Source organism: Drosophila subpulchrella, unplaced genomic scaffold, assembly GCF_014743375.2.
Source record: "Drosophila subpulchrella strain 33 F10 #4 breed RU33 unplaced genomic scaffold, RU_Dsub_v1.1 Primary Assembly Seq38, whole genome shotgun sequence".
NCBI classification, from domain to species: Eukaryota; Metazoa; Arthropoda; class Insecta; order Diptera; family Drosophilidae; genus Drosophila; species Drosophila subpulchrella.
Genome location: NW_023665601.1, coordinates 723,145 through 795,233, shown reverse-complemented (window position 1 = coordinate 795,233; position 72,089 = coordinate 723,145).

The following is a 72,089-nucleotide window of genomic DNA, read 5'->3' as shown; positions in this document are numbered from 1 at the left end:
CGTATTGCGCGGCCCGCGACGATCCATTGGCACACGAATGTGTGAAGGGGAGGGAATATGGCCAAAACACAGCCCGATCGTAATGCGATCAAGCGACAGCTAAGCTTGTGGGGCAGTGTGGACTGACGACCGACGAACTTTATGAAGTAATATTATTTTCCAGGCACTTTTAATATTTATTCTCGTTATGTTGGAGAGGAGAGAGGCTTACCAAGATCCCACGACCCGAATACGACGTAGCTTATGCCGGCAAATGGTGCCAGAATATCGGACGCCTCTCCCTCGGCCCAAGTCCTTGTCAGGACTCGGGCACTAATATGCCCACGTAACAGAATTGGCGCCCAACGTGGGGCTTTTCATATTCCTTAAGGAATATTATTAGGGTCAACCATCTCGATGCCTGCGGTATCGGAGTGGATGCACCTAAGTATGGCAAAGCTTTCATCTTCATTTGCCATGAGTAATTTAACTATTTTATAGAGCAGGGAACTTAAATAATTTTAAATATGCACCTACTTATTTGTTTTTGTCTTTAAATTAATAACTGTAAAGTCCCCAACTTCTGTGACTGTCAGTGTTGAGTGGCCACTCAATCAGAACTTTGTCGCAGAATAGAGGCCTGACTTTGAAATGTTTTTAACCTTAGAAATTCTCTGTTTTGTTCATGGACAAATTTACCAGAACTTCCTTAAATCAAGAACTATGAGTTATCCTTTTTTATAATACTATACCTATAACTAAGTGTCGACGACTACTTGTTAAAATTAACGTAAATACAATTTATAGGTGCTTTCTGGCCGACGCCACACGACGTACTACGCATTTGCCCGGTCGTTTGAATTGGTTCGAGTCCAGAAAGAACAGGAGCGCAAGCATTACGGTAACGCATTTAGCAGTTGCGGTGCGGGTCTACTGTTCGTTTGTCGATCCAGGACAGAATGGGGGTGGGGGAACTGACAGGAAACGCAAAGCCGACGCCCCACAACGTACTGGGCATTTGTCCGGTCGTTTGCTTGGTTCGAGTCTTTGCTGTTTCCCTTGACATATTTGGGGGGTGGACGATTTTTAGTTTCTCTGGCCGACGCCCCACAACGTATTAGGCTAGTTGGTCAGGTCGTTTGCTTGGTTCGAGTCCAGAGAAATAGGAGACGGTTGTGGAGCCCGAGAATGATCGGTCAAACAACTTGTTTTCCGACGACTGGCGGGAGGGGGTTTTTGGACAGATTCCTTATCTAGACACAGCCATTCCGTTTGGAACATTTGGGATGTCTAGAAAAAGGGAAAGTAAGGGCATGTTAGCTTAGCGGAACCGCGTTGTGTAGAAGCGGCTAACACCCCTAGTTAGGGAAATTTATTTTGTTTTTTTTTGGGGCTTAAATATCGGACGGTTCTTGACCGAAGAGAAACTTGAGAAGCAGAGAGAAGCACCCCCAGTTTATAAACATTTTTATTGTCGACTTATTCAGCGTATACATCGCTGACCGGGTGTTTTGAAAAGAATCACGTGAACTTTTTATACCAAAACGCAAAAAAAAAAGTGAAGACAAATTTTAGTGCGTGTATTAATCCGCACAAAGTGACAATTTATAAAAGAAAGCGGAGGCCTTTGAAGAAGGTCCAATCACATAAATGAAGGGGGCCAAGAAGAAGGTCTTATTCCAACCCAGCACCGGAAGAGTGACCCGAGCAACAACGCGCGGAGACAATCACCAACCCCGGAGTGCGAGCGCGCCAAGGCTAGGAGACTCATCTGAAAGAGAGCCGTGGGAGCTCGCACAGAATCAGCCAGGACAGGTAGATACCCTGTCCGAAGAAAACAATTTGGACCAATATACTGAAATGGAAGGAGCCGCCGGTGGGGAGAATCTACCTCTAGGACCGCCGAAAGGAAGGTCCATTTCGTGGCTGCACCTGCCAACAGATAACAGAATTGCAGTCTCCGACATCCAGGAAACCCGAACAGAAGGGACTGCCTTCGCCGCCCCGAACTGTTCCGAATCCAACGGACAGCTTCTTGATATACCAAGAGACCCCGCCTCTGGAACCAGTAACGCAGGACATGCTTAGTAGCCAGATGCACCGGTTAAGAACACCCAGGCGGGTGAACACCCCGTCACACAGGCAATCCAGAACAAATGAAAGGGAGACGAGTCACCAACTGCACCCAGAGATCGATCGGAACTCATCGTTTCAGGGACCAAGACCAAAAGACGTCAGATTGGACAGATGGAACCTAAAGTTCGATGGAAGCGGTCGCGGCATGACAGTTGAAAGTTTCCTGTTCCGCGTAGACCGATTGCAAGAATTGTACGACCTCAGTCGCCAACAAGTCTTTCGTGAATTCCATCTTCTGTTGGCAGGTGCAGCCACGAAATGGTATTGGCAGTTGATGGAGGACAAGGCAGAAGATTACGATTTTGACTACTACTCATTGACCCAAGAAATGAAACGAGCATTTTCCACTACCGGATGTGACCTTATGAAAGTCAAGGAATTAATGGAACGCAAGCAAGGGCCACACGAAACCTTTAGCGATTATGTCTCGGATATGCATAACTTGCATTTCAAGCTCAAGCACAAAATCGCTGAAGATGAATTCGTTGAGCTCTTAAAGGACAACATGAACTCCCAGATGGGGGGATTGCTGCTAACATCCCCAATAACCTCATTAGCGGAGCTCAAACGAGAGGGTCTTAGAGTTGATCGCTGGCTGAGAAGTACTGGAAGAAACCTGCGCAGCCGAGCTGCAGTCAACGAAATAGAGGAATTCCAGACACTGGAGGACTTGCCGGACGCGGTCACGGTGGAGGAATTCAACCGGCAGCGGAAAGATACGCGAGGGCGTTACGAGGATGGACAAGGATGCCGAGGCCCATTACACGCGCTGGTGTGTTATAAGTGTGGCAAAGGAGCAGACTTCTACAGGAAGCAGCCTTCGAAGGAAGAATCCTGCCCGATCAAATTCCACGATGCCACTTGCAGGTTCTGCGAGAAAGTCGGGACGGATGCAGATGCTAACCAAGCGGCTTTTGCGCGGAGTCCGTCAGGCAAGACCGGGATAGCCGGGCGGACCAGGACCAACCCTTTCCGGTAAGAACACCGAAGCCCAACCAAATCTCCCCCCATAAGAGCCTAGAACAACGAGAGAGGGAGTACGAACTTGCTCGTGAACGTATCTTCACTGGCTCGGAAGATGCAGACAACGAGACACGAACAACACGGAAAATACTTAAATTATATGATGCCCGAGCAGACTATCGCCGGCTCAAGCAAAAAGTGGTGGACACGGTTGTGAGCGTGCAAAATGACAACCGTTTCTTTGCTAAAACGAAGGTCGACGGAGAAGAGATACTCGCATTACTGGACACAGGCGCCAGTGCGAACTGTATTGGCAGAGGAGCACACGCTTTCTTGGAAAACCGGACGCGGCCGATAAGGAAGCTAAGCGAAGAATGCGTACGCACAGCAAGCGGTGGCGAGACCCAAGTAACCGGAGCCATAACGTTACCGGTGGAATGGGAAGGAGAAACCAAGGACCTAGAGTTTTTGATAGTGCCAGGTCTGACACAGCGATTTTATTTCGGAATTAATTTCTGGGATACGTTCGGCCTCACCTTCCTCGGTAAGGGTAGACGCGAGGTTGCCGCCGTTGAAACAACTCCGGATTTCGACCTTATGACCGGCGACCTAGACATGAACAATACGCTCAAGCCCGAGACCGCCTATACCCCACATCAGCTTACCCCAGAACAACATTGTAAGCTGCAGCAAGTGATAGACACATATCCCTCTTGTCTAGAAAAAGGACTAGGAAAGACGAGCTTAGAGCAACATGTAATTGAAGTGACCAACGAGGACCTACCAATCAAGCAGCGACATTACCCGATATCCCCAGCTAAACAGAAGCTGGTGTACGCCGAACTAGATCGCATGTTAGGTCTAGGCGTGATCGAGGAGAGCAATAGCAGCTGGAGTTCACCAGTAACACTGGTGCAAAAAGGGCCGAAAAATCGCCTATGCCTCGATGCGCGTAAAGTAAATTCCCGGACAATCAAAGATGCGTATCCACTACCACATATTGAGGGTCTGTTGAGCCGACTACAGGAAACGTATTACATTTCCGCAATTGACTTAAAAGACGCCTTTTGGCAAATACCTCTCGAAACCAAAAGTAGAGAGAAAACCGCGTTTACAGTGCCCGGCAGGCCACTGTATCAGTTTACAGTCATGCCGTTCGGCTTGTGCAATGCCGCGCAGCGAATGTGCCGACTAATGGATAAAGTTATACCAGCGGCGCTACGCGAGAATGTATTTGTGTATCTGGATGACTTACTGGTCTGTTCACCTACATTTGAAGCCCACATGGATATGTTGAGCCAGGTCAGTGCCTGCTTACAGCGGGCAGAGCTAACGATAAATGTAGACAAGAGCAAGTTTTGCTACAGCCAGGCAAGATATTTAGGATATGTAGTTGGGGGAGGATGTATCCGAACGGATGACACGAAAATACAATCGATACAGGAATTTCCCCAGCCTAGCTCCGCCAAACAGATGCGGAGGTTCCTGGGAATGACAGGCTGGTACAGGAGGTTCATCCAAAACTACGCCCAGACAGCGGCACCGCTTCACGACTGTTTGAAGAAAGACCGCATAAAGAAATTTGAGTTGTCAGAAGAGGCAATCAAGGCGTTTGAACTTTTAAAAACCAGCATGGCAACAGCACCTGTACTCGTCACCCCGGATTTTAAGAAACCATTTACCATCCAATGTGATGCCTCGACCACTGGAGTGGGGGGAGTTTTGTTCCAAACAGATGACGAGGGCGGAGAACATCCAATCGCCTATATGTCAGCCAAATTGAACAAAGCACAGCGGAATTACAGCATAACCGAGTTGGAGTGCTATGCCGCTATCCTCAGCATTACCAAATTCCGTGCCTACGTAGATGGGATGCCCTTCAAAGTGATCACTGACCACGCTAGTCTAAAATGGCTGATGAGTCAGAAAGACTTATCAGGCAGGCTTGCGCGATGGAGTTTGAAGCTACAAGCATTTGACTTCACCATAGAACACAGAAAAGGGTCACTAAATGTAGTCCCAGATGCGCTCTCACGAGTTCATATGGACGAGCTACGGAAGGCTGGGGCGGAAGAACTGGACATACACATCAACCTCGATTCGACAGCGTTCCAGTCATCGGATTATGTCAACCTAGTGCAGGCGGTGGACGAAAATTTAGGTAAAAGTCCAGACCTTCAAACATCAGAAGGCTATGTATATAAACGGATGGGATTCTGCCTAAATGACGCTGTGGATGAAGCCCGAGCATGGAAGCTCTGGGATCCCGCCGAGCTGCGTCCTGATTTAGTCTGGAGAGCACATCATGCCATAACCGCAGGGCATGGGGGGTTGCACAAATCGCTAGCCAAATTGAGACAGTTTTACTATTGGCCAGGCATGGCTGTAGATGTCCAAAAGGTAGTGAAGGAATGCGAGGTCTGTAAGATCACCAAGACCGCCAACAAAAATGACCGACCACCCATGGGAGAACAGCGAGTTACTGAGCGGGCTGGCCAAAGGTTGTTCATCGACTTTATGGGACCATACCCGAGGACCAAAGCTGGGAACTCGGTGATTTTTGTATGCCTAGACCATTTCTCCAAATTTGTCTGGCTGCAGCCGATGAGACATGCAGTAGCTGCAGAAGTCATCAAATTCCTTGAGACAAAGATTTTCCATCAATTTGGAGTCCCCGAGTTTGTACACTCAGACAACGGCAAACAGTTTGTGTCTCAAATTTTTGGCGAGCTAATGACCCGCTACGGTATTCGACACGTAAAGACTGGACTTTACTCCCCGCAAGCGAACGCGGCTGAGAGGGTAAACCGATCTGTACTCCAAATTTTGCGAGCGACAATTGCCACCGATCAGCGAAATTGGGATACCCAACTAAGTCGAATAGAGTGTGCCCTTAGGAATGGCCTACACGAATCAATAGGCATGGAACCATATTACGCAATGTTCGGCACGCGGATGGTTACCCATGGAACAGCTTACCCGATCCTACGGAAACTAGGGGGAATACAGGCAGGAGATCCACAGATAAGTCTCCCAGACAAAATGGAACTTATCCGACAAAAAGTGACCCAAGGATTAAACCGAACTCATGAACGCGCAGAAAAGGCATATAACACCCGTAGCAAGCTCGTAGAGTTTTCCGTAGGACAAGTTGTCTATAGGAAAAACTACAAGCAGAGTAACAAAGCTGACGGATATAATGCCAAACTTGGCCCGAATCGAATTCGCTGTGTGGTACTCCAGCGTAAGGGCAAAGCGCTATATGAGCTGGGCAATGCAGTAGGGAAAAGTGTCGGGGTATTCCATGCTAAAGACCTGTATGTCGCCTAAACCTCTGAACGTAATCCGACGACTCCAAAAGGCGACGAACTCAGAACTGCGGGATTGCACTACTTGATAGAAGCTCCCGATCACATGATGAGTAGAACAGTCATCAGAACTGCCCCGGTTCTGCTATAAAAGCCACAACCAGGGACCGACCAGTCACCAGACATGATGCAGTCCTCCAACACTTATAACCAAGCCATCCGAGCTGCCCGCCGGCTTCGTCGGCTACAGGTTAGGTACGGGGACCAGGCATCATATCTGGCGCTCCTCGTCGAGTGGATGAACGGGCTTTGCCATACCATCCGCTTGAACGAGGACCATATCCAGCAATGCTGGATACACCGATACCAGTCGGAAGATGAAGAACTGGCATGTGAACTAGAGCAAGAGATCCGGCACCGGAGCCGAGATCAAGAGGAGGACCAACACCAGTTGCTCCGAGTCCAGGAGCAACTAACAAGGAGCCAAGCACACGTCGCCCGGATACAACGGGAAACATGGAAAATGAGCCGGCGGATGAACCGCGCGGTCAGAAGACTTTACATTCGAAGCCCTCCACTTGGTATCCAGGCGAGGCGAGAAGTAGCAGCCATTATGAAAGAGCCGCTAAACTTAGATTAAAACATTGTAATCAATATAATATGTTAAACATATAAAAAAAAAAATAAAAAAAAAATAAAAAAAAAAAAAAACAATTCTCATACTTTTTAATATATTTTTCTTCGGGAAATGGGAAAACTTTTCACTTTTCAGCTGAGTAGCCCCCGGTCAAAAACCGTGGTTACGGCACACTCAGCAATTTTATTCTCAACTTTGTAGCTTTTACTCATTTCTGATTTTTATATATATTTATATATTATTATTTTTTTTTCATTAAAACTATATTATATATTTTATTGTGAGCCATATTTTTATTTACAGGTATAAATATGTATGTATGTATGTTTCCGTGCGAGGCCGGAAAGCTTTTCTTTTTCAGCATATATAATAAGAAAATAAACAAATACAATATTAAAACAGTAAAGTAATAAGCCCGACTAGCTCATCTGAGACTGGGTTGAGGTAGTGGGTCGAAGCCACACGTGAATGGGCGCTTAAGAAGAGAATAAAGGAGAAGAAGGAGATCTAAAGAGATGGCCGTACGAAGATTTCTTTTGCGAAGTCATTCCATGCGAAGCCGCATCGATCACTTCGAGCCTGTTACGTACGCCCTCCCCCATACCAAGATTAACCCCGGCAAAACAACTGCCATTAGTTGAGGGTAGAGGCCGTAATGACTAACCACACTGCGATTGACAAAAAGCAAAAACAGCAATTACCATTCGACAACTCATGGGTGTCGCGTGGCCAGAACAACGACCACGATCGACCTACTCGTAACCATATTCCAGTAAGGTGGCAAAGTGCACCAGCCGGCCATTGACTCCTAAAATAGGGGAAATGGAGAAACAGTACCCCTAGGTGGGAACACCTAGTTAATTCATCCAATATGGGGGGCTAGCGAAAGCTCTAGTCCGGTATAAAAGACCCCAGCCAAATGGAGAAGAGACAGAAATTGTTTTGATCTCTCCCTGACGGTGGTCTAGAAGTACAACTCCCATCGACACAGACCACGACTGGAAGAAAGCTGGTGTCCAGAAGGATGTCTTGACGTTTCCCTAGGATCTACTTCACCCAGGAGAAAGTCCCGATAACCGGTCCTGCGATCGACCACAATCTGGAGGAAGTCAACCAGCAAAATTCCGAAGGACGAAAATAACCAGTAAAACAAGTGAATGGCCTAAAGACCCCAAGATGGGTAGCAAAACGTCCAAGGTGACTGGCAGCACCGCCAATGTGATTAACACCGTAGAGATCGTTGACCACCAAGATGATATTCAAGATGTCAACAAAACCATGAAGCTCATCGTTGGACTACTATTGGTTATAGTGATCCTTAAAGTGGTCAAGATGTACAAGCGCTCTGTTCAGAGACGCCGCGACCAACATCATGCCCTGGAGAAAGTGGTGACCCACATTGGAGCATAAGCCGAGCCGATACCGTGAAGTGAAACCCCAAAAAGACAATAAAAACAATACAAATAATAATAAATAAATTGCACTCCAATCTTATAAACAAAAAAGTGAATCGCCAAAACAATCAAAAACAATTTGCGAGTACATGCATTTCTGAATGCAAGTGTAAACAGAATCCCCAATTACATACGCTGAACAAGAAATTGGAGCTGCACCGACCAGCCAGCCCGAGCATTGGAACCGACGTGTGCCTCAGTGGAACTCTCATACAATGCATACATACATACATATCTATACAGCGATAGTGTTATTTTTTTTGTTTAACGTAATTTTTGTGTTTTGTTTTTGTAAGCCACCATCAAGTCTTGCACGTATATATATGTATAAACCAATTCTAAAATCTCCCAAAGCCCAGGATCCGGAGCGTCGAGATCTCATCGCCCAGGATTAAAAAGAGGGTAAGTTTGTCGGAACACGGTTCCTTTTTTCTTATACATACATATATATATCCGTGCGCCATGATTACATCAGAAGCTTTAGCAAAAACAATAGACTCCGATCCACAATTTAACGTAAGAATTTTATACTTGTTATCCAAAGCCAAACTGCCAATAACAGTGAGTGAATTAGAGTACTTATATATTGAGACCTTCCGTCTAGATTTTTCACCACTTGTCCACTGTAATAAGACACAAAAGGCTATCATTATCTCAACCGTTCCAACGGTCATTGTTCTCTCCCGTCTGGATAAGAATTTGTTTTTGGGCAATATTAATACTTTCCTAGTTAAGACAAAGAATTAATCTGTTAGGAATACATGTAATAATATATAATATCCACATATAATAATTATTTCATATATATAATCATTTAGATATACTTTTCTTTTTATACCTTTTTTATACATAATAATTAAATGTTAATTTTTCAGCGGCGAGTATCAGCCTTGTAATTGTATGACAATTGCAAGAGCCCTCTGAGCGACGTTTGTAGTCGTGAATAGTCAGCATTTTTGCTGATGTGTGCACCTTCACAGGTGGTCAAATCGATACTCTCCGCTAAAACAAATATTGTCAATTAATTTAATTTCCATATGATTTAGCCAACATTATGTTATTCATTCACGGCACTCGCCGATATAAATATTATCCAATAAATTTGTAATGTAAAAGAATATCAAAACATGAAGTGCTAGAGCTTTATTAAGGGGGTGTGCTGACGCGAGAAGTGGAGTAGGTCAAGAACAATGACATAACTTTTGACGGACAACCTTGACAATAGGGGATCGTATTGCGCGGCCCGCGACGATCCATTGGCACACGAATGTGTGAAGGGGAGGGAATATGGCCAAAACACAGCCCGATCGTAATGCGATCAAGGGACAGCTAAGCTTGTGGGGCAGTGTGGACTGACGACCGACGAACTTTATGAAGTAATATTATTTTCCAGGCACTTTTAATATTTATTCTCGTTATGTTGGAGAGGAGAGAGGCTTACCAAGATCCCACGACCCGAATACGACGTAGCTTATGCCGGCAAATGGTGCCAGAATATCGGACGCCTCTCCCTCGGCCCAAGTCCTTGTCAGGACTCGGGCACTAATATGCCCACGTAACAAAATTTAAAAAAAAAAAGATTAAAAAAAAAAAAAAATAAATATTCCTTTAAGTAAAATATATTAACAAAATAACTTCATAATATTGCGTTATTTTTCAAAAGGAGGGAGATGTAGTATGCACTTATATCGAATATCTACTGTACCAAGAGTACTTGAAACAAACACACTGTACCACTTTGTTGCATTGTTTTTATAAACAAAAGGCTCGGTCAAAAACCCTAAGTGGCCGAAACATGAGTCGATCGGCGCGCTCAAAGAAAGTGCAAGTGTCAGCATTCTGTTGCACACGCCGGCCGCTCAGCCAAACTCAAGTACATACACATGCCCTCGCGCTCCAGCCAAAGAGAGCATAATTAAATACACTTTATATACATAAGATATACATAGCCATCTCTCTGCCGCCCAACTGTAAGCAGCGCAGCTACGAGAATTAGGCTTACTTAGATCCTAAGGCAAATTGTAAAATCAGAAACAATTTGACGTTGGAAGCGGCATTAACTCTGCTCCAATCATGCAAACCAAATAAATAAAGAATATAATAAAACTACTCAAAAGGATGTGTTTTTAATAAATGGATAAAGATTATTAACGTTTCCAACACAAGGAGTTTCACACAACAATAGAATCTACTGCGGAGGCATCCAGACTCAGAAGAATTTTAGCAAAATTTTCAGTAACCATTGGCTACCTAAAAACCAAATCTGACAGCTGGACGGAAGACAGTCAGGAAACCCTTGAACTACTGTTAGACACCCACTTCGTTAAAAACACCCAAAAGTGGAGGACCTCTACATAGAGGAGAACCTTGACGACCAGAGCATAGACAACATCTCGAACCCTGACCGCATTAAGTTGGCTATTAACTCCTTTAAGCCCTTCAAATCCCGGACCAGCTACAACGGACACTAGATATATCCCTACCCTGGCTGGCAGCCATATTTCATGGCTGCCTTGCTATAAACCACATTCCAACAAGGTGGCTGGACTTTAAAGTAATTTTTATACCGAAAGCCAGCAAACCCTCCCACACCAACCCAAATGACTTCCGCCCGATAAGTCTCTCTTCTTTCTTGTTGAAGACCCTAGAAAGGCTAATTGACATCCATAACAGGCTAACAATCAACCCAAGCTTACTCTCCGACGCACAGCACGCGTACCGTAAACGCAGATCAACAGATACCGCCCTCCACTCCCTAGTATTTAGTATAGAGAGAGGTTTCCGCAATAAGGAATACTCTTTGGCAGCGTTTCAAGACATAGAAGGTGCCTTCAACAAAGTCACCCGCTCTGGCGCTCTGACTGAACTGGGTATTGGGCGGCCCATAGTGGGACTCGTACACACCATGCTTACCAGCAGAGTAGTGTACTCCACTATGGGATCAGCCCACTCGACCAGGAATGTCAGCAGAGGAACCCCACAAGGGGGTGCACTCTCACCTCTTCTGTGGGTTATAGTGGTCAACAAACTACTATCACTTCTAGAAGAGTACTAAAGTGCTCGCCTACGCGGAGGACGTGGTTATCCTACTGCAGGGTAAATTCCCGCAAACTCTCTGCAATATAATGGAGACAGCCGTATCCACCCTCTCAAGGTGGACGGCTGACAGTGGACTGGGAGTCAACCCAGAAGAAGACCGAACTAGTTATTTTTACAAGGAAGTATAAGATACCAAATTTAATTCTCCCAAAACTACACCAAACGCGCCTAACCCTTAGCAATCAAGCAAAGTACTAAGGTGTCATCCTTGACAAAAAGCTCCACTGGACAGAAAAAATTCCTAGATCGCTCACGCAAAGCGGCCATAGCTCTCTTTGCTTGTAAAAAAGCCATAGGGAGAAAGTGGGGTTTCTCCCCCAAGATAGTTGACTGGCTATACACTGCAATAGTCAGGCCCATTCTCCTCTACGGAAACATCGTATGGTAACCTTCACTAGATAACTAGATAACAATATCCAAAGAAGCGCAGAACTCTGCATCAGTAGGGCGCTCCGCGCCACTGCCACTGAAGCTCTAAACACAATTCTCGACCTCCAACCCCTGGACCTACTGGCAAAATGCTGGGCATCTGCAACAGCGCTGAGGCTCCGCAAAGCAGCGGCATGGACAACAGGCTCTACGTCTCACTCCAGACTACAATCCACCCATAGTCAACTTCGAAAGAATTTACAAGATCTTCATACCCACCCGTACTGATTGGGACAACCTCCCACACCAATTCGAAAACGCCGTCAACATATACACAGACGGCTCCAAGCTTAACACCCAAGCAGGTGGGGGAGTCTTCTCTCCCGAACTAGACATAAAAGTCTCATTCCGCCTACCATGGCAATTCAGGAGGCTATGGCCCACCTGGACACATCAAAACATCACGACATAGACATTTTCATCTTTTCGGATAGTCAAGCAGCCCTCAGGGCCATCGACTCCTGCACAACAAACTCAAAAACAAGATGGCCACTCATCTGAGAATCAACCTCATCTGGGTGCCTGGACACCGTAATATCGAGGGCAACTGCATAGCAGACGAGCTAGCAAGACAAGGGACAAAAGTACTTAAAGCAAACACACTGCAATACTTTGTTGAAGTGTTTACATAAACAAAGCCCCGGTCAAAAACCTAAGTGGCCGAAACATGAGTCGATCGGTGCGCTCACAGAAAGTGCAAGTGTCAGTATTCTGTTGCACACGCAGACCGCTTAACCGAACTCAAGTACATGCATATACCCTCGGGCTCCAGCTTAAGAGAGCATAATTAAATACACTTTATATACATAAGATATACATAGCCATCTCTCTGCCGCCCAACTGTAAGCAGCGCAGCTACAAGAATTAGGCTTACTTAGATCCTAAGGCAAATTGTAAAATCAGAAACAATTTGACGTTGGAAGCGGCATTAACTCTGCTCCAATCATGCAAACCAAATAAATAAAGAATATAATAAAACTACTCAAAAGGATGTGTTTTTAATAAATGGATAAAGATTATTAACGTTTCCAACACAAGGAGTTTCACACAACAATAGAATCTACTGCGGAGGCATCCAGACTCAGAAGAATTTTAGCAAAATTTTCAACAACCATTGGCTACCTAAAAACCAAATCTGACAGCTGGACGGAAGACAGTCAGGAAACCCTTGAACTACTGTTAGACACCAACTTCGTTAAAAACACCCAAAAGTGGAGGACCTCTACATAGAGGAGAACCTTGACGACCAGAGCATAGACAACATCTCGAACCCTGACCGCATTAAGTTGGCTATTAACTCCTTTAAGCCCTTCAAATCCCGGCCCAGCTACAACGGACACTAGATATATCCCTACCCTGGCTGGCAGCCATATTTCATGGCTGCCTTGCTATAAACCACATTCCAACAAGGTGGCTGGACTTTAAAGTAATTTTTATACCGAAAGCCAGCAAACCCTCCCACACCAACCCAAATGACTTCCGCCCGATAAGTCTGTCTTCTTTCTTGTTGAAGACCCTAGAAAGGCTAATTGACATCCATATCAGGCTAACAATCAACCCAAGCTTACTCTCCGACGCACAGCACGCGTACCGTAAACGCAGATCAACAGATACCGCCCTCCACTCCCTAGTATTTAGTATAGAGAGAGGTTTCCGCAATAAGGAATACTCTTTGGCAGCGTTTCAAGACATAGAAGGTGCCTTCAACAAAGTCACCCGCTCTGGCGCTCTGACTGAACTGGGTATTGGGCGGCCCATAGTGGGACTCGTACACACCATGCTTACCAGCAGAGTAGTGTACTCCACTATGGGATCAGCCCACTCGACCAGGAATGTCAGCAGAGGAACCCCACAAGGGGGTGCACTCTCACCTCTTCTGTGGGTTATAGTGGTCAACAAACTACTATCACTTCTAGAAGAGTACTAAAGTGCTCGCCTACGCGGAGGACGTGGTTATCCTACTGCAGGGTAAATTCCCGCAAACTCTCTGCAATATAATGGAGACAGCCGTATCCACCCTCTCAAGGTGGACGGCTGACTGTGGACTGGGAGTCAACCCAGAAGAAGACCGAACTAGTTATTTTTACAAGGAAGTATAAGATACCAAATTTAATTCTCCCAAAACTACACCAAACGCGCCTAACCCTTAGCAATCAAGCAAAGTACTTAGGTGTCATCCTTGACAAAAAGCTCCACTGGACAGAAAAAATTCCTAGATCGCTCACGCAAAGCGGCCATAGCTCTCTTTGCTTGTAAAAAAGCCATAGGGAGAAAGTGGGGTTTCTCCCCCAAGATAGTTGACTGGCTATACACTGCAATAGTCAGGCCCATTCTCCTCTACGGAAACATCGTATGGTGACCTTCACTAGATAACTAGATAACAATATCCAAAGAAGCGCAGAACTCTGCATCAGTAGGGCGCTCCGCGCCACTGCCACTGAAGCTCTAAACACAATTCTCGACCTCCAACCCCTGGACCTACTGGCAAAATGCTGGGCATCTGCAACAGCGCTGAGGCTCCGCAAAGCAGCGGCATGGACAACAGGCTCTACGTTTCACTCCAGACTACAATCCACCCATAGTCAACTTCGAAAGAATTTACAAGATCTTCATACCCACCCGTACTGATTGGGACAACCTCCCACACCAATTCGAAAACGCCGTCAACATATACACAGACGGCTCCAAGCTTAACACCCAAGCAGGTGGGGGAGTCTTCTCTCCCGAACTAGACATAAAAGTCTCATTCCGCCTACCATGGCAATTCAGGAGGCTATGGCCCACCTGGACACATCAAAACATCACGACATAGACATTTTCATCTTTTCGGATAGTCAAGCAGCCCTCAGGGCCATCGACTCCTGCACAACAAACTCAAAAACAAGATGGCCACTCATCTGAGAATCAACCTCATCTGGGTGCCTGGACACCGTAATATCGAGGGCAACTGCATAGCAGACGAGCTAGCAAGACAAGGGACAAAAGTACTTAAAGCAAACACACTGTAATACTTTGTTGAAGTGTTTACATAAACAAAGCCCCGGTCAAAAACCTAAGTGGCCGAAACATGAGTCGATCGGTGCGCTCACAGAAAGTGCAAGTGTCAGTATTCTGTTGCACACGCAGACCGCTTAACCGAACTCAAGTACATGCATATACCCTCGGGCTCCAGCTTAAGAGAGCATAATTAAATACATATAATATATAAGATATACATAGCCGTCTCTCTGCTGTCCAACTGTGGGCAGCGCAGCTACGAGACTTAGGCTTACTTAGAACCTAAAGAAAAATGTATGTTCAGAAACAACTGAACGTTGATTACGGTACCTTTGCTGCTCCGAACTTAAATAAAAGATTATTCAAACAAATCTAAGAGGTTTTGTCTACATGGCGACCGTGACAAGTGTTCACATTTAAACAAAAACAACAACAAAACATCAATTCGAGGACTATAAACTACAACAACCAAAAACAAGGAAGAACGCTATAGTCGAGTACCTCGACTATCAGATACCCGTTACTCAGCTAAAGGGACCAAAGGAAAATGGAGATATGCAAGCAGCAAAGCGAGATTGAAATGCGCCACCTACCGGCGGTAGACAGATTTAAGCGTTATGGGCGTAAGAGTGGGCGTGGCAAATTTTTTTTTGATCTATCAATAGGTACCAATACATTTCAAATTTTTTATCTAGCATGAAAATTGTGGGCGCCACAGGCTTATTCGCGTAACAAACTTGCGCTGCGTACAAGGCTACGGAATCTAAATCTGAGAATTAAATTCTCTATCTTTCATAGTTTCCGAGATATCCACGTTCATACTTACGATTTTTTGAAGTTTGTGGGCTTTTTTGGGTCAATTGATAGGTATTGACGAGATCAATACATTTCAGTTAATATTTTTATTCTAGCATCAAAACTGTAGGAGCCACAGTTTTGGGCGGTTTGCGGGCGTTAGAGTGGGCGTGGCACTCTGCTGAAACAAACTTGCGCTGCGTAAGGAGCTCAGGAATCTGCACACCAAATCTCAATAGCCTAGCTCTCGTAGTTTCCGAGATCTTAGCGTTTATCCGGACAGACGGACAGACGGACATGGCTAGATCGACTCGGCTAGTGATTCAGATCAAGAATATATATACTTTATGGGGTCGGAAACGCTTCCTTCTGCCTGTTACATACTTTCCGACGAATCTAGTATACCCTTTTACTCTACGAGTAACCGGTATAATGAGGAAAAATATTGTAGGACCTCAGGAGATTGCAGGACGAATGACAACCCAGTAAATTGAAGAAAAGTCTGATGACGTGGCGGAAATCGGGCTGGAGGAACGAAAATAAAATCTGGAGGCCAATGAAACAGAAATGAAGGAGTAGAGATGGCTAAACGCGGGGTCGTAAAGAATAAAATAAATAAAAGAATAGCGCACGTAAAGTGGATATTGTTTAAGAAAAAACCACCCCCCCCCCCCCCCCCCCCCCCCCCCCCTGGGCAAGTGCCCAAGAACTACAGGATGAACTTGATTTTTTAAATTCAAGTCTCGAGCAAAAAAGGCCACTAACTCTAACTCACTTAGTCATAAAAATACAAAAATAACACCTCCCCTTCCGAAGCCTCTCCCCAAAAGAGAGAAAGCGTGTCCGAAGGACTGCCCTGGACCGCTGGAAAGCCGCTTCTGCCAAATGACCTGCGGAGAAAAACCAAAAGAGAAATCATGTGCAAACCCCGGCAACGCCCAGCTGATGCAATAGAGGGTCTAAAAAAAAGCGGACTTAAAAAAAAATGATCAAAAAAAATTTAAATTAATCTATGTTATTATAATTCAAATTGTAAAATTGAGCGGAACCCTTTCTGCCCAATAGCAGTATAGCCCGTAAAGCTATACAAGACAATAGGTAGAAAACCTGTAAAAGTGAATGCAAAGTAATGCAATAAGTAAATTTTCTGAAGAAACAGATAGTTATAATTATAATTTAAATACATATAAGCCAAAAATGGCAATAGTAGACGTTAAGTCAGTGGACTCCACTGCTAATGTTATTAATAAAGTAGAGTCAAATAATAATGACTTAGAATTAATACACACACTATTGATAATAATTGTTGTTATAATGTGCGCAAATTTGTATTGATGGACGTTGATGCACTACGAGCAGTACAAACAAGTGGCCCAACGACACCAAGCACGTGCTTGTTACGCGCGGGGCCCTTTTATCAATTTGGGCAAAAAATACGAGTTCGCGAGGAAGATACAAAAAACAAATAGAGACGGGACACAAATGAAAATAAAAGAAGAATCTAAGAAAGAAGCAAATGAGTTAAAATATTAGTTTTTAATACCGGGATAGAAGTTGAAGTGCAAAGTAAATGATAAAGGTTATTATAATTATTACATAGAACGCGAAAGGGCTCGTGCAGACAAAAATTAGATGTACATCGTGGCAAATTTAGGGGATAATAATTTCGTGTAAGTCTAACAGGAACATTGAAAGTTAGGCGGTTTACAAGTTCTACAGAATCAATATCACCTCTTATAAGATTTTGCATAAAAATAGTACCAAGCATTGTTCTACGATTTGCAAGGGTAGGTAAATTAAGCAATAGTAATCTACTCTGATAGGAAGGTAGCCTTATGTTTTGATCCCAGTTCAAACTACGAAGGGCAAAAAGAAGAAATTTTTTTTGTACCGACTCAATACGGTCAATATGCACTTGATATTGTGGACTCCAAACCGAAGAACAATATTCCAAAATAGGACGGACAAGGGAGGTAAATAATAATTTGGTTGTATAAGGGTCATCAAATTCTTTTGACCAACGCTTTATAAACCCAAGAACACTCATGGCCTTGCTGACAGTGGACATTATGTGGCAGTCAAATTTAAGTTTTGGGTCCAGAAGAACGCCTAAGTCATTAACTGAATATATACGGTCGAGTGGCGTATTTTGAAGAGAGTAACTAACAAAAGTAGGAGTACCCCTATGAAAAGTCATAACGTTGCATTAAGGCAGTTCAAATTTAAAAGGTTATACTCACACCATCCCTGAAAACAATCAATATCGGACTGTAAGTTGAAACCCGACGCTTTATCATTATGTGATAAATAAAGCTTAACATCATCAGCATACATTTGTACACGAGAGTGTGTTATGATAGAGGGAAGATCGTTAATAAACAAAGTAAACAGCAAAGGGCCCAAATGACTACCCTGAGGCACTCCAGATGTCACATAGATCAGTTTTGAGGCAGAGTTCTTGAATATAACCCTCTGAGTCCTACCTACCAAATGGTTTCAATAACCTGTATAAGTTACATAACAAATGTCTAAAAAATAAATATATGAGCCAGGGAAATGATCTGGACAAAATTTAATAAAAAAAATAGAGCACAAGCAACATTAATTAAAAAAATAATTCTGTAATCAACTTTTAAACTTTAAGAAAACGGAATATAATAAATACAAATACAAAAATAAATTAACTAAAATATGGCTACCCTAAAGGCAATTAGAGAAACATATGATAGGGACCCTTACTTTAAAGAAAGAGTTCAGCAATTAGTCTCAGCGATTTGTGTAAGCATATATGACTTACAAAATGATGTACTGAAACCTTTAGTTTAGATGCTTCCTTATTAATACATTGCACAAGCACCCAAAAGGGAATTGTATTATCCACCATTCCAGGTGTGCAATTTAGATCAGTAATAGACTATCATCCAATACTAGGTAGAACAATGGTCTTTAAGAAATAATTCATATCTATAATATAATGGAATGGAATGAATTATGTCACTGTGGACGGCAGTACACGTAGTGGCGAAGCGCGCAGGAGAGCGTGCGAAGACAACTACTATATATAGCCGCAGAATTGAAAATCTGCCATTATAGTCCGATCGTAACGAGTGATATCGATCGAAAGGTATCGAGAAAACCAAGAAGATTGCATACCAAGACTTTCGAAATATAGATTTGTTTAAGAGAAAAAGCGGTGAAAGTGTAAAAGTAAAAATTTAGAAAATTGAAGTTGGTGGATTCGGTGGGGATAAAAGCCCCCGGCCGTTTAGCTAGTTTTATTCTTACTTAGGATACGCGCCGAATGAAAAAAGTAATTCAAAAAACAAGATTTTCTTCATCTTTCCAAAATGAAAATGTTTGGCCCTTTGTTTGTGTTTTAGTTTTACGGTTTTGGAAACCCTATGGGTGTATAAAGTAGCTTGAAATAGAAAACGTTTGTTCTACGACTTTTGGAAAAACCCGCTAGTTTAGCGGAAAATAAAAAACAAAGCCAGATTTAAATTGCTTATAGTATCTTAACAACTAATGCTACAAAAACGTTCTATATATCTCTGAAAAGATAATTTAATTTGCTAAATACTTTTTATATAGTAAAACTGTCTGAATATAATAGATTTAGAGTTATGACAAAAAGTTATTTTTTAAAACCACTTTTTGACTATTATCTCAAAATTGAGTCGAACGATTTCTTTTTAAATTTTAAATCATAGAGCCCTTGAGATTCCTCAACTTTTTATATATAACACTTTTTGCCCTAAAAATTACCGTTTGGAAGATATTAAGCGATAAAAAGTGCAACTCGTTTCAGCTCCGTACACGAAATATTTCTTACTTATTGGAATAAACAAGAAAAAAACCAATTTGATGAAAAATATTCTTATTAGATTTTTTCAAACGGAAAATCTGTTATGGTTTTAGGGTCCTTTACTTGCATGAAGCTAATCGAAATAGGAAACGACCCTCTAGTTCGGCGGGAAATGTAAGAAGCGACATAATTCTCTTGGCATCTGAAACTATACAGCCCTAAAATAGGTATTAAAATAGGTAATTGAAGCGATAAAACTTGTTATTAAAATCAAATATATTCATATTAGAAGTTTCATTCTTATTAGAATGTGATTGTAAACAACCCATACCTTATTAGAATAAAGTTTAGTCGAAGTGGAACGTGAAAGTTTATTATAGTCTATACATTTTTTAGCATTATATATTTATTTACTTAAAACTAATGAAAGAATCTGTTTGTTTTGTTTTTCAATAGCCAAGCCATATGGGGACGACTCCTAGTCATGGTATTGGGGTACTTAAACTCTTGTGCAAAAATAAACTTCTGATATCAAACAAAAACATCTCTTAACGAGGTAAAAAGTAGTGGCGAACGCGGCACGCAACAACAGAAAAATTACGTGTAGGTAAATAAATATTTACTGTTGCGGGCCGAAATCATAAATTTAATATACTTGTAGTTCATTTATTTTATCGAATGTAATATAATTTTTTGTCACAATTGTTGATATCAGAAATTTTTGTTAAAGGCACGTTCGCCACTACTTTTTACCTCGATAAGAGGTGTTTTTGTTTGATAATATTATATATATAATATTATAAAAATTAACTTTGATAAATCATATAAGTCACTTACTCAAAACAGGCCAATTCAAAAGAAATACTATTAAAAAACTTGTAGAAATACTAGTAAAATGCTTTAATGGAGAACGAATACTAGTACATGGCCAGAGGAAAAAATGAAATCAAGATTATTTCCCAAGTATCAACATTTTTGATCAGACTACGATCTAATTTAATATCAATTAAACAAAATTTCAATTTAGATATATCAGTACCGACCATACTTAACACTTCTCTAACAGTTGAAACTGGTGATGAACCGGAATCAACAGAACAAACTGACATTGACCAAATAGAATCAGAAGAGCTTGCAGAGAAACACCCTAAAATAGAAGTGCAAGATTTAAATAATCTTACTATTCCAGCTGTTTTAATGTTAGATTTGGATAATTCTACAGATTCTAATGCTAGTTCAAGCATAATAGAGAATAAACTAAGCAACAATATCATAATGGCACATTTTAATATTGATTTTCGATGGTAAAGCTGAAAACTTAAAAAGTTTTATTGATGCATTATAAATAATAGAATCAATAAAAAGCGAGCACGAACAATTAGCAGTTTCCATAATAAAAACAAAGCTAAAAGGTGTGTTACGTACGCCCTCCCCCATACCAAGATTAACCCCGGCAAAACAACTGCCATTAGTTGAGGGTAGGGGCCGTAATGACTAACCACACTCCGATTGATAAAGGCAAAACAGCAAAAACAATTCGACAACTCATGGGTGTCGCGTGGCCAGAACAACGACCACGATCGACCTGCTCGTAACCGTACTCCAGTAAGGTGGCGAAGTGCACCAGCCGGCCATTGACTCCTAAAATAGGGGAAATGGAGAAACAGTACCCCTAGGTGGGAACACCTAGTTAATTCATCCAATATGGGGGGCTAGCGAAAGCTCTAGTCCGGTATAAAAGACCCCAGCCAAATAAAGAAGTCGGACAGAAATTGTTCTGATCTCTCCCTGACGGTGGTCTAGAAGTACAACTCCCATCGACACCGACCACGACTGGAAGAAAGCTAGTGTCCAGAAGGATGTCTTTACGTTTCCCTAGGATCAACCTCACCCAGGAGAAAGTCCCGATAACCGGTCGTACGATCGACCACAATCTGGAGGAAGTCAACAAGCAAAATCCCGAAGGACGAAACGAACTAGTGAACCAAGTGAATGGCCTAAGGACCCCAAGATGGGCGGCGAAACTTCCAAAGTGGCCGACAGCACCGCCAATGTGATTAATCACGTAGAGATCGTTGACCACAGGGATGATATTCAAGATGTCAACAAGACTTTGAAGCTCATAGCTGGACTACTACTGGTTATAGTGATCCTTAAAGTGGTCAAGATGTACAAGCGCTCTGTTCAGAGACGCCGCGACCAACATCACACCCTGGAGAAAGTGGTGACCCACATTGGAGCATAAGCCGAGCAGATACAGTGAAGTGAAACCACAAAAAGACAATAGAAACAATAAAATAATAATAAATAAATTGCACTCCAATATTATAAACAAAAAGTGAATCGCCAAAAACAATCAAAAACAATTTGCGAGTACATGCATTTCTGAATGCAAGTGTAAACAGAATCCACAATTACATACGCTGAACAAGAAATTGGAGCTGCACCGACCAGCCCCAGCCCGAGCATTGGAACTGACGTGTGCCGCAGTGGAACTCTCATACGATGCATACATACATAAATATCTATACAGCGATAGTGTTATTTTTTTTGTGTAACGTAATTTTTGTGTTTTGTTTTTGTAAACCGTCATCAAGTCTTGCACGTATATATATGTATAAACCGATTCTAAAATCTCCCAAAGCCCAGGATCCGGAGCGTCGAGATCTCATCGCCCAGGATTAAAAGGAGGGTAAGTTCGTCGGAACACGGTTCCTTTCTTATAATTAATATATATATATTTCCGTGCGCTATGATTACATCAGAAGCTTTAGCAAAAACAATAGACACCGATCCACAATTTAACGTAAGAATTTTATACTTGTTATCAAAAGCGACCCTACCAATAACAGTGAATGAATTGGAATACTTATATATTGAGACCTTCCGTCTAGATTTTTCACCACTTGTCCACTGCAATAAGACACAAAAAGCTATTATTATCTCTACCGTTCCAACGGTAATTGTTCTCTCCCGTCTGGATAATAATTTGTTTTTGGGCAATGTTAATACTTTCCTAGTTAAGACAAAGAATTGATCTGTTAGGAATACATATAATAATATATAATATCCACATATAATAATTTTTTCATATATATAATCATTTAGATATACTTTTCTTTTTATACCTTTTTTATACATAATAATTAAATGTTAATTTTTCAGCGGCGAGTATCAGCCTTGTAATTGTATGACAATTGCAAGAGCCCTCTGAGCGACGTTAGTAGTCGTGAATAGTCAGCATTTTGCTGATGTGTGCACCTTCACAGGTGGTCAAATCGATACTCTCCGCTAAAACAATAATTGTCAATTAATTTAACCCCCATATGAATTAGCCATTATTATGTCTGTCTGTTTAAATTAGTAACTGTAAAGTCCCCAACTTCTGTGACTGTCAGTGTTGAGTGGCCACTCAATCAGAACTTTGTCGCAGAATAGAGGCCTGACTTTGAAATGATTTTTAACGTGAGAAATTCCCTGTCTTGTTCATGGACCAATTTACCAAAATTTCCTTTATCCAAGAACTATGAGTTATCCTTTTTATAATTCTATACCTATAACTACGTGCTGAACGACTATTTGTTAAAATTAACGTAAATACAATTTATAGGTGCTTTCTGGCCGACGCCACACGACGTACTAGGCATTTGCCCGGTCGTTTGAATTGGTTCGAGTCCAGAAAGAGCAGGAGCGCAAGCATTAGCAGTTGCGGTGCGGGTCTACTGTTCGTTTGTCGATCCAGGACAGAATGGGGGTGGGGGAACTGACAGGAAACGCAAAGCCGACGCCCTACAACGTACTAGGCATTGGTCCGGTCGTTTGCTTGGTTCGAGTCTTTGCTGTTTCCCTTGACATATTTGGGCGGTGGATGATTTTTAGTTTCTCTGGCCGACGCCCCACAACGTATTAGGCTAGTTGGTCAGGTCGTTTGCTTGGTTCGAGTCCAGAGAAATAGGAGACGGTTGTGGAGCCCGAGAATGATCGGTCAAACAACTTGTTTTCCGACGACTGGCGGGAGGGGGTTTTTGGACAGATTCCTTATCTAGACACAGCCATTCCGTTTGGAACATTTGGAATGTCTAGAAAAAGGGAAAGTAAGGGCATGTTAGCTTAGCGGAACCGCGTTGTGTAGAAGCGACTAACACCCCTAGTTAGGGAAATTTATTTTGTTTATTTTTTTGGGGCTTAAATATCGGACGGTTCTTGACCGAAGAGAAACTTGAGAAGCAGAGAGAAGTACCCCCAGTTTGTAAACATTTTTATTGCCGACTTATTCAGCGTATATGTCGCTGACCGGGTGTTTTGAAAATAATCACGTGAACCTTTTATACCAAAACGCAAGAAAGTGAAGGCAAATTTAAGTGCGTGTATTAATCCGCACAAAGTGACAATCTATAAAAGGAAAGCGGAGGCCTTTAAAGAAGGTCCAATCACATAAATGAAGGGGGCCAAGAAGAAGGTCTTATTCCAACCCAGCACCGGAAGAGTGACCCGAGCAACAACGCGCGGAGACAATCACCAACCCCGGAGTGCGAGCGCGCCAAGGCTAGGAGAATCATCTGAAAGAGAGCCGTGGGAGCTCGCACAGAATCAGCCAGGACAGGTAGATACCCTGTCCGAAGAAAACAATTTGGACCAATATACTGAAATGGAAGGAGCCGCCGGAGGGGAGAATCTACCCCTAGGACCGCCGAAAGGAAGATCAAGTATGCTTCCCCAATTTCAGAGGCACGAGGAGGACAACTTAGAGGCTGCCGAGCGACGTGAACAAAGATTGATGGAGCTCTTGAGGCAGAGCAATGAAATGCAGCGTGGAATGAGTGCCCAGATAGAAGCGCTGAAAGCACAGATAACAGAATTGCAGTCTCCGATATCCAGGAGACCCGAACAGAAGGGACTGCTTTCGCCGCCCCGAACTTTTCCGAATCCAACGGACAGCTTCTTGAGATACCAAGAGACTCCGCCTCTGGAACCGGTAACGCAGGACATGCTCAATAGCCAGATGCACCGGTTAAGAACACCCAGGCGGATGGACCCCCGTCCCACAGGCAGTCCAGAACAAACGAGAGGGAGACGAGTCACCAACTGCACCCAGAGTTCGTTCGGAACTCATCGTTTCAGGGACCAAGACCAAAAGACGTCAGATTAGACAGATGGAACCTAAAGTTTGATGGGAGCGGTCGCGGCATGACAGTGGAAAGTTTCCTGCTCCGCGTAGACCGATTGCAAGAATTGTACGACCTCAGTCGCCAACAAGTCTTTCGTGAGTTCCATCTTCTGTTGGCAGGTGCAGCCACGAAATGGTATTGGCAGTTAATGGAGGACAAGGCCGAAGACTACGATTTTGACTACTACTCATTGACCCAAGAAATGAGACGGGCATTTTCCACTACCGGGAGTGACCTTATGAAAGTCAAGGAACTAATGGAAAGGAATCAAGGGCCACACGAAACTTTTAGCGATTATGTCTCGGATATGCATAACTTGCATTTCAAGCTCAAGCACAAAATCGCTGAAGATGAATTCGTTGAGCTCTTAAAGGACAACATGAACTCCCAGATGGGGGGATTGCTGCTAACATCCCCAATAACCTCATTAGAGGAGCTCAAAAGAGAAGGTCTCAGAGTGGATCGCTGGTTGAGAAGTACTGGAAGAAACCTGCGCAGCCGAGCTGCAGTCAACGAAATAGAGGAATTCCAGACACTGGAGGACTTGCCGGACGCGGTCACGGTGGAGCAATTCAACCGGCAGCGGAAAGATACGCGAGGGCGGTACGAGGATGGACACGGATGCCGAGGCCCGGAGTCCGTCAGGCAAGACCGGGATAGCCGGGCGGACCAGGACCAACCCTTTCCGGTAAAAACACCGAAGCCCAACCAAATCTCCGCCCATAAGGGCCTAGAACATCGAGAGAGGGAGTACTAACTTGCTCGTGAACGTATCTTCAATGGCTCGGAAGATGCAGACAGCGAGACAAGAACAACACGGAAAATACTTAAATTATATGATGCCCGAGCAGACTATCGCCGGCTCAAGCAAAAAGTGGTGGACTCGGTGGTGAGCGTGCAAAATGACAACCGTTTCTTTGCCAAAACGAAGGTCGATGGAGAAGAGATACTCGCATTACTGGACACAGGCGCCAGTGCGAACTGTATTGGCAGAGGAGCACACGCTTTCTTGGAAAACCGGACGCGGCCGATAAGAAAGCTAAGCGAAGAATGCGTACGCACAGCAAGCGGTGGCGAGACCCAAGTTACCGGAGCCATAACGTTACCTGTGGAATGGGAAGGAGAAACCAAGGACTTAGAGTTTTTGATAGTGCCAGGTCTGACACAACGATTTTATTTTGGAATTAATTTCTGGGATACATTCGGCCTCACCTTCCTCGGTAAAGGTAGACGCGAGGTTGCCGCCGTTGAAAAAACACCGGATTTCGACCTTATGACCGGCGACCTAGACATGAACAATACGCTCAAGCCCGAGACCGCCTATACTCCACATCAGCTTACCCCAGAACAACATTGTAAGCTGCAGCAAGTGATAGACACATATCCCTCTTGTCTAGAAAAGGGATTAGGAAAGACGAGCTTAGAGCAACATGTAATTGAAGTGACCAACGAGGACCTACCAATCAAGCAGCGACATTACCCGATATCCCCAGCTAAACAGAAGCTGGTGTACGCCGAGCTAGATCGCATGTTAGGTATAGGCGTGATCGAAGAGAGCAATAGTAGCTGGAGTTCACCGGTAACTCTGGTGCAAAAAGGGCCGAAAAATCGCCTATGCCTCGATGCGCGTAAAGTAAATTCCCGGACAATCAAAGATGCGTATCCACTACCACATATTGAGGGTCTGTTGAGCCGACTACAGGAAACGTATTACATTTCCGCAATTGACTTAAAAGACGCCTTTTGGCAAATACCTCTCGAAACCAAAAGTAGAGAGAAAACCGCGTTTACAGTGCCCGGCAGGCCACTGTATCAGTTTACAGTCATGCCGTTCGGCTTGTGCAATGCCGCGCAGCGAATGTGCCGACTAATGGATAAAGTTATACCAGCGGCGCTACGCGAGAATGTATTTGTGTATCTGGATGACTTACTGGTCTGTTCACCTACATTTGAAGCCCACATGGATATGTTGAGCCAGGTCAGTGCCTGCTTACAGCGGGCAGAGCTAACGATAAATGTAGACAAGAGCAAGTTTTACTACAGCCAGGCAAGATATTTAGGATATGTAGTTGGGGGAGGATGCATCCGAACGGATGACGCGAAAATACAATTGATACAGGAATTTCCCCAGCCTAGCTCCGCCAAACAGATGCGGAGGTTCCTGGGAATGACAGGCTGGTACAGGAGGTTCATCCAAAACTACGCCCAGACAGCGGCACCGCTTCACGACTGTTTGAAGAAAGACCGCATAAAGAAATTTGAATTGTCAGAAGAGGCAATCAAGGCGTTTGAACTTTTAAAAAACAGCATGGCAACAGCACCTGTACTCGTCACCCCGGATTTTAAGAAACCATTTACCATCCAATGTGATGCCTCGACCACTGGAGTGGGGGGAGTTTTGTTCCAAACCGATGACGAGGGCGGAGAACATCCAATCGCCTATATGTCAGCCAAATTGAACAAAGCACAGCGGAATTACAGCATAACCGAGTTGGAGTGCTATGCCGCTATCCTCAGCATTACCAAATTCCGTGCCTACGTAGATGGGATGCCCTTCAAAGTGATCACTGACCACGCTAGTCTAAAATGGCTGATGAGTCAGAAAGACTTATCAGGCAGGCTTGCGCGATGGAGTTTGAAGCTACAAGCATTTGACTTCACCATAGAACACAGGAAAGGGTCACTAAATGTAGTCCCAGATGCTCTCTCACGAGTTCATATGGACGAGCTACAGAAGGCTGGGGCGGAAGAACTGGACATACACATCAACCTCGATTCGACAGCGTTCCAGTCATCGGATTATGTCAACTTAGTGCAGGCGGTGGACGAAAATTTAGGTAAAAGCCCAGACCTTCAAAACATCAGAAGGCTATGTATATAAACGGATGGGATTCTGCCTAAACGACGCTGTGGATGAATCCCGAGCATGGAAGCTCTGGGTTCCCGCCGAGCTGCGTCCTGATTTAGTCTGGAGAGCACATCATGCCATAACCGCAGGGCATGGGGGGTTGCACAAATCGCTAGCCAAACTGAGACAGTATTAATATTGGCCAGGCATGGCTGTAGATGTCCAAAAAGTAGTGAAGGAATGCGAGGTCTGTAAGATCACCAAGACCGCCAACAAAAATGACCGACCACCCATGGGAGAACAGCGGGTTACGGAGCGGGCTGGCCAAAGGTTGTTCATCGACTTTATGGGACCATACCCGAGGACCAAAGCTGGGAACTCGGTGATTTTTGTATGCCTAGACCATTTCTCCAAATTTGTCTGGCTACAGCCGATGAGACATGCAGTAGCTGCAGAAGTCATCAAATTCCTTGAGACCAAAATTTTCCATCAATTTGGAGTCCCCGAGTTTGTACACTCAGAATTAAATTCTCTATCTTTCATAGTTTCCGAGATATCCACGTTCAAACTTACGATTTTTTGAAGTTTGTGGGCTTTTTTGGGTCAATTGATAGGTATTGACGAGATCAATACATTTCAGTTAATATTTTTATTCTAGCATCAAAACTGTAGGAGCCACAGTTTTGGGCGGTTTGTGGGCGTTAGAGTGGGCGTGGCACTCTGCTGAAACAAACTTGCGCTGCGTAAGGAGCTCAGGAATCTGCACACCAAATCTCAATAGCCTAGCTCTCGTAGTTTCCGAGATCTCAGCGTTTATCCGGACAGACGGACAGACGGACAGACGGACATGGCTAGATCGACTCGGCTAGTGATTCAGATCAAGAATATATATACTTTATGGGGTCGGAAACGCTTCCTTCTGCCTGTTACATACTTTCCGACGAATCTAGTATACCCTTTTACTCTACGAGTAACCGGTATAATGAGGAAAAATATTGTAGGACCTCAGGAGATTGCAGGACGAATGACAACCCAGTAAATTGAAGAAAAGTCTGATGACGTGGCGGAAATCGGACTGGAGGAACGAAAATAAAATCTGGAGGCCAATGAAACAGAAATGAAGGAGTAGAGATGGAGTTATGGCTAAACGCGGGGTCGTAAAGAATAAAATAAATAAAAGAATAGCGCACGTAAAGTGGATATTGTTTAAGAAAAAACCACCACCCCCCCCTGGGCAAGTGCCCAAGAACAACAGGATGAACTTGATTTTTTAAATTCAAGTCTCGAGCAAAAAAGGCCACTAACTCTAATTCACTTAGTCATAAAAATACGAAAATAACACCTCCCCTTCCGAAGCCTCTCCCCAAAAGAGAGAAAGCGTGTCCGAAGGACTGCCCTGGACCGCTGGAAAGCCGCTTCTGCCAAATGACCTGCGGAGAAAAACCAAAAGAGAAATCATGTGCGAACCCCGGCAACGCCTAGCTGATGCAATAGAGGGTCTAAAAAAAAGCGGACTTAAAAAAAAATGATCAAAAAAAATTTAAATTAATCTATGTTATTATAATTCAAATTGTAAAATTGAGCGGAACCCTTTCTGCCCAATAGCAGTATAGCCCGTAAAGCTATACAAGACAATAGGTAGAAAACCTGTAAAAGTGAATGCAAAGTAATGCAATAAGTAAATTTTCTGAAGAAACAGATAGTTATAATTATAATTTAAATACATATAAGCCAAAAATGGCAATAGTAGACGTTAAGTCAGTGGACTCCACTGCTAATGTTATTAATAAAGTAGAGTCAAATAATAATGACTTAGAATTAATACACACACTATTGATAATAATTGTTGTTATAATGTGCGCAAATTTGTATTGATGGACGTTGATGCACTACGAGCAGTACAAACAAGTGGCCCAACGACACCAAGCACGTGCTTGTTACGCGCGGGGCCCTTTTATCAATTTGGGCAAAAAATACGAGTTCGCGAGGAAGATACAAAAAACAAATAGAGACGGGACACAAATGAAAATAAAAGAAGAATCTAAGAAAGAAGCAAATGAGTTAAAATATTAGTTTTTAATACCGGGATAGAAGTTGAAGTGCAAAGTAAATGATAAAGGTTATTATAATTATTACATAGAACGCGAAAGGGCTCGTGCAGACAAAAATTAGATGTACATCGTGGCAAATTTAGGGGATAATAATTTCGTGTAAGTCTAACAGGAACATTGAAAGTTAGGCGGTTTACAAGTTCTACAGAATCAATATCACCTCTTATAAGATTTTGCATAAAAATAGTACCAAGCATTGTTCTACGATTTGAAAGGGTAGGTAAATTAAGCAATAGTAATCTACTCTGATAGGAAGGTAGCCTTATGTTTTGATCCCAGTTCAAACTACGAAGGGCAAAAAGAAGAAATTTTTTTTGTACCGACTCAATACGGTCAATATGCACTTGATATTGTGGACTCCAAACCGAAGAACAATATTCCAAAATAGGACGGACAAGGGAGGTAAATAATAATTTGGTTGTATAAGGGTCATCAAATTCTTTTGACCAACGCTTTATAAACCCAAGAACACTCATGGCCTTGCTGACAGTGGACATTATGTGGCAGTCAAATTTAAGTTTTGGGTCCAGAAGAACGCCTAAGTCATTAACTGAATATATACGGTCGAGTGGCGTATTTTGAAGAGAGTAACTAACAAAAGTAGGAGTACCCCTATGAAAAGTCATAACGTTGCATTAAGGCAGTTCAAATTTAAAAGGTTATACTCACACCATCCCTGAAAACAATCAATATCGGACTGTAAGTTGAAACCCGACGCTTTATCATTATGTGATAAATAAAGCTTAACATCATCAGCATACATTTGTACACGAGAGTGTGTTATGATAGAGGGAAGATCGTTAATAAACAAAGTAAACAGCAAAGGGCCCAAATGACTACCCTGAGGCACTCCAGATGTCACATAGATCAGTTTTGAGGCAGAGTTCTTGAATATAACCCTCTGAGTCCTACCTACCAAATGGTTTCAATAACCTGTATAAGTTACATAACAAATGTCTAAAAAATAAATATATGAGCCAGGGAAATGATCTGGACAAAATTTAATAAAAAAAATAGAGCACAAGCAACATTAATTAAAAAAATAATTCTGTAATCAACTTTTAAACTTTAAGAAAACGGAATATAATAAATACAAATACAAAAATAAATTAACTAAAATATGGCTACCCTAAAGGCAATTAGAGAAACATATGATAGGGACCCTTACTTTAAAGAAAGAGTTCAGCAATTAGTCTCAGCGATTTGTGTAAGCATATATGACTTACAAAATGATGTACTGAAACCTTTAGTTTAGATGCTTCCTTATTAATACATTGCACAAGCACCCAAAAGGGAATTGTATTATCCACCATTCCAGGTGTGCAATTTAGATCAGTAATAGACTATCATCCAATACTAGGTAGAACAATGGTCTTTAAGAAATAATTCATATCTATAATATAATGGAATGGAATGAATTATGTCACTGTGGACGGCAGTACACGTAGTGGCGAAGCGCGCAGGAGAGCGTGCGAAGACAACTACTATATATAGCCGCAGAATTGAAAATCTGCCATTATAGTCCGATCGTAACGAGTGATATCGATCGAAAGGTATCGAGAAAACCAAGAAGATTGCATACCAAGACTTTCGAAATATAGATTTGTTTAAGAGAAAAAGCGGTGAAAGTGTAAAAGTAAAAATTTAGAAAATTGAAGTTGGTGGATTCGGTGGGGATAAAAGCCCCCGGCCGTTTAGCTAGTTTTATTCTTACTTAGGATACGCGCCGAATGAAAAAAGTAATTCAAAAAACAAGATTTTCTTCATCTTTCCAAAATGAAAATGTTTGGCCCTTTGTTTGTGTTTTAGTTTTACGGTTTTGGAAACCCTATGGGTGTATAAAGTAGCTTGAAATAGAAAACGTTTGTTCTACGACTTTTGGAAAAACCCGCTAGTTTAGCGGAAAATAAAAAACAAAGCCAGATTTAAATTGCTTATAGTATCTTAACAACTAATGCTACAAAAACGTTCTATATATCTCTGAAAAGATAATTTAATTTGCTAAATACTTTTTATATAGTAAAACTGTCTGAATATAATAGATTTAGAGTTATGACAAAAAGTTATTTTTTAAAACCACTTTTTGACTATTATCTCAAAATTGAGTCGAACGATTTCTTTTTAAATTTTAAATCATAGAGCCCTTGAGATTCCTCAACTTTTTATATATAACACTTTTTGCCCTAAAAATTACCGTTTGGAAGATATTAAGCGATAAAAAGTGCAACTCGTTTCAGCTCCGTACACGAAATATTTCTTACTTATTGGAATAAACAAGAAAAAAACCAATTTGATGAAAAATATTCTTATTAGATTTTTTCAAACGGAAAATCTGTTATGGTTTTAGGGTCCTTTACTTGCATGAAGCTAATCGAAATAGGAAACGACCCTCTAGTTCGGCGGGAAATGTAAGAAGCGACATAATTCTCTTGGCATCTGAAACTATACAGCCCTAAAATAGGTATTAAAATAGGTAATTGAAGCGATAAAACTTGTTATTAAAATCAAATATATTCATATTAGAAGTTTCATTCTTATTAGAATGTGATTGTAAACAACCCATACCTTATTAGAATAAAGTTTAGCCGAAGTGGAACGTGAAAGTTTATTATAGTCTATACATTTTTTAGCATTATATATTTATTTACTTAAAACTAATGAAAGAATCTGTTTGTTTTGTTTTTCAATAGCCAAGCCATATGGGGACGACTCCTAGTCATGGTATTGGGGTACTTAAACTCTTGTGCAAAAATAAACTTCTGATATCAAACAAAAACATCTCTTAACGAGGTAAAAAGTAGTGGCGAACGCGGCACGCAACAACAGAAAAATTACGTGTAGGTAAATAAATATTTACTGTTGCGGGCCGAAGTCATAAATTTAATATACTTGTAGTTCATTTATTTTATCGAATGTAATATAATTTTTTGTCACAATTGTTGATATCAGAAATTTTTGTTAAAGGCACGTTCGCCACTACTTTTTACCTCGATAAGAGGTGTTTTTGTTTGATAATATTATATATATAATATTATAAAAATTAACTTTGATAAATCATATAAGTCACTTACTCAAAACAGGCCAATTCAAAAGAAATACTATTAAAAAACATGTAGAAATACTAGTAAAATGCTTTAATGAAGAACGAATACTAGTACATGGCCAGAGGAAAAAATGAAATCAAGATTATTTCCCAAGTATCAACATTTTTGATCAGACTACGATCTAATTTAATATCAATTAAACAAAATTTCAATTTAGATATATCAGTACCGACCATACTTAACACTTCTCTAACAGTTGAAACTGGTGATGAACCGGAATCAACAGAACAAACTGACATTGACCAAATAGAATCAGAAGAGCTTGCAGAGAAACACCCTAAAATAGAAGTGCAAGATTTAAATAATCTTACAATTCCAGCTGTTTTAATGTTAGACTTGGATAATTCTACAGATTCTAATGCTAGTTCAAGCATAATAGAGAATAAACTAAGCAACAATATCATAATGGCACAATTTAATATTGATTTTCGATGGTAAAGCTGAAAACTTAAAAAGTTTTATTGATGCATTATAAATAATAGAATCAATAAAAAGCGAGCACGAACAATTAGCAGTTTCCATAATAAAAACAAAGCTAAAAGGTGTGTTACGTACGCCCTCTTCCATACCAAGATTAACCCCGGCAAAACAACTGCCATTAGTTGAGGGTAGGGGCCGTAATGACTAACCACACTCCGATTGATAAAGGCAAAACAGCAAAAACAATTCGACAACTCATGGGTGTCGCGTGGCCAGAACAACGACCACGATCGACCTGCTCGTAACCGTACTCCAGTAAGGTGGCGAAGTGCACCAGCCGGCCAATGACTCCTAAAATAGGGGAAATGGAGAAACAGTACCCCTAGGTGGGAACACCTAGTTAATTCATCCAATATGGGGGGCTAGCGAAAGCTCTAGTCCGGTATAAAAGACCCCAGCCAAATAAAGAAGTCGGACAGAAATTGTTCTGATCTCTCCCTGACGGTGGTCTAGAAGTACAACTCCCATCGACACCGACCACGACTGGAAGAAAGCTAGTGTCCAGAAGGATGTCTTTACGTTTCCCTAGGATCAACCTCACCCAGGAGAAAGTCCCGATAACCGGTCGTACGATCGACCACAATCTGGAGGAAGTCAACAAGCAAAATCCCGAAGGACGAAACGAACTAGTGAACCAAGCGAATGGCCTAAGGACCCCAAGATGGGCGGCGAAACTTCCAAAGTGGCCGACAGCACCGCCAATGTGATTAATCACGTAGAGATCGTTGACCACAGGGATGATATTCAAGATGTCAACAAGACTTTGAAGCTCATAGCTGGACTACTACTGGTTATAGTGATCCTTAAAGTGGTCAAGATGTACAAGCGCTCTGTTCAGAGACGCCGCGACCAACATCACACCCTGGAGAAAGTGGTGACCCACATTGGAGCATAAGCCGAGCAGATACAGTGAAGTGAAACCACAAAAAGACAATAGAAACAATAAAATAATAATAAATAAATTGCACTCCAATATTATAAACAAAAAGTGAATCGCCAAAAACAATCAAAAACAATTTGCGAGTACATGCATTTCTGAATGCAAGTGTAAACAGAATCCACAATTACATACGCTGAACAAGAAATTGGAGCTGCACCGACCAGCCCCAGCCCGAGCATTGGAACTGACGTGTGCCGCAGTGGAACTCTCATACGATGCATACATACATACATATCTATACAGCGATAGTGTTATTTTTTTTGTGTAACGTAATTTTTGTTTTTTGTTTTTGTAAACCGTCATCAAGTCTTGCACGTATATATATGTATAAACCGATTCTAAAATCTCCCAAAGCCCATGATCCGGAGCGTCGAGATCTCATCGCCCAGGATTAAAAGGAGGGTAAGTTCGTCGGAACACGGTTCCTTTCTTATAATTAATATATATATATATCCGCGCGCCATGATTACATCAGAAGCTTTAGCAAAAACAATAGACACCGATCCACAATTTAACGTAAGAATTTTATACTTGTTATCAAAAGCGACCCTACCAATAACAGTGAATGAATTGGAATACTTATATATTGAGACCTTCCGTCTAGATTTTTCACCACTTGTCCACTGCAATAAGACACAAAAAGCTATTATTATCTCTACCGTTCCAACGGTAATTGTTCTCTCCCGTCTGGATAATAATTTGTTTTTGGGCAATGTTAATACTTTCCTAGTTAAGACAAAGAATTGATCTGTTAGGAATACATATAATAATATATAATATCCACATATAATAATTTTTTCATATATATAATCATTTAGATATACTTTTCTTTTTATACCTTTTTTATACATAATAATTAAATGTTAATTTTTCAGCGGCGAGTATCAGCCTTGTAATTGTATGACAATTGCAAGAGCCCTCTGAGCGACGTTAGTAGTCGTGAATAGTCAGCATTTTGCTGATGTGTGCACCTTCACAGGTGGTCAAATCGATACTCTCCGCTAAAACAATAATTGTCAATTAATTTAACCCCCATATGAATTAGCCATTATTATGTCTGTCTGTTTAAATTAGTAACTGTAAAGTCCCCAACTTCTGTGACTGTCAGTGTTGAGTGGCCACTCAATCAGAACTTTGTCGCAGAATAGAGGCCTGACTTTGAAATGATTTTTAACGTGAGAAACTCCCTGTCTTGTTCATGGACCAATTTACCAAAATTTCCTTTATCCAAGAACTATGAGTTATCCTTTTTATAATTCTATACCTATAACTACGTGCTGAACGACTATTTGTTAAAATTAACGTAAATACAATTTATAGGTGCTTTCTGGCCGACGCCACACGACGTACTAGGCATTTGCCCGGTCGTTTGAATTGGTTCGAGTCCAGAAAGAGCAGGAGCGCAAGCATTAGCAGTTGCGGTGCGGGTCTACTGTTCGTTTGTCGATCCAGGACAGAATGGGGGTGGGGGAACTGACAGGAAACGCAAAGCCGACGCCCTACAACGTACTAGGCATTGGTCCGGTCGTTTGCTTGGTTCGAGTCTTTGCTGTTTCCCTTGACATATTTGGGCGGTGGATGATTTTTAGTTTCTCTGGCCGACGCCCCACAACGTATTAGGCTAGTTGGTCAGGTCGTTTGCTTGGTTCGAGTCCAGAGAAATAGGAGACGGTTGTGGAGCCCGAGAATGATCGGTCAAACAACTTGTTTTCCGACGACTGGCGGGAGGGGGTTTTTGGACAGATTCCTTATCTAGACACAGCCATTCCGTTTGGAACATTTGGGTTGTCTAGAATAAGGGAAAGTAAGGGCATGTTAGCTTAGCGGAACCGCGTTGTGTAGAAGCGACTAACACCCCTAGTTAGGGAAATTTATTTTGTTTATTTTTTTGGGGCTTAAATATCGGACGGTTCTTGACCGATGAGAAACTTGAGAAGCAGAGAGAAGTACCCCCAGTTTGTAAACATTTTTATTGCCGACTTATTCAGCGTATATGTCGCTGACCGGGTGTTTTGAAAATAATCACGTGAACCTTTTATACCAAAACGCAAAAAAGTGAAGGCAAATTTAAGTGCGTGTATTAATCCGCACAAAGTGACAATCTATAAAAGGAAAGCGGAGGCCTTTAAAGAAGGTCCAATCACATAAATGAAGGGGGCCAAGAAGAAGGTCTTATTCCAACCCACCGGAAAAGTGACCCGAGCAACAACGCGCGGAGACAATCACCAACTCCGGAGTGCGAGCGCGCCAAGGCTAGGAGAATCATCTGAAAGAGAGCCGTGGGAGCTCGCACAGAATCAGCCAGGACAGGTAGATACCCTGTCCGAAGAAAACAATTTGGACCAATATACTGAAATGGAAGGAGCCGCCGGAGGGGAGAATCTACCCCTAGGACCGCCGAAAGGAAGATCAAGTATGCTTCCCCAATTTCAGAGGCACGAGGAGGACAACTTAGAGGCTGCCGAGCGACGTGAACAAAGATTGATGGAGCTCTTGAGGCAGAGCAACGAAATGCAGCGTGGAATGAGTGCCCAGATAGAAGCGCTGAAAGCACAGATAACAGAATTGCAGTCTCCGATATCCAGGAGACCCGAACAGAAGGGAATGCTTTCGCCGCCCCGAACTTTTCCGAATCCAACGGACAGCTTCTTGAGATACCAAGAGACTCCGCCTCTGGAACCGGTAACGCAGGACATGCTCAATAGCCAGATGCACCGGTTAAGAACACCCAGGCGGATGGACCCCCGTCCCACAGGCAGTCCAGAACAAACGAGAGGGAGACGAGTCACCAACTGCACCCAGAGTTCGTTCGGAACTCATCGTTTCAGGGACCAAGACCAAAAGACGTCAGATTAGACAGATGGAACCTAAAGTTTGATGGGAGCGGTCGCGGCATGACAGTGGAAAGTTTCCTGCTCCGCGTAGACCGATTGCAAGAATTGTACGACCTCAGTCGCCAACAAGTCTTTCGTGAGTTCCATCTTCTGTTGGCAGGTGCAGCCACGAAATGGTATTGGCAGTTAATGGAGGACAAGGCCGAAGACTACGATTTTGACTACTACTCATTGACCCAAGAAATGAGACGGGCATTTTCCACTACCGGGAGTGACCTTATGAAAGTCAAGGAACTAATGGAAAGGAATCAAGGGCCACACGAAACCTTTAGCGATTATGTCTCGGATATGCATAACTTGCATTTCAAGCTCAAGCACAAAATCGCTGAAGATGAATTCGTTGAGCTCTTAAAGGACAACATGAACTCCCAGATGGGGGGATTGCTGCTAACATCCCCAATAACCTCATTAGAGGAGCTCAAAAGAGAAGGTCTCAGAGTGGATCGCTGGTTGAGAAGTACTGGAAGAAACCTGCGCAGCCGAGCTGCAGTCAACGAAATAGAGGAATTCCAGACACTGGAGGACTTGCCGGACGCGGTCACGGTGGAGCAATTCAACCGGCAGCGGAAAGATACGCGAGGGCGGTACGAGGATGGACACGGATGCCGAGGCCCGGAGTCCGTCAGGCAAGACCGGGATAGCCGGGCGGACCAGGACCAACCCTTTCCGGTAAAAACACCGAAGCCCAACCAAATCTCCGCCCATAAGGGCCTAGAACATCGAGAGAGGGAGTACTAACTTGCTCGTGAACGTATCTTCAATGGCTCGGAAGATGCAGACAGCGAGACACGAACAACACGGAAAATACTTAAATTATATGATGCCAGAGCAGACTATCGCCGGCTCAAGCAAAAAGTGGTGGACTCGGTGGTGAGCGTGCAAAATGACAACCGTTTCTTTGCCAAAACGAAGGTCGATGGAGAAGAGATACTCGCATTACTGGACACAGGTGCCAGTGCGAACTGTATTGGCAGAGGAGCACACGCTTTCTTGGAAAACCGGACGCGGCCGATAAGAAAGCTAAGCGAAGAATGCGTACGCACAGCAAGCGGTGGCGAGACCCAAGTAACCGGAGCCATAACGTTACCTGTGGAATGGGAAGGAGAAACCAAGGACCTAGAGTTTTTGATAGTGCCAGGTCTGACACAACGATTTTATTTTGGAATTAATTTCTGGGATACATTCGGCCTCACCTTCCTCGGTAAAGGTAGACGCGAGGTTGCCGCCGTTGAAAAAACACCGGATTTCGACCTTATGACCGGCGACCTAGACATGAACAATACGCTCAAGCCCGAGACCGGCTATACTCCACATCAGCTTACCCCAGAACAACATTGTAAGCTGCAGCAAGTGATAGACACATATCCCTCTTGTCTAGAAAAGGGATTAGGAAAGACGAGCTTAGAGCAATATGTAATTAAAGTGACCAACGAGGACCTACCAATCAAGCAGCGACATTACCCGATATCCCCAGCTAAACAGAAGCTGGTGTACGCCGAGCTAGATCGCATGTTAGGTATAGGCGTGATCGAAGAGAGCAATAGTAGCTGGAGTTCACCGGTAACTCTGGTGCAAAAAGGGCCGAAAAATCGCCTATGCCTCGATGCGCGTAAAGTAAATTCCCGGACAATCAAAGATGCGTATCCACTACCACATATTGAGGGTCTGTTGAGCCGACTACAGGAAACGTATTACATTTCCGCAATTGACTTAAAAGACGCCTTTTGGCAAATACCTCTCGAAACCAAAAGTAGAGAGAAAACCGCGTTTACAGTGCCCGGCAGGCCACTGTATCAGTTTACAGTCATGCCGTTCGGCTTGTGCAATGCCGCGCAGCGAATGTGCCGACTAATGGATAAAGTTATACCAGCGGCGCTACGCGAGAATGTATTTGTGTATCTGGATGACTTACTGGTCTGTTCACCTACATTTGAAGCCCACATGGATATGTTGAGCCAGGTCAGTGCCTGCTTACAGCGGGCAGAGCTAACGATAAATGTAGACAAGAGCAAGTTTTACTACAGCCAGGCAAGATATTTAGGATATGTAGTTGGGGGAGGATGCATCCGAACGGATGACGCGAAAATACAATTGATACAGGAATTTCCCCAGCCTAGCTCCGCCAAACAGATGCGGAGGTTCCTGGGAATGACAGGCTGGTACAGGAGGTTCATCCAAAACTACGCCCAGACAGCGGCACCGCTTCACGACTGTTTGAAGAAAGACCGCATAAAGAAATTTGAATTGTCAGAAGAGGCAATCAAGGCGTTTGAACTTTTAAAAAACAGCATGGCAACAGCACCTGTACTCGTCACCCCGGATTTTAAGAAACCATTTACCATCCAATGTGATGCCTCGACCACTGGAGTGGGGGGAGTTTTGTTCCAAACCGATGACGAGGGCGGAGAACATCCAATCGCCTATATGTCAGCCAAATTGAACAAAGCACAGCGGAATTACAGCATAACCGAGTTGGAGTGCTATGCCGCTATCCTCAGCATTACCAAATTCCGTGCCTACGTAGATGGGATGCCCTTCAAAGTGATCACTGACCACGCTAGTCTAAAATGGCTGATGAGTCAGAAAGACTTATCAGGCAGGCTTGCGCGATGGAGTTTGAAGCTACAAGCATTTGACTTCACCATAGAACACAGGAAAGGGTCACTAAATGTAGTCCCAGATGCTCTCTCACGAGTTCATATGGACGAGCTAAAGAAGGCTGGGGCGGAAGAACTGGACATACACATCAACCTCGATTCGACAGCGTTCCAGTCATCGGATTATGTCAACTTAGTGCAGGCGGTGGACGAAAATTTAGGTAAAAGCCCAGACCTTCAAAACATCAGAAGGCTATGTATATAAACGGATGGGATTCTGCCTAAACGACGCTGTGGATGAATCCCGAGCATGGAAGCTCTGGGTTCCCGCCGAGCTGCGTCCTGATTTAGTCTGGAGAGCACATCATGCCATAACCGCAGGGCATGGGGGGTTGCACAAATCGCTAGCCAAACTGAGACAGTATTAATATTGGCCAGGCATGGCTGTAGATGTCCAAAAAGTAGTGAAGGAATGCGAGGTCTGTAAGATCACCAAGACCGCCAACAAAAATGACCGACCACCCATGGGAGAACAGCGGGTTACGGAGCGGGCTGGCCAAAGGTTGTTCATCGACTTTATGGGACCATACCCGAGGACCAAAGCTGGGAACTCGGTGATTTTTGTATGCCTAGACCATTTCTCCAAATTTGTCTGGCTACAGCCGATGAGACATGCAGTAGCTGCAGAAGTCATCAAATTCCTTGAGACCAAGATTTTCCATCAATTTGGAGTCCCCGAGTTTGTACACTCAGACAACGGCAAACAGTTTGTGTCTCAAATTTTTGGCGAGCTAATGACCCGCTACGGTATTCGACACGTAAAGACTGGACTTTACTCCCCGCAAGCGAACGCGGCTGAGAGGGTAAACCGATCTGTACTCCAAATTTTGCGAGCGACAATTGCCACCGATCAGCGAAATTGGGATACCCAACTAAGTCGAATAGAGTGTGCCCTTAGGAATGGCCTACACGAGTCAATAGGCATGGAACCATATTACGCCATGTTCGGAACGCGGATGGTTACCCATGGAACAGCTTATCCGATTCTACGGAAACTGGGGGGAATACAGGCAGGAGATCCACAGATAAGTCTCCCAGACAAGATGGAACTTATCCGACAAAAAGTGACCCAAGGATTAAACCGAACTCATGAACGCGCGGAAAAGGCATATAACACCCGTAGCAAGCTCGTAGAGTTTTCAGTAGGACAAGTCGTCTATAGGAAAAACTACAAGCAGAGTAACAAAGCTGACGGATATAATGCCAAGCTTGGCCCGAATCGAATTCGCTGTGTTGTACTCCAGCGTAAGGGCAAAGCGCTATATGAGCTGGGCAATGCAGTAGGGAAAAGTGTCGGGGTATTCCATGCTAAAGACCTGTATGTCGCCTGAACCTCTGAACGTAATCCGACGACTCCAGAAGGCGACAAACTTAGAACTGTGGGATAGCACGAGTTGATAGAAGGTCCCGATCACCTGATGAGGTGAACACGTAATCAGAACTACCCTGATTCCGCTATAAAAGCCACAGCCGGGGACAGAAAATTATCCAGACATTATGAACACGTTCAGCACCTATGAACACGCTATCTAAGCTGCTCACCAGCTTAGGAGGCTTAAGAAGGAATACGAGAGCAGGGCCTCCTATCTGACGGTCCTGACGGAGTGGATGAGTGGGCAGCAGCGCTGGATACGACTCCTTTCGGCGCCTCAAGAACGAGAGACGATAGAGCAGGAGATCGGGCAAAGGACCCGAAACCAGGAAAATGACCGTAGTCAGTGGCTCCAAGTACAGAAGCAACTTGTACGGACTCAAAGACAGATAGTCAGGATTCAGGAGAGTCAACAGAGGGTGGGGCGGCGCATGAACCGCCTCGCCAGAAAATTGGCAAGAAGAAGCCCGCGCTTAGGAATACTGGTGCGGGAAGACATTGTACTTATTTTAAGAAAACCTTAAGTTAAGATTGCAACTAATACGTAAATAAATATATAATAAATAAATATAATAAGAAATATTGTTCGTAACCACGCTTACTCGGATCGATCAAACCAATGTTCGTAACCAAAGGTACTCGGTTCGATCTAGCCAAGTTGCGTTGCAGGGGTCAACAACACACCAGCGAACAAGAACACACGATCAACGCAACTTATACGGAGCAGCAACCAGGCGTACAGTAGCAGCACAATATTGTGACGACGCCACAGGTATGACACAATCGACCAAGACTCAGCAGAACAACCCAACAAGTAGCGTTGCTGCTGACACTGCAGCCTAGATGACCAACCCACAGAACCAATACCAAACTAGGTCAACGCAAGCACCAACGCTGATGTCGTACGGAGCAGAGAATTTAGACACCCGTTTCCGGGTTAGAATAGTATTTAAGCCCTTATCTACAACCCAATAAAGTCAGTTACAAATCTAAGCACTCACAAGTCTTATTACTTCTCTCACGTAAAGACTCTTGTCAACTCACCCTAACACAGCTCATCGATCGCCTGTGGTCCGGCACCATACTACTCTAGCTATCTGTGTCGCGACGCGAATCGTCCTGTGTGCTCTCTAGTGTCCCCGTGCTAGCGACAGGTGTGTCAGTATCCTCCTTGTCCCGCGGCGTGACCTCAACACACTGTTGAACCCCGGTTACACGAGTATCCGGTACCCTTCCTCACACAGTCCATATCGCCCGTGGTCCGGCACCGTGATACCCACAATCACCCGTGTCGCGACGCGATCCGACTGCAATAAAACAGCGTCCCCGTGCCAGCGACGAGCGTCTATACCCCTTCTCGTCCCGCGGAGTGACCCGACCTTGCCCATCGACCTTAGGCAAGAACAAATATACTTATTCTTCTTTGGGAAATGGGAAACCTTTTTGTTCCACTTTTCACTTTTCAGCTGAGTAGCCCCTGGTCAAAAACCATGGTTATGGCACACTCAGCAATTTTATTCTCAACTTTTTAGCTTTTACTCACTTCTGATTTTTATATATATGTCGGAGATGTATAAGAAGAAAGAAAATGTAAAGGAAACTGTAAAGCATTAAGAAAGAGAAAGAATAAAGAATAAAATAAACTAGTCATTAGGTTATTTGTGGTTCCTTTTAATTGCACAATTGCTGAGAGCGTGGACTGAGAACGAGAGAGAGTGGCGTCTCAGCCGAGTGTGGCGCGGTCATGGTCTAGGTCAAGGACTCTGAGAGAGAGAGAGAAGAACCAAAAAGGAATTGCATATGAGAGAGAAAAGAAAGGAATTTGCAATTGGATGAGGCAATACCTTTTGACGTGTGTCAGAAGAAGCCGGCAGAAGGAAGCCGACTTTCACTTTGCTTTTGATATCTAAACGGAGAAGACGTTGACCGCGACTCACTACGCAACTGCAGCAAAAATGCAAGAAGGAGACCAGCAAATGTCTCAGCCCCTGACATCAGAAGTGGGATCGGCTCAGGCCCAGCGTGATAGTGAATGGCGATCTCTGTTGGAAGCACAAAATCTACGATTCATCGAAATATTAAAAACAATGCAGCAGCCTGCTTCAACAACAACAAGTGAAAAATCATTGAGACTACTAAAGTTTAATCCAGACGCGGCTGAAGCTGACGCCAGCGCGTGGCGCAAAACAGCCGACATGATTCTCACGGAGCATCCTCTGGAGGGCAGTGCGCTGGTTATGTCGCTGAGTGGAGCACTAGAAGGGAGCGCTTCCCAATGGCTTGCACAGATCAGCTATGCTGGTATTACCTGGCCACAATTCCAAGAGTTGTTTGTTCAGCGCTACGACGATTCTGAGACGCCGGCCGCCACCTTGTTGAACATTCTCAACGGACGGCCGAAAACGGGCGAGTGTTTGTCAGCGTACGGTAGCCGATTAGTGACGTCACTTTTGACAAAATGGAAGTCGATGGACATCGAAGAAATAGCTGTTTCTTTCGTGCTGGCACACACGTCACAAATCGACACTAGACTGCAGCGTCTACTGTTCACCACCAATATAACGAACAGAAATGAACTACAGCAGCAGTTGAAGGCGTACGCATACAGCAAGCGAAGTGAGCATTTGGCTTCAGATCTTTCGATAGGCCCCGACAGGAAGAGATTCAAGGCACACACACCAATGAAGTGCCATTACTGTGGAATTTCTGGACACAAAATGCTGGAATGCCGTAAAAGGAAGGCAGAACAATCAAAACCAAATCAATCGTTTGGAAGACCACTGGCGGGACGAGACAGGACTGGCGTGACTTGCTTTAAATGTGGAATCGTCGGTCATATTGCATCGGCATGTATGAAGGGAACAGCAGCATCGAGTAGCAGTATGAACGAGAAGCGAGTAGATGTCTGTGCAGTGTTGGAGCCGAAAGGAATTTTATATCAATTTGGTGAGGCCTTTCCATTCTTTTTCGACTCGGGTGCCGAGTGCTCCTTAATAAAGGAAAAGTTAGCAGTCAAACTGACCGGAAAAAGATTTAATAATTTAGTCATTCTAAAAGGAATTGGAACAAATGTTGTACACTGTAATTTACAAATACTGTCCACCATACAAATTTGTAAATTTAATTTGGAAATCATGTTTAATGTAGTTATGGACGAGCATTTGAAACATGACATAATGATTGGTCGTGAAATCTTGGCACTTGGCTTTGGCATAACGATGGATGCTGATAAATTTAATATTTTTAAAAGTAAACAAATTAATTCAATATCCGAAGAAACTATTACAAATTATGATAAGCTATTTGATGAAAATTATGATTTAAGTGATAATGATAAGTCTAAATTGAAGAACATTTTTGACCAATACACTGAGCATTTTATTATTGGAATACCGAGCCGACGTGTCACGACTGGAGAATTAGAAATTCGTTTATTAGATGCCAACAAGACTGTGCAGAGACGTCCATATCGACTTGGCGTAGATGAAAAGGAATTAGTTAGAGATAAAATCAAAGAAATGTTGGCGGCAAATGTAATACGTCCAAGTAATTCTCCATTCGCGAGTCCAATCTTGTTAGTTAAGAAGAAAGATGGCAGTGATCGTTTGTGCATAGATTATAGAGAGCTAAACGCAAATACAGTGGCTGACAAATATCCTTTGCCTCTAATATCAGATCAAGTAAACAGACTGCGTGGGGGTAAATACTTCTCTTGTTTAGATATGGCTAGTGGGTTTTATCAGATTCCAATAGATGTAGGATCTATAGAGCGAACTGCTTTTGTAACCCCTGAGGGCCAGTACGAGTTTCTATCTATGCCATTTGGGCTGAAGAATGCCTCTTCGATTTTTCAGCGAGCTATAGCGCGAGCACTGGGTGACCTGGCGTACTCCTATGCAATTGTTTACATTGATGATGTTGTGATAGTAGCAAGGTCAAAAGAGGAAGCATTTGAAAGATTGACAGTTGTGCTAAAGGCTCTATCGGAAGCAGGATTTTCATTTAATATAAAAAAATGCTCTTTTCTGAAAACTGAAATAGAATATCCTGGCTACTTGGTCAAGGATGGTAGTATTGAACCAAATCCGCGAAAAATACAAGCTCTGGCTGGACTATCTTAACCAAAGAATGTTTCACAATTACGACAATTTATAGGATTAGCGTCGTACTTCCGTAAATTTGTCCAACAGTTCTCTGAACAGATGAAACCGTTATATCAGTTGACTTCCAAAATTAGTAGTTTCGTTTGGAAAGCTGAGCATGAAGAAATACGGCAGAAGATCATCTCAGTACTAACACATGATCCGGTTTTAATTATTTTTGATCCACAATATCCCATAGAGCTGCATACAGATGCAACTGCAAGTGGCTATGGTGCCATTCTCATGCACAAAATAGACGGTAAGCCTAGAGTGGTCGAATACTTTAGCAAGTGTACATCGCCCCCAGAATCGAGGTATCATTCATACGAATTAGAAACTCTGGCAGTATACAACGCTGTAAAAAGTTTCCGACATTACCTTCACGGTTGAAAGTTTGTAATATTCACAGATTGTAATTCATTGAAAGCAAGTCGTGCTAAAATAGAACTAACGCCGAGAGTTCACCGTTGGTGGGCATATTTGCAATCATTTGATTTCACTGTAGAGTACCGCGAGGGAAATCGCATGGCGCACGTGGACTTTTTATCCAGAAATCCGATTGTCATTGAATGTGAGACAACCAATAGAGTACCCGAAGTCCGCATCGACCTGACAGAGGTGACAGACAACTGGCTTGTAGCTGAGCAGCAGCGTGATTCGTGTGTAAGGGAAATTATAGTCCAGTTGAATGATGGAGAGTTGTTGGAGAGTTTAGCAAAGACGTATGAGCTAAGAGCAGGAATTCTGTATCGGAAAATTCAGAGAAATGGAAAAACACGCTGTCTACCTGTAATCCCAAGAGCCTTTAGGTGGTCTGTAGTAAATCCCGTCCATGAAGCAATCATGCATTTGGGGTGGCAGAAAACGTTAGACAAGGTTTATGAGCAGTATTGGTTCGAGCATATGTCCAAGTATGTACGAAAATTTGTAGAAAACTGCATCAAATGCAAACTAGCAAAGCCTCCATCAGGGAAAATTCAAATGGAATTGCATCCAATTCCGAAAGTTGAGATACCTTGGCATACTGTGCACATTGATATTAGTGGAAAGCTGAGTGGTAAAAATGATACCAAGGAATATGTCATAGTACAAATAGACGCATTTACTAAATTTGTTCACCTATATCATACTTTGCATTTAGATGCAGAAAACTGTATTAAGGCTGTAAAATCAACAATATCACTTTTTGGGGTACCTAACCGTATCATAGCAGACCAAGGCAGGAGTTTCTATTGTGGGAAATTTCGTGAGTTCTGTTCAATGCATAAAATAGAGTTACATTTGATAGCAACAGGTGCAAGTAGGGCCAATGGACAGGTTGAAAGAGTCATGAGCACGATGAAGAGTATGTTGACAGCGGTAGAGATAGGTGAACGTTCCTGGCAGGATGCACTCAGTGAAGTACAGTTAGCCATGAATTGTACAACGAACAGGGTAACAAAGTATAGCCCATTAGAAATATTGATTGGAAGAGAGGCCAGGCCAATGGGCTTATTGCCAATAAATGAAGAGACTAAAATAGATTGTAAGCAAGCGAGGGCTCAGGCCAAAGAAAATATTGAAATAAATGCGAAATATGAAAAGAATCGAGTTGATAAGAATAAGGCCAAAGTTGTAAAACACAAGGTTGGGGATCATGTCTTGCTTAGAAGTGAAGAGCGGCATCAGACCAAATTGGATCCTAAGTTCAAAGGACCTTTTGTGGTTGCCGAGTTGTTGGAAGGTGATCGATACCTGTTAAAATCGTTAACTAGCAAGCGAACCTACAAGTATTCGCACGAGAGTTTGAGAAGGCTGCCGGACGAGCAGATCTCTGATGAGACTATTGAGGAAAGTGACAGTGGTGAAAAAGACACTCGTCGTGAGACATCAAACACAGGGGCCAGATTTGATCAACAATAGTCATGCCTAGTATGGATGATATTGTGTGATGCAGTTTGGATCTGAGCAGATCGTGGCACTAAAGGTGCAAAGCGTCGCGTGGGACGGCAAGAGCCTGTAACTGTGGTTTGATAGCAAGGATAGCCAAATGGTCGGGTTTGCGCAGAAGAGTACGAGCTACTGAGAGAAAGTTGAACCAGGTCAAGCCGAAGGCACAAGTGTGGAACCAGAAGGTTTCTGTCATGGCGTGTGGCGCGGTTGACTGTAATGTGAATTGTAATGTGAAAAAGTATTCGAAATCATGGTGTGCTAAAGCTTTATTAAGGGGGGTGTGCTGACGCGAAAAGTGGAGTAGGTCAAGAACAATGACATAACTTTTGACGGACAACCTTGACAATAGGGGATCGTATTGCGCGGCCCGCGACGATCCAATGGCACACAAATGTGTGAAGGGGAGGGAATATGGACAAAACACAGTCCGATCGTATTGCGATCAAGCTACAGCTAAGCTTGTGGGGCAGTGTGGACTGACGACTGACGAACTTTATGAACTAATATTATTTTCCAGGCACTTTTAATATTTATTCTCGTTATGTTGGAGAGGAGAGAGGTTTACCAAGATCCCACGACCCGAATACGACGTAGCTTATGCCGGCAAATGGTGCCAGAATATCGGACGCCTCTCCCTCGGCCCAAGTCCCGGTCAGGACTCGGGCACTAATATGCCCACGTAACAGGTGTCGCCAGAAATCTAATCGGAAATGAAACAACAATAACTGAAGTCATTTCCAGATTAAAAAGGAACGTCAAAGGCAATACTGTAGAAGTATTGTCAGCAAAACTGATGAATCTACAGCAACGCAATAAAACTGCTAGCCAGTACACACAAGAGGTTGAGCAGATGACAAAAGCTTTAGAAGGTGCATATATAACAGACGGCTTACCCCTAGAGTTAGCCAGAAGCTATTCCACTCAGCATGCAGTCAAAGCAATGACTAAAAATTGTACAATCGATAAGGTAAAACTTATCATGCAAGCTGGTACCTTCAATACTATGAATGATGCCGTATCAAAATTTGTAAATAGTTGCACAGAAGCAACCGGACAGCCAAACACTGTCCTATATTACAAAAATTATCCACAGCGCGGCGGAAACCGTGGACGAGGAAATTACAGAGGTTACTTTTGTAGTCGTAATAATAATTACAACAATAATGGTACCCAATACAATAATGGACGAGGCCAATATAGAGGAAACTATAGAGGTCGTGGCAACTCGAGTCGAGGCCACAACAACAATAACCCAAGTAATGTCCGAGTAACTAATAACACATCGGGAAACTCACAAAACCATTTAGATATTCAACAGTAGAAAATGCAAGGGTTAATACCGTTAATCTCAGTCAGAACATATTTGTATCATTCAACCATGTGGCTATAGGAAAAGAATTTGTCTTTTTAGTAGACACAGGTGCAGACATTTCAATAGTAAAAGAAAATTCTGATGTCTTTCATGACATAAAACATAACTATCTTATAGACATAAAAGGAATAAGGTAAGAGGTAACCAAATCCAAGGGGTTAACTTCTATTGAGAAAAATACCACTACCCTTCAGTTCTGCATTAGGGACGCGGTGACATGGCTCAAGGCAATAAGCTTTTTTGTTTTTTTTTTTTGTGCCTAAAACGCTGTGCCGCTGTTGACGTCAGTAGAGCAGTCGGCGCAGCGTAGAAGACTGCCTACGAAAACGATCGTGCAACAAAGAGAGGCAGATATGCGGAGATTTCCCTCTCTTTCTTGTCTTATAATCTGCCTGCACTCCGCGCTCGCAGAGACAAACTTCAGCCAGTCCGTTATTTTTTTTTGCTCCGTAATGTGCGACTTATATTTTGGCGGAAAAATTCTCGTGGAACAGCGACATGTGTATGCCCTAATATTTTAGGAGCATTATTGTATATCGAAAAAAACCACTCATATTGTTTTATAAAATTAAATTATTTTATTATAGTAAAATTAAGTAAATTGAATTTACTTATAATGTTATGTTTACTTATTATACATTTTTATTACAATATAATTTTGTAGTTTAGATATAGATGTAGTTTAGATGAGATTAAATACTTAAAACATTTTAGAATAAACATTTTTTTAAAAATTCACATTGTGTTTTTTACTCAAGAAGTAAAAATTATGTAGTCGGATATTTTTCGCTTTAGAAAGGGTATAGGTGTAGTGGCACGCGCCAACTACGAAGAGAAAACAAAAGAAATCAAGTAAAGGGCTGAGAAGACTTTGTGCAGTCTATTTGAGTGATTGAAAGGGAAGCATCCATTTTAATTGTGCGCAACAGAGTTACTTTAATCGTTTCTTTAAGTTAATATAATAAAGTCAGGTAAGTGCTACATTAAGTTTATGAGGTTGTGCATTGATCTTAGTTTAAAATACGTATATTTTGAAGGTATTCAATGGGTTCCGTTAGCCAAAAGTGGGTGATGAAATCTTTTCTGCCAATAAAAATCCTGCAAACAGTTTAACACAGCTATAAAAGGTAAATATACAAATAAACAAATAAAACGCATTTTTTAAACATATGTTTTATCAGGAGCGTTGGCCAAGGATTTAAACCCGGACAAAGGTTTAAGAACGGCCTTGACAAATGATAAAAATAAGCTTACAAAAAAACCGAAACAAACATTTGTCCATTAGTTGAAAATTTGAATAATACCATCTAATAAAAATGAATTAAAATGTATTTAAATATGTATTTACTTTAAATTCAATATTTTCATATTTGAAAATTCATGGGAAAAATTCTGATTTTCACAAGTGATTTCACTTGGGACGTGTCACTTGCAACACACAAGTGGAAACTCATGGAAAAATTCTGATTTTCACAAGTGATTTCACTTGGGACGTGTCACTTGCAAGTGATTTCACAAGTGAAAACTCATGGAAAAATTCTGAATTTCACAAGTAATTCACTTGCGACGTGTCACCGGCACGTGACAGGCCATACGAAAATTGAGTATAAGGAACAAGTGAAATCTCATTTTTCGTATGGCCTGTCACGCGCCGGTGACACGTCCCAAGAGAATCACTTGTGAAAATCAGAGTTTTTCCATGAGTTTTCACTTGTGAAATCACTTGCAAGTGACACGTCCCAAGTGAATCACTTGTGAAAATCAGAATTTTTCCACGAGTTTTCACTTATGAAAATATAGAATTTAAAATACATACATTTTTAATTACATTTAAATTAATTTTAATTAGATCGTATTATTCAGATTTTCAAAAAGAGGACAATTATTGTCAGTATTTCTGTTATTTTCTCAAACATTTGTCCGGGTCTTTGGAGTCCTTGACCAACGCTCCTGAAAAAATGTATGAGCATATGATTAAAAAATGCGTTTTACTTTTTTAATTGTAATTACCTTATATAGCTGTGTATAACGCTTTGCAGGATTTTTATTGGCACAAAACATTTCATCATCCACTTTCGGCTAACGGAACCCATTGAATACCTTCAAAATTTACGTACTTTAAACTAAGATCAATGCACAACATGTTAAACTTAATGTAGCACTTACCTGACTTTATTATATTAACTAAACGATTAAAGTAACTCTGCTGCGCACAATTAAAATGGATGCTTCCCTTTCAATCACTCAAACAGAATGCACCAAGTCTTCTCACCCCTTTACTTGATTTCTTTTGTTTTCTCTTCGCTGTTGGCGCGTGCCGCTGCACTTATCCCCTTTCTAAGGTGAAATATATCCGACTACATAATTTTTACTTCTTGAGTAAAAAACACAATATGAATTCTTTAAAAAATATTAATTCTAAAATGTTTTAAATATTTAAATCAATTTTAACGGACTAAATTTCTATAACTAAACTAAAAAATTATATTGTAATAAAAATGTATAATAAGTAAACATAACATTATAAGTAAATCCAAATTACTTAATTTTACTATAATCAAATAACTTACTTTTATAAAACAATATAAGTTGTATATTTTCGACATTTCCTCTTGCACAAGTGAAGAACAAGTGACGTTCCATATAGAAAATTGGGATGTCCGCATTTTCACAAGTGAAAATTCAAAAGAAAGATTTCACTTGTTCCTTATACTCATTTTTCGTATGGCCTGTCACGTGCCGGTATCACGTCCCATGTGAAATCACTTGTGAAAATCAGAATTTTTCCATGAGTTTTCACTTGTGAAATCACTTGCAAGTGACACGTCCCAAGTGAAATCACTTGTGAAAATCAGAATTTTTCCTATGAGTTTTCAATTATGAAAATATAGAATTTAAAATACATACATATTTAATTTCATTTTAATTAGATGGTATTATTTAAATTTTCAAAAATTGGACAATTATTGTTTCTGTTTTTTTTTGTTTCGTAAGCTTATTTTTAATGTTAGTCATCGCCGTTCTTAAACCTTTGTCCGGGTCCTCTGAATCCTTAACCAACGCTCCTGAAAAAAACATATGTTTAAAAAATGCGTTATATTTGTTTATTTGTATATTTACCTTTTATAGCTGTGTTTAACCCTTTGCAGGATTTTTATTGGCACAAAACATTTCGTCATCCACTTTCGGCTAACGGAACCCATTGAATACCCTCAATATATACTTTTTTTAAACTAAGATCAATGCACAACATCTTAAACTTAACGTAGCACTTACCTGACTTTATTATATTAACTTAAAGAGACGATTAAAGTAACTCTGCTGCGCACAATTAAAATTGATGCTTCCCTTTCAATCACTCAAAAAAAAAATGCACCAAGTCTTCTTCTCACCCCTTTACTCGATTTCCTTTGTTTTCTCTTCGCTGTTGGCGCGTGCCACTGCACCTATACCCTTTCTAATGCGAAAAATATCCGACTATATAATTTTTACTTCTTGAGTAAAAAATACAATATGAATTTTTAAAAAATGTTAATACCAAAATGTTTTTAAAATTGAAATCAATTTGAACGGACTAAATTTCTATAACTAAACTAAAAAATTATATTGTAATAAAAGTGTATAATAAGTGAACATAACATTATAAGTAAATTCAATTTACTTAATTTTACTATAATCAAATAATTTACTTTTATAAAACAATATTAAATTTTTTTTTTTGATATACAATAACGCACCTAAAATATTAGGGCATTCACATGTCGCTGCTCCACCTAAATTTTTCCGCCGAAATATTAGTCGCTAGCCGAACATAACGGAGAGACTCAAAAAAAAAATAACGGGCCGGACGAAATTTGTCTCTGCGAGCGCGGAGTGCAGGCATATTATAAGACAAGAAAAAGAGGGATATCTCCGAATATCTGCCTCTCTTTGTTGCACGATCGCTTTCGTAGGCAGTCTTCTACGCTGCGCCGACTTCCCTGCTGACGTCAACAGCGGCACAGCGTTTTATGCACAAAAAAAAAAGCAAAAAAGCTTTTTGCCTGCCGCGTCCCTACTGCAGAACTGAAGGGAGCTTTTTGCCTTGAGCCATGTCACTGCGTCCCTACTGCAGAACTGAAGGGTACATAATCCAACACGATTTTCATATCGTGGATTTACAATTCGCTATACCTTGTGATGGCATATTAGGAATCGATTTTATTAAAAAATACAACTGTCAATTAGACTTCAAGCCATCTGAAGATTGGCTTGGACCTAATAGCTTAAAATTTCCAATTTATGTTCTAATAATATACAGTTCTGGAAACCCAATACCTCTGCCAGCAAGATTCCAAGTTTTTAGAAAAATTCAACTATATTCAAAAGAAGACAGTGTATTGATTCTAAATCAAGAAATTAGGCATGGTATTTACATAGCAAGTACTTAGCAACATCTAAAAACGCTTTTATAAAACTATTCAATACAACAAATAAAGATCAAGTAGTCAGTACAAATAATTTAGCATATGAATCACTATCGAACTACGAAGTAGTCAAAACTTATCCAGAAAATAGAGAAAAGTCTGTATTATCTCAACTTTCAAAAAACTTTCCTCAACAATTCAAATCACAGCTTTCAAGTCTATGCACCCAATATAATGATATATTCGGATTGGAAACAGAACCAATAAGCACAAATAAATTTTATTAACAAAAACTGAGATAAAAAGACTATGATCCAGTGTATATAAAAAATTACAGAAGCCCACACAGTCAGGTAAACGAAATACAGAAGCAAGTTGGAAAATTGATCACCGACGGGATTGTTGAACCATCTGTATCTGAATATAATAGCCCATTATTACTTGTTCCTAAAAAACCATCTCCAGGTTCAGAACAAAAGAAATGGCGGCTAGTGATTGACAAATTAATAAAAAAAATACTTTCCGTTAAATTTCCACTCCCAAGAATTAATGATATTTTGGATCAACTAGGACGAGCAAAATATTTTTCATGCCTTGACTTAATGTCAGGATTTCATCAAAGTGAACTCGAAAAAAGTTCAAGATATATAACGTAATTTTCAACGATCAATGGAAAATAAGAATATCAAAGCGAAAAGCATGGGCTAGTTTCTGTAGTAGCATAGAATCTACTGCAGAGGCATCCAGACTCAGAAGAATTTTAGCAAAATCTCCAGCACACTTGACCAGGAATGTCAGCAGAGGTACCCCGCATGGGGGTGTACTCTCACCTCTTCTATGGGTTATAGTGGTCAACCAACTAGTATCACTTCTTGAGGAAGTGGGCACTAAAGTGGTAGCCTACGCGGAAGTCGTGGTTATTCTACTGCAGGGTACATTTCCGCAAACTCTTTGCAATCTGATGAAGACAGCCCTATCCACCCTCTCAAGGTGGACGGCTGATTGTGGACTGGAAGTTAACACAGAAAAGACCGAACTAGTTATTTTTACAAGGAAGTATAAGATACCAAATCTAATTCTCCCAAAACTACACCAAACGCGCCTAACCCTTAGCAACCAAGTAAAGTACTTAGGTGTCATCCCTGAAAAAAGATCTCCACTGGACAGACTACATCCTAGATCGCACACGCAAAGCGGTAATAGCTCTCTTCGCTTGTAAAAAAGCCATAGGGAGGAAGTGGGGTTTCTCTCCCGTAATAGATCACTGGCTATACACTGCAATAGTCAGGCCCATTTGTCTCTACGAAAACATCGTATGGTGGCCTTCCCTTCAAAAGAATTGTAACCTCAGGATTCTTCACAAGATGCAAAGAAGCGCAGAGCTCTGCATCAGTGGGGCGCTCCGCACCACCGCCACCGAAGCACTTAACACAATCCTCAACCTTCAACTCCTGGACCTACTTCCCAAAAGCTGGGTATCTGAAACAACGCTGAGCCTCCGCGAAGCAGCAGCATAGACAACAGGCTCAACGGGTCAATCCAGTATCCTAACAAACCATATATCCATACCATATATTACAGACTACGTTCCACCCATAGTCAACTTCGAAAGAAGATACAAGATCGTCATACCCACCCGTACGGACTGGGACAACCTCCCACACCGATTCGGAAACGCTGTCAACATATACACAGACGGCTCCAAGCCTAACTCCCAAAAAAGGTGGGGGAGTTTTCTCTCCCGAACTGGACATAAAAGTCTCATTCCGTCTACCAAACCACTGTAGTGTTTTCCAAGCGGAAGTCATGGCAATTCAGGAAGCCATGTCCCACCAGAACATTACGACATAGACATTTTCATCTTTTCGGGTAGTCAAGCAGCCCTCAGAACCCTCGACTCCTACACAACAAACTCAAAAACTATCTCTGAATGCCGCAACACCAAAATATTGTGGGCAACTGCATAGCAGTCGAGCTAGCATGACAAGAGACAACCGCCGACATTCTTCGCGATAAGGACACGGTGGGTATGCCCATGGCTACCTGCAAGCTCCACCTCAGGCAGAGACAGTACTCCCTCTGCCACAATTCTAGACTCACGTGGCCAAATTTCAACTCGAAAAGAACTAAAACTCTCCTACAATGTAATAGGGAAGACATCTCCAAGACTCAGTAACCACGACTTCTGCCGCAGCTGCAAACCTATAGACGAAGAGGAGAGCATTGAACACCTCCTATGCTTCTGCCCAGCGAATAACCTAAAGCGCTTTCAAGCCCTAGGAAGCTACACACTTCCGAACCATGCGGCTATTCAGGGCGTAAGCATCCAAAGTCTCTTATGTTTTTTAAGAAGAACAGAATACTTCGCGAAAGCAGATAACCCATGAGCTAGGGAAACGGATCTGTTCAGAGATCATGTGGTATCACAAGGGGCCCAATGTGGCCTAAGTGAAGGGATTAGTATCTAATCTCCAACCACTCCTACCTAACCTAACCTAACCTAACATGTCAATAAAATATTCCATGAGCTAGGGAAAAGGATCTGCACAGAGATCACGTGGTATCACAAGGGGCCCTGTGTGGTCTAAGTGGGGGGATTAGTTATCTAATCCTCAACCACACCTACCCAACCTAACCCAACCTATGCAAAAATCGCAAAGCCCCTGACGAACCTCACAAGAGGGAAATATGCTAGAGCGAAGGCATCACAGTCGGGAAAACTCCTATCTTATTTGATGAAGATAGTCTGAAAGCTTTTAACGTTCTGAAAACTATCCTAGCCTCTTCGGAAGTTTTAGCTTTCTCCGATTTCAGTAAACATTTCCGCTTGACTACTGACGCTTCGAATTACGCAATCCGGGCCGTTCTCCTGAGAAAGAGAGGCCGGCGATAGTGTGGGCACTCCATAACCTTCGTTCCTACCTTAACGGCCTCGCGTCGATTAAAGTACCGACCATCAGCCGCCAACGTTTTCGTTAGGCAATACAAACTAAATTGAAATCTTAAAACGATGAAAAGCACGCCGGAAAGAATACTTATAAGCCATGCAAATCTAATGTAGTTGCTTATGATCTTTCCCGCATCGTATCAATTGTCAATTATCTAGGATCCGACATAGCTTCTAACTCATTGCTCTTCAAGACCCACCAGATATAGTTGCATGTGTCTAAGCTCCCATTGATGTATTCAAAAATCGGCGTGTTTTCGATCCTAGGATGCTGGACTACGCTTCAAACTCCACACACGGGTTACGTACGTGACTTTATTCCGATAACTTCCTTAGAATCTCTGCAATAATCTCTGAAAAACTTCCTGAAACTACTAATAAATAATGGCATCAAAATTCCCGGAAACTATTTGCAATCCATGCAAGGAATCTGCCAAAAAACCTTTGTGGGGTACAACATCCGCATTACACGAAGACAGTAACGGATCTGAGGGTTTTCTAAACCAACTACTATATATACACGAAGAAATGAAAATCTACTGTAATCTTACGATTTTTTCGGGTGAAACATCAATCAAAAGGTATAGCAAAAACTAAAAGGCTTGCATACCAAGACTTTAAAAAAATCAATTGGTTTGGGAGTAAGAACGGTGAAAATATAAACGTGAAAATTTAGAAAATTTGATATGTGGGGTTTGGTGTGTTTAAACAACCCGCAATTAACCTACTTCTCACTTAAAATACCCGTACACGCGAATGGCACCTCAACTGTCGAAATTGAATACGCAAAAGAAGATTTTGGGGGAAATTTGAAATTGAAATGAAAATGAAAATTTTATTTTGTTTGTCAGTTTTTTCCAAAACGTTACTTTAGAGTCCTGGAAATTCTAGACGGTGTTAAACAGCACAATATAAGAAACATTAGTTCTACCACTTTTGGAAAAGTAGCTAGTTTGGCGAGAAAACAGCTATAAATAGCTTAATATTGTACACCCGTAACTTGTGAACTACTAAACCTTCAGCCTTGCTATATGTCGTTAGAAATGTATTTTGAAATTCTTTGTACGCCCTTCCGACACAATTTGTCTAAATACCACCGTATTAAAATAATGGGCCAAAGTTTTTCTACCCTTGCAGAGGGTATTATGATTTCAGTCAGAAGTTTGCAACGCAGTGAAGGAGACGTTCCCGACCCCATAAAGTGTATATATTCTTGATCAGCATCACTAGACGACTACATCTTATAGCTGCCATTGGAACGATCGGAAAATTGGTGGGAAAATAATATAAAACAAATTATAGCTTCGGTGTTTTTTAACATATAACTTCCTACGCTTGGAAATGACATTTTTTAATTAGTTCTGAGGTTCGAATTTTATTTAATCAAAATCGGACGACTACTTGTATATCATATTGCTGCCATTGGAACGATCGGTAAATTGGTGGGAAAATAATATGAAAAAAATTATAGCTTCGGTGTTTTTGAACATATAACCTCCTACGCTTGGAAAAACCATTTTTTAATTAGTTATAAATTTCGTATTTCATTATACCCGTTACTCGTAGAGTAAAGGGTATAATAGATTCGTCGGAAAGTATGTAACAGGCAGAAGGAAGCGTTTCCGACCCCATAAAGTATATATATTCTTGATCAGGATCACTAGCCGAGTCGATCTAGCCATGTCCGTCTGTCCGTCTGTCCGGATGAACGATGAGATCTCGGAAACTATAAGAGCTAGGCTATTGAGATTTGGCATGCAGATTCCTGAGCTTCTTACGCAGCGCAAGTTTGTTTCAGCAGAGTGCCACGCCCACTCTAACGCCCATGAACCGCCCAAAACTATGGTTCCTACAGTATTGATGCTAGAATAAAAATTTTAACTGAAATGTGTTGTTCTCATCAGTACCTATCGATTGTATGCCACGCCCACTCTTACGCCCACAAACCGCCCAAGCCTATGACGCGCACAATTTGCATGCTAGATAAAAAAAATTTAACTGAAATGTATTGGTCTCGTCAATACCTATCGATTGATCCAAAAAAAAGTTTGCCACGCCCACTCTAACGCCCATAACGCTTAAGTCTGTCTACCGCCTGTAGGTGGCGCATTTTAATCGTTCTTTGCTGTTAGCATATCTCCATTTCCCTTTGGTCCCTTTAGCTGAGTAACGGGTATCTGATAGTCGAGATACTCGATTGTATCGTTCTTCCTTGTTTTATCAAAATCGGACGACAATATTATGTAGCTGCCATAGGAACAATCGAAAAATTGGTGGGAAAATAATATGAAACAAATTATAGCTTCGGTGTTTTTTGAAATATTATCTTATACTATTGGGAATATCATTTTTTTTATTTTTAAATTTAATAATTATAACGGAAAGGGTATTCAAACTTCGGCTTGCCGAAGCTAACTTCCTTTCTTGTTTTTACTTAGATTTTGTTTAGCTTTTTTTCTGATTCCTCGAAAACGGCTCTTACGATTTCAAATTAAATTTTAGGGTGTATAGCCTTTGAGGTTCCTCACCTTTTGACATGCGAATTGGCCACATTTACCAGTTCAGAACATCTTACACTGCCTGAGCATCGACCTTTTTTTGTGCGTACCCAAACTATATTTGAAGGTCCTTGAAACTTGAGATGATGTTAACCAGCTTAATAAAAGAAACTTTACTTCTACCACTTTTGGAAAAATTATCTAGTTTGGCGAGAAAACAGCTATAAATAGCTACATTTTTACACCCGTAACTTTTGAACTACAAAAGCTATAGATGTGTGCTATATGTTGTTAGAAAGGTATTTTGAATGCTTTGTACGTCTTTCTAACATGATTTGTCTTAACACCACCGTTTAAGAATTATGGGCAAAAGTTTTTTGTAAATTCAAATTTTTTCAGATTTTTTTCTGATTTTTTAAAAACGGCACTACCAATTAATTACATTTTAAGATATATAACCCTTGAGATTCCTCAACTTTTGAGATCTGACACATTGTTGTAAATTGTCACGTTTTAAAGTTAATAATCAACAAAAATTGACACATCTTCGAACATCGAACAATGCCTGCGCATTGACCTTTTTTGGGCGTATCCAAACTCTATTTGAAGGTCCTGGACGATGTTAAAAAGCTTACTATAAGAATCTTTACTTTTACCACTTTTGGAAAAACTCGTTAGTTTGGCAGAAAAACAGCTTCAAATAACTATATTTAGAACAGCCGTAACTTGTAAACTACTAAAGCTTCAGGATTGTGCCATATATCTTAAAAAGGAATTTCGAAATACTTTGTACGTCTTTCGAAACGACTTTTATTCCTTTTCTGCGCTAAAAACTTCTGACGAAAACTAAGTTTGCATTTTTCTCAAACATCCGTTTATACTGTGAAAAAATCTTTAAGTGTGCGCTCCACAGAATTGCATGCGAAATCACAACCTTTACAGCGGAACAAAAGTAAAAACACTATTGCTTTAATTTTAAATTTAAACATGTCTTGTGATCATGGTATTGAGGTACACTAATGTGAAAACTATCATGACTGTGGACGGCACTCCACTTTGAGACGTAGCCCACTGCATCACTGCTGTGATGGTCCGATCATAACTAGTGGTACAACAATCAAAAGATATTGCTAAACCTAAAAGGATTGCATACAAGGACTGTCGGTGAAAGTGTAAAAGTAAAAGTTAAAACATGGAAGAACGCTATGGTCGAGTACCTCGACTATCAGATACCCGTTACTCAGCTAAAGGGTCCAAGGGGAAATGGAGAAATGCAAGCAGCTGTAGTATGCACACATATAAAATATATATATCGACCACCCACTGTACCAAGAGTACTAAAAGGCCACGCACTGTAACACTTTGTCGCAGTGTTTATACAATTCAGGGTCTCGGTCATCAACCTAAGTGCCCGAAATACGAACCGCTCGCTGTGCCTTGGCCCACACGCTGAAAGTGCATGTGTCAGCATAAGTGCAACAAGAGCGGACCTCACGTATGTGCATATACCTTCGCGCTCCAGACTAAGTGAACATAGCTATATACTTAAGAATATATAGGCTGTCTGTTCGCTGATGCTGTTGGCAGCGCCGCTACGAGACTTAGGCCTCTTTAGCTCCTAAGTAAATTAGGCTTGAAAGAGAAACTCTTTTGAGCTCAGAGCGGCAACAACGGCTGCTCTGCTCCAAATTTAAATTAAATAAAAATCATTAATAAAGAATACCAATGTGAGGATGCGTGAAACACACCCTCCACATTTCGCCACTTCTATTCTTTCCGCCACGAAGGCATATAATTGGAGATTACGCCACGAAGGCCATTTATTTATAAGTTATAAGCATAAGTTGGCCATAAGTCGTTACGCCACGAAGGCAATTTATTTAAGTTCAAACTAGAAGCTAAGCTTATCATATTTAAATATCGCGCGCACCAGGGCTGGAAAACCCCCCGGTGTTGGTCTACCGAGGGCCAACAGCTGATAGTGCCGATAGCGATAGGCGGAGGTTCGCTAAGAAACTGTGTTGGGAAACGAAGAAACCCGGCAAACCGGGCTTACATGCGGCCGCAAGGGCGGAAGCTCGGTCTCATTCTCGAATGGCAGCCAAGGCGATCAGACCTAGGAGCGGACTTCAACCCAGAGTGGTACAGCGGCACGAGCGTCGGCACGCCGGATCCAAGGAGTAAGTGGGACAGACAATAGCGATCAGACTGAGTGCGAGTAGGGGTAGTAGTAGTAGTACTAGCGAATAATAAAGACAAGAGAGAATGAAGAAGTATGTGTCCGTGTGAATGTGTGCATTTTTCGGAAACCCACGTGCAGTGATTTGTGCCGGTCGGGAATCGTGTTGCGCCAGAGCTGCTTACTCAGTGCAAACGACCACCCGATCGCCCACAAGGAGCATAGGAAAGGATCGCCTCTGGCCACCCTCTCCTGGGAACCCCGCCCCAATTACGGTTTAGGTAGGCGCGAGCCACGTGCAGTGATTTGTGCCGGTCGGGAATCGTGTTGCGCCAGAGCTGCTTACTCAGTGCAAACGACCACCCGATCGACCACAAGGAGCACAGGAAAGGATCGCCTCTGGCCACCCTCTCCTGGGAACCCCGCCCCAAATACGGTTTAGGTAGTCGCGAGCCACGTGCAGTGATCTGTGCCGGTCGGGAATCGTGTTGCGCCAGAGAAGCTTACTCAGTGCAAACGACCACTCGATCGACCACAGGGAGCACAGGGAAGGGTCGCCTCCGGCCATCCTCCCCTCGGAACCCTACCCCCTACCCCAGTAGCTTGTGAGTCGCACATCCAGGGGGAACGGCCACGCCGTCCAGTTTTGTTGGTATTTTCTCAGGGATCGGCTACGCCACTCGTTTCGTTAGTATTTTCGCCGGGAGCAGCCCCGCCCTCCACTATACCTTTCGGGTGCCGTGTTGCGCTAGAGCTGCTTACTCGGAGCAACGCGGATACTCTGGCCTCCTTTCCCCACGAATCCCCGCGGCAACTCCCCGTCCAGTTTCGTCCCAATACTTTTCTACAAATTTAACTGTAGAGGACCCTGGCCGGACTGAGTTTTATCCCAGCCCATGAAAAAGGTCCTTACAGTTTGGCGCCCGAACAGGGACAAATAAGGACGACTAGATATCCTTCAGGAGAGTTGGGTTTTTACCACCAACCGCATGGCCTAAAGACCCATGTCCAGTAGACGAGATTTAGAGAAAGATAGGAGACCGCAGGAATAGTTAGAGTAGGGGATCCCGTAACGCTGTGCCCGCCAACGCCAACCCACTCCCGGAACTCCTACCATCGGCGTCAGCGCCCCATCGGCCGCGCTATCAGCAACGCCCCCCACGGGATCCACAGGAGCGTCCACTTCGTCTTCACTAGCGCCTGCCGACAGCACCCACCGCGCCACCAGCAGCGCCCTACGAGCGGCTACCACCGAGCGCCATCAAGCAGGGCAACAGCAGTGCCAACCGAGCGGCTTCCGCGCCCTCAGCAGCGTTCAGCGCCCATCAGCAGCGCCCATCGATCGGCGTTAGTGCCCAACAGGCGCCCTCAGCAGCGCCAACCGAGCGCCAATCACCGAGCGCCATCAGGAGCGCCAATCAGCCGCGCCCTCAGCAGCGCCAACCGCGCCGGATACGTGGTCACTAGCCACGCTACGAGCGCCACCAGGAGCGCGCAACGAGCGGCCACCGCGCCCTCAGCAACGTCCATTGCGCCGCCAGCAGCGCCGTCCACGGGGCAACGGGAGCGCCAGCCGCAACCACATCGGTCAGCCACTGCCGCACGTCAGCAGCACCTGCCGTGCGCCCGCCGCATCACGCCCCTGGTAGCGCCCAGCGCCCAGTCACGCCAATAGGAGCGCTCACCGAGTGATCCCCAGCAGAGCCATCGGCAGCGCCACCGCGCGTATGTCCAGTGACTCGGGAAAGAAATCGTCAGAGGACGCAGAATCAAAGTCAGATCCGGCAGCTGCCGGACTGGAAGAGGACAGGTTTTTTACCGCATCCGGGGGTGATTCCACGACCGCAAACATGGGGGTCAGGTGGATCGCCTACCGCCGGAAGGACGAGCTGCAGGCTCTACTAAAAGAGTTTGGACTTGACCCGAACGGCCAAGTAGACGAACTACGACCACGATTGGCATCCTTCATCGGAGGAGGAGACCACAGCCCGGCTCTACGAGAGCGCTTTGACGCACTGGAGGCAATATACCCGGAAGCACCCACCCCGAGGACGTCCACCAGTCGGGCCACCTCACCGATGCCCGGAGTTGAGGATCACACGCTTCCCGTGTCCTGCTTAGGGAACCTACGGAAAAGCCCTGGACGGGAGATACCGGCCGCCAACCCAACCGCCCATCTTCCGCACAGCCCTATATCCGCGGCCGTATTCGCCGAGAAACTGCGAGGATGGGGCGTACTTTTTGACGGACAGTCAGACCCCGTTCATTTTATAGAACGCATCGAGGAAGGTGCCACTGCCTACAATGTGAGAACGAGTGACATACCGAGGGCCGTCATTGGACTTCTCTCAGGCCGCGCCGAAGGCTGGTACCGGGCATACCAAATGCACACCGAGCCATGGGAAACTTTCCGGAGAGAGTTTCTGGAGTTTTTCTTGCCTCCGCGGTACTACCAGAGCCTAGAAGATGCCATCCGGACCAGGCAACAACAAGTGGGCGAGCTCTTTAAAATATACGTAGTGGAATTACGCCTGATGATGCAACGCGCCAAGTACTCACTAGACCAGGAGCTCGAGCGGATCTACGAGAATTTGATGCCGGAGTACCAGCTTTTCATACGGCGACATGAGTTCTCCTCACTAGAGGGGCTTACCCAACTGGCAACTGCGTTCGAAATCACACGGGATCGAGACCCCGTTCGACATGCAGCCCTAATTCCAACCGCAAGCTGGAATTCCGGAAGGGAGAGCAGCGGAAGACCCACACCTCGACCCCAGAACTTTCTCGCTCCAACGCCCTCTGGACCCAGGATGCCGGCGATATCCAACGGGATGATCGCCCAGGAAGCGGAACCACCGGTTGACATCGGTCGAGCTTGTCACCGCTGCGGAGAAATTGGACACTTCGCACGAGAATGCCGAAACCCACCGCTGATGCACTGCTGGGACTGTGGGAAACGAAACATCCGTACCATCGACTGCTGCCGCCGGACGGAAAACGGCCAGGGTTGCCACCCACGTCGGGAGCCTGCGGTGACCCACTCGGTGCTCCCCCATCACTAGATTCCCCACTCCGCCTGGCGGGGGGCGGATTGTTGCCAATGTTACCATCGAGGGACAACCTTTCTCGGCAACTATTGACACAGGAGCCTCGCGAAGCTTTGTCAGCGAAGCGATCGCCAAGCGCCTAGACTCAGGAAGAAACAGCAGAGAAGTCCGCTCCCGCATCTCTCTGGAGGATGGATCCCAGAAAGAGGTGACCAAGGCCCTCCAGGCGCAAGTCGGCTTAAACGACCGACCGATCGGGCTGACGCTACTAGTCCTGCCAACGATCCTGGATGAAGTGATTTTGGGCATCGACTTTCTTTGCGCCATCAGCGCAACTCTAATCTGCGGGCAAGTCTGCTTGCAACTAGCCCCACCTGCCACCCGGAAGGTAGAACCAACCCCAGATACGCGGGCGACTCCTACGGCCGCAACCGCGCAATCCCCAAGCACACCCGGTACGACGCAATCATCGCAAGGCACCGAGGGGGGGCCAAACAGTTCCAAAGCCTGCTCCGAGGACTCACATAAAGCCAAGCGCGCCAGTGCGGAAGACAAGTCCTGACCCCTCGGGACCCCCGTTTTCAAGGAACCCGTCAGGCGACACCGCGGGAACCTGCATCACCACGGAGAACAGGTACGGCCTACAGCCGCAGGCGGACGCCGCCACGGCAAAGGAGAAGAACCCGTTTCGACGCCCCTCCACGAGCGCCCTGTTGGCCACCACCCTGTTGGAAACTCACACGCGCAAACCAGCCACCTCACCTGGGCCTCGGGAACCACAACGGAAAATCGGTGTATATCAGCTGCCAGCCCGGTCGGACGCAGCCAGCGCACGGAAGCACAACCCGTTCCGGAGCCACTGTCCCCACGGACACCTGGCCACTGTAGCGGAGGACCCAACCAGGCTACAGGTGACCGAAGAACCTCACGCCGAGGAAACCACCCACTTTCTGCAGAGGGAGCTACAGCTTTTCGACGAGCTAAGCGGGCCAACGCAGATCGCCGAGCATACCATCACTCTCCGGGATAATAAGCCACTAAAGCAGCGGTATTATCCAAAGAATCCCGCCATGCAGAGCATAATCAATCAGCAGTTGGACGAGCTACTACGAGACGACCGAATCGAGCCCTCCCGTAGCCCGCACAGTGCCCCGCTGGGGCAGGGGATATGCGGATGTGCGTCGACTATCGACAACTCAACGCACACTCCATACCCGATGCGTACCCACTTCCACGAATCAACCACATATTGGAGCGGCTACGGAACGCCCGGTTCATCTCAACGCTGGATCTTAAGAATGGATACTGGCAGATCCCTATGGCGGAAGGAAGCCGCGAATGCACGGCTTTCACCGTCCCTGGGCGTGGGCTCTTCCACTGGAAAGTCATGCCCTTTGGACTGCATTCTGCCCCAGCAACGTTCTAGCGAGCCCTTGACAGCCCTACGCCTTCGCCTACTTGGATGACATCATCGTCATCGGGGCGACGTGGGAGGAACATGCCAGGAATCTCAGGGAAGTCTTCCGACGACTACGGGAAGCAAAGTTTCGGCTGAATCAAGGCAAGTGCAAGTTTTTCCAGAAAAAGCTGGTATACTTAGGCCACTTGATCAGCGAAGAAGGCATCAGGACGGACCCAGATAAGATAGCTGCTATCCAGGGACTACGCCCGCCAACCAACGTCAAGGAACTCCGTCGCCATTTGGGCATCGCATCTTGGTATCGACGCTTCGTCCAGGATTTCGCCTCCATCGTTCAGCCCATGTCCCGACTCCTCAGGAAGGGGGTCAAGTGGAGCTGGGAGGAGCCCCAACAGCAGGCATTTGAGACACTCAAAGCCAGACTAACGGCCGCACCGGTACTGGCCTGCCCAAACTTTGAATACAAGTTCCAGCTTCAGACGGATGCAAGTGATGCAGGACTTGGAGCAGTCCTCACTCAGAGCATCGATGGAGAGGAAAAGGTCATCGCCTACGTAAGTCGACGCCTCGACCGAGCCGAGGAAAACTACTCCACTACCGAAAAGGAGTGCCTCGCCATAGTTTGGGCCACGCGGAAGCTACGCTGCTACTTGGAGGGCTACCAGTTTGACGTGATTACGGATCACCTCGCTCTCAAGTGGTTGAACTCGATTGACAACCCCACGGGCCGCATAGCCCGGTGGGCTCTGGAGCTGCAACAATACCAGTTTACCGTCCTCTATCGGAAGGGCAAATACAACGTTGTCGCCGACGCCCTCTCCCGACAACCCCTAGGGATGCTTCAGCTGCTCGCGGAACACGGAACTCAGTGCAAATGGATCCGGAGGATGCAAGAAGAAGTCCAGAGGCGCCCCGAAAAGTTTCCGGATTACACTCTGGATCACGGACAGCTGTATCGACACATCGGACACATCGGACCTCAGACGTGGGAAACAGCAACCCATGGAAGCTTTGCGTGCCTCGGGAGCAGAGACAACGAGTGCTGGAGGAATGCCACGACCACCCTTCTGCTGGTCACCTGGGCATCCGGAAGACTCGCAGACGGATTGCCCAACGATATTTCTGGCCGGGATTACATCGAGACGTTGTGCGGTACGTCACCAGCTGCTTGGTTTGCCAACAATACAAGGTGAGTCAATGCAAACCGGCGGGCAAAATGCTCACCCGCCATCCCACGGAGCCATTCGCGCTCGTCGGAGCCGACTTCGTTGGACCTCTCCCTCGGACCCGACGAGGGAATACCATGCTGCTCGTATTTATAGATGTCTTTTCCAAATGGGTCGAGATCATCCCCCTAAAGAAGGCCACAGCCGCCCAACTGGAGGTTGGATTTCGGGAAAGGATAATATCCCGCTTTGGAGCACCCAAGACTTTGATCTGCGACAACGGCACGCAGTTCACCAGCCGCGGTTTCAAGACATTCTGTCGCACTAACGGCATCAAACTGGAATACACAGCTCCCTATTCCCCGCAGCAGAACCCCACCGAACGGGCAAACCGGACCATCAAGACAATGATAGCCCAGTACGTGGACCAGGATCACAGGACATGGGATCAGCTACTGCCAGAGATCTCGCTGGCCATAAACACGAGCATCTCAGATAGCACCGGTTTCAGCCCCGCCTATCTGGTGCAGGGTAGGGAACCCAGATTGCCAGGGGCTCTCTTTGATGTGGTCACGCCTGGTCTACACTCGTCGCCGTTGTACCCCTCTGAGCGAGCTAAACGACTTCAGGAAGCTTTCCGCACTGCGCTGGAAACCAACCAGATGGCTTTTCAGGAACAAGGCCGCCACTACAATTTGCGACGTCGCGAGTGGAGACCCCAGCTCGGATCACAGGTTATGGTCCGCCTCCACCACCTAAGTACTCGGGGCCATTTAAGGTGCTGAAGTTCCTCTCCCCGAATATCGTCAGGATACAACATATGGAAAACAGGAAGAGGCGAACAGCAGGAGTAGGCGACCTGAAGGAGTACCACCAACGCAGCGACCAACTAGGGGACCCGGAAGAAGCCACCGGAGAGAGCGCGTGCCCAACATAAGGGAGTTGACGAATGTACCCAAAGCATCGTAGTAATAACTTTAGTAGAAAACTAGGTTAAGCTGAGAGTTGTACCCACTAGATAAGTCGATCCTCGCACTCAGGCAGGACAAGTCATGGAGGAGGCCCAGTGGATCGTCGCCCCAGTCGGCTGGAGGGTAGACACCCACCAGCGACGACTGCCTACAGCCCTAGTCGCATCCATCCAGGAGCAGGATCGACGGAGGGTGCGCTACCTGCGCCAGATCGAGGGTCATCGGTTCCGAGTCACCATCACCGCTGGGCGGGAGGTGATCGTTTCCCTCCGCCATAATCACGCCGAAGAAAGGGGGGGGTGTGAGGATGCGTGAAACACACCCTCCACATTTCGCCACTTCTATTCTTTCCGCCACGAAGGCATATAATTGGAGATTACGCCACGAAGGCCATTTATTTATAAGTTATAAGCATAAGTTAGCCATAAGTCGTTACGCCACGAAGGCAATTTATTTAAGTTCAAACTAGAAGCTAAGCTTATCATATTTAAATATCGCGCGCACCAGGGCTGGAAAACCCCCCAGTGTTGGTCTACCAAGGGCCAACAGCTGATAGTGCCGATAGCGATAGGCGGAGGTTCGATAAGAAACTGTGTTGGGAAACGAAGAAACCCGGCAAACCGGGCTTACATGCGGCCGCAAGGGCGGAAGCTCGGTCTCATTCTCGAATGGCAGCCAAGGCGATCAGACCTAGGAGCGGACTTCAACCCAGAGTGGTACAGCGGCACGAGCGTCGGCACGCCGGATCCAAGGAGTAAGTGGGACAGACAATAGCGATCAGACTGAGTGCGAGTAGGGGTAGTAGTAGTAGTACTAGCGAATAAAAAAGACAAGAGAGAATGAAGAAGTATGTGTCCGTGTGAATTTGTGCATTTTTCGGGAACCCACGTGCAGTGATTTGTGCCGGTCGGGAATCGTGTTGCGCCAGAGCTGCTTACTCAGTGCAAACGACCACTCGATCGCCCACAAGGAGCATAGGAAAGGATCGCCTCTGGCCACCCTCTCCTGGGAACCCCGCCCCAATTACGGTTTAGGTGGGCGCGAGCCACGTGCAGTGATTTGTGCCTGTCTGGAATCGTGTTGCGCCAGAGCTGCTTACTCAGTGCAAACGAACACCCCACTTTCCCCACGAATCCCCGCGGCAACTCCCCGTCCAGTTTCGTCCCAATACTTTTCTACAAATTTAACTGTAGAGGACCCTGGCCGGACTGAGCTTTATCCCAGCCCATGAAAAAGGTCCTTACACCAAAAAGAAACCAAATTGGAGGAACAAGAAATTCAGCAATTTAACCTATTACATGGCGACCGTGACACTGGTCCTGGAGGACCTAGGAAGGAACAACTGCACAAAAGGAAAATTTGCAGCAACAAATCAACCAGAAACGCAGCGGCGATAAGTACCAGTTATAAAATTTCATAGAGTGACTTGGTGGAGCGGTGATGACGACTTCATACAAAAAAACAAGAAAGAACGCTATGGTCGAGTACCTCGACTATCAGATACCCGTTACTCACCTAAAGGGACCAAAGGGAAATGGAGATATGCAAGCAGCAAAGCGAGATTTAAATGCGCCACCTACCGGCGGAAGACAGATTTAAGCATTGTGGGCGTTAGGGTAGGCGTGGCGATTAGTGGCGTTAGTGCCCAACAGGCGCCCTCAGCAGCGCCAACCGAGCGCCAATCACCGAGCGCCATCAGGAGCGCCAATCAGCCGCGCCCTCAGCAGCGCCAACCGCGCCGGATACGTGGTCACTAGCCACGCTACGAGCGCCACCAGGAGCGCGCAACGAGCGGCCACCGCGCCCTCAGCAACGTCCATTGCGCCGCCAGCAGCGCCGTCCACGGGGCAACGGGAGCGCCAGCCGCAACCACATCGGTCAGCCACTGCCGCACGTCAGCAGCACCTGCCGTGCGCCCGCCGCATCACGCCCCTGGTAGCGCCCAGCGCCCAGTCACGCCAATAGGAGCGCTCACCGAGTGATCCCCAGCAGAGCCATCGGCAGCGCCACCGCGCGTATGCCCAGTGACTCGGGAAAGAAATCGTCAGAGGACGCAGAATCAAAGCCAGATCCGGCAGCTGCCGGACTGGAAGAGGACAGGTTTTTTACCGCATCCGGGGGTGATTCCACGACCGCAAACATGGGGGTCAGGTGGATCGCCTACCGCCGGAAGGACGAGCTGCAGGCTCTACTAAAAGAGTTTGGACTTGACCCGAACGGCCAAGTAGACGAACTACGACCACGATTGGCATCCTTCATCGGAGGAGGAGACCACAGCCCGGCTCTACGAGAGCGCTTTGACGCACTGGAGGCAATATACCCGGAAGCACCCACCCCGAGGACGTCCACCAGTCGGGCCACCTCACCGATGCCCGGAGTTGAGGATCACACGCTTCCCGTGTCCTGCTTAGGGAACCTACGGAAAAGCCCTGGACGGGAGATACCGGCCGCCAACCCAACCGCCCATCTTCCGCACAGCCCTATATCCGCGGCCGTATTCGCCGAGAAACTGCGAGGATGGGGCGTACTTTTTGACGGACAGTCAGACCCCGTTCATTTTATAGAACGCATCGAGGAAGGTGCCACTGCCTACAATGTGAGAACGAGTGACATACCGAGGGCCGTCATTGGACTTCTCTCAGGCCGCGCCGAAGGCTGGTACCGGGCATACCAAATGCACACCGAGCCATGGGAAACTTTCCGGAGAGAGTTTCTGGAGTTTTTCTTGCCTCCGCGGTACTACCAGAGCCTAGAAGATGCCATCCGGACCAGGCAACAACAAGTGGGCGAGCTCTTTAAAATATACGTAGTGGAATTACGCCTGATGATGCAACGCGCCAAGTACTCACTAGACCAGGAGCTCGAGCGGATCTACGAGAATTTGATGCCGGAGTACCAGCTTTTCATACGGCGACATGAGTTCTCCTCACTAGAGGGGCTTACCCAACTGGCAACTGCGTTCGAAATCACACGGGATCGAGACCCCGTTCGACATGCAGCCCTAATTCCAACCGCAAGCTGGAATTCCGGAAGGGAGAGCAGCGGAAGACCCACACCTCGACCCCAGAACTTTCTCGCTCCAACGCCCTCTGGACCCAGGATGCCGGCGATATCCAACGGGATGATCGCCCAGGAAGCGGAACCACCGGTTGACATCGGTCGAGCTTGTCACCGCTGCGGAGAAATTGGACACTTCGCACGAGAATGCCGAAACCACCGCTGATGCACTGCTGGGACTGTGGGAAACGAAACATCCGTACCATCGACTGCTGCCGCCGGACGGAAAACGGCCAGGGTTGCCACCCACGTCGGGAGCCTGCGGTGACCCACTCGGTGCTCCCCCATCACTAGATTCCCCACTCCGCCTGGCGGGGGGCGGATTGTTGCCAATGTTACCATCGACGGACAACCTTTCTCGGCAACTATTGACACAGGAGCCTCGCGAAGCTTTGTCAGCGAAGCGATCGCCAAGCGCCTAGACTCAGGAAGAAACAGCAGAGAAGTCCGCTCCCGCATCTCTCTGGAGGATGGATCCCAGAAAGAGGTGACCAAGGCCCTCCAGGCGCAAGTCGGCTTAAACGACCGACCGATCGGGCTGACGCTACTAGTCCTGCCAACGATCCTGGATGAAGTGATTTTGGGCATCGACTTTCTTTGCGCCATCAGCGCAACTCTAATCTGCGGGCAAGTCTGCTTGCAACTAGCCCCACCTGCCACCCGGAAGGTAGAACCAACCCCAGATACGCGGGCGACTCCTACGGCCGCAACCGCGCAATCCCCAAGCACACCCGGTACGACGCAATCATCGCAAGGCACCGAGGGGGGGCCAAACAGTTCCAAAGCCTGCTCCGAGGACTCACATAAAGCCAAGCGCGCCAGTGCGGAAGACAAGTCCTGACCCCTCGGGACCCCCGTTTTCAAGGAACCCGTCAGGCGACACCGCGGGAACCTGCATCACCACGGAGAACAGGTACGGCCTACAGCCGCAGGCGGACGCCGCCACGGCAAAGGAGAAGAACCCGTTTCGACGCCCCTCCACGAGCGCCCTGTTGGCCACCACCCTGTTGGAAACTCACACGCGCAAACCAGCCACCTCACCTGGGCCTCGGGAACCACAACGGAAAATCGGTGTATATCAGCTGCCAGCCCAGTCGGACGCAGCCAGCGCACGGAAGCACAACCCGTTCCGGAGCCACTGTCCCCACGGACACCTGGCCACTGTAGCGGAGGACCCAACCAGGCTACAGGTGACCGAAGAACCTCACGCCGAGGAAACCACCCACTTTCTGCAGAGGGAGCTACAGCTTTTCGACGAGCTAAGCGGGCCAACGCAGATCGCCGAGCATACCATCACTCTCCGGGATAATAAGCCACTAAAGCAGCGGTATTATCCAAAGAATCCCGCCATGCAGAGCATAATCAATCAGCAGTTGGACGAGCTACTACGAGACGACCGAATCGAGCCCTCCCGTAGCCCGCACAGTGCCCCGCTGGGGCAGGGGATATGCGGATGTGCGTCGACTATCGACAACTCAACGCACACTCCATACCCGATGCGTACCCACTTCCACGAATCAACCACATATTGGAGCGGCTACGGAACGCCCGGTTCATCTCAACGCTGGATCTTAAGAATGGATACTGGCAGATCCCTATGGCGGAAGGAAGCCGCGAATGCACGGCTTTCACCGTCCCTGGGCGTGGGCTCTTCCACTGGAAAGTCATGCCCTTTGGACTGCATTCTGCCCCAGCAACGTTCTAGCGAGCCCTTGACAGCGTCATCGGGCCGGATATGGAACCCTACGCCTTCGCCTACTTGGATGACATCATCGT